Below are 72,089 nucleotides of genomic sequence, written 5' to 3' on the forward strand. Positions count from 1 at the left end.
ATCCAAACAAATTTGATTATTTTTAATTATTGCGCATTCGTTTATATGTAGAGGGGATAAGCGGGTCATTTATTTTGACAGCATCTTTCAAATCTGTTGCTCATGAGATTCAAAACTGTTGTTGTTATTCAGACCAAACTATAGCTGATATGATCGTCCATTCTCCGAAATATGTCAAAAATATCTTAAGCACTTGCAAACTTTCTATGCGAACAAATTTGAAAAATTAAAGTAATTGTAATTGGAAAAAGTGAATTGATTTCTTTTAATTTATTTAATTCGCTGCTGAGATATACTTAAAAAGAAGACACAAAAATACATAAACATACTAGCGTACAAAAATAAAGAAACATATCAGAAGAGAGAGCAAGCACATAAGTCGTTGGTGGAAATAAGCCATATAATGAGGCAATGAGTTTTTACGTGGCATGTGCGTTGGTTACAAGCAACTTCGGTTTTACGTTGCACACGCGCGGTTTCGAACAGCCACACATACAAAAGAGGTTCATATTCTTTTTGCCCATGCTGTATATGAGCTGGGAACAAATATATGTATATATAATCAACGCAAATTGTAGCTTAAAGCACAAGTTGTGCGTCTTCTGTACACGCTCCACTTTGCTCCTTTGCCTTGCTAACTTAAAATGGCTTCTTAAAATCTCATTTTATGAGCCAATGGCGTATTATTTTGCGATAATGTTATTAGGGAGTTTGATGCACTGATATTGCTTTAAAATACAATCTAAATCGAGACAAATATGAGCGCAAACATAGTATGGGATGGAGGACTGAACCCGGAACAGTCTAAAATGTTATGCCTTTTACTCAAAAGCTGTAACTGAACAGCTGTACTGTTTGCTGCTCTGTGGCCAAAGAGTGTCTGTTAATATTTTAGTAACAGAGCGACTTAGTTAGGTATCTAAGCGTGTATGTCTCTCTATATCTAAAGGCATAAGATACGATCTCTTTATATAAGGTAAAACCAGATAATAACACAACACAGTAAAAAATATATAAAATACTAGCAAACCCCGCCCGCTTCGCTGGGCACACTAAAATAGAATAGATATGGTTTAGAACAGAAAATATATGGTTTTCATATTATTTATTTCTTTATTCTTTATTCAAGCGCTTTGGCATAAACAATATTTTTTGTTTTTCTATTTGTTTTTGAGTAAATATATAATGCTGTTGGCTTCCCAACACGTGAACAGCCAACGTATAGTTGACCATGGGTGAATACTGGTTCTTCTAAATTCATCCCGCATATTTCTAAAGTTTGCCCTTGTGATTTATTGATAGTTATTGCAAATGCTAAACGAATGGGCAGTTGCAAACGCTTGAATTCAAATGGCAATTCAGGTGGAATCATTGAAATTCTCGGTATTAGAACGTCTTCATTCTTGAATTTGCCAATTAAAATAGTTGCTTCGATAACATTATTCATCAATCGTTTGACTACAAGTCTAGTTCCGTTACATAGCAGCTTTGTTCAAATTGATGTCTCTTGGTCGATTTGATCTGGACCGTGCCATTCGTTGCCGATTTGCTTCATTTTTTTCTTGACGTTCTTCTGATGTCGCGTTATTCCGAGCATTTCTCATGCGCCTATTATTATTTGTCGAGCGACTAATATGAATACGCGATTGTTTTGGCATTTGTACTGTAATTAACAATATTGTAATTATGGTATTCTAAAATTTTGTGGATTATATTTTTTGTTTTTTTATTTGATTCACTCATGGTGAAACGTAGTTTATCGCATATGAACCGAAAAAATAAATCCACTAAATTTGATGAAAACTTACATTAATTAATTCCAATTTACCACGTGAAAATTCCTAAATGTATAAGAAAAATATAAGCACGTGAGCGATTGTTAATTGAAAAAATAATAAATTTCATTTTTCTTTTTGACGATTGTTTCTTAGTTATTTATTTGCGTTGATTTGAAATTTAAAAAAAATCTTCTTTTTTCAACAAAGCCTCGGATGAGAACTTCCAACACTGATGACGACCCCTGCAAACGAAATAAGGAATACGATTTGAGGGCATGCACCTGGAATGTCCGGTCCCTTAATGGGGAAGGTGCCTCTGCCCGGCTGGTTGATGTCCTCGTGAGAGTAAAGGCTGACATCACTGCCATCCAAGAGATGCGATGGACGGGGCAAGGTAAGAAAAACCTAGGACCTTGCGACGTCTACTACAGCTGCCATGTAAAGGAGCGCAAATTCGGTGTCGGATTTGTTGTGGGAGAGAGACTTCGTCGCCAAGTACTGTCGTTCACTCCGGTGGACGAGCGTCTCGCAATAATCCGCATCAAAGCGCGATTTTTTAACATCTCGCTAATTTGCGCCCACGCCCCGACGGAAGAGAAGGACGATGCGACCAAGGATTCTTTCTATGAGCGCTTGGAACGTTCCTATGAGCGCTGCCCCCGCCACGACATAAAAATCGTGCTTGGCGACTTCAACGCCAGGGTGGGCAAGGAGGGAATTTTTGGTCCCACAGTCGGAAAATTCAGCCTGCACAACGAAACATCCGGCAACGGACAGAGGCTGATCGACTTCGCCGGGGCCCGAAACATGGTAGTCTGCAGCACCAGATTCCAGCATAAAAAGATACACCAAGCTACCTGGCTGTCCCCTGATCGAAAAACGCGAAACCAGATCGATCATGTTGTGATAGATGGAAGACACGCTTCTAGTGTATTAGATGTACGTACGATCCGAGGAGCCAACATCGACTCGGATCATTACCTTGTTGCAGCCAAATTGCGCACACGCCTCTGTGCAGCAAAAAACGTACATCTACCTACGCAAAGAATGTTCGACATCGAAAAGCTGCAATCACAACAGACAGCCAGAAGATTCGCCACTCGACTCTCACTCCTGCTCTCGGAGAGCACTGCCCAACACACCGGCATGCGCGAGCAATGGAGCAACATTTCTCGTTCCCTACGTACCGCCGCCGAAGAAGAAATCGGATTCCGGCGAGCCCGAAAAAACAATTGGTACGACGAGGAATGTCATGCTGCCGCAGAAAGAAAGGATGCCGCCTATAGAGCCACGCTGCGATCGGGCGCAACGCGAGCCATGTGGGATCGCTACAGAGAGCTGAAAAGGGAAGAGAGACGTATTATCCGACAGAAGAAACGTGAGGCCGAAATACGTGAGTGCGAGGAGCTTGAGATGCTGGCCAATAGGAACAACGCCCGAAAATTCTACCAGAAAGTTCGGCGGCTTACAGAAGGTTTTAAGACCGGGGCGTTTTCCGGTAAGAACAAAGACGGTGATCTGGTGACTGACGTACAGAGCAATCTTAAATTATGGAGGGAACACTTCTCGAACCTGTTAAACAGTGACAGCTGCGCATCTCATAGAGAAAGTGAAGATCCCGATACCCCAATCGTTGACGACGGAATTATAGTTCCGTTACCCGACCATGACGAGGTGAGAATAGCAATATCACGGCTAAAGAACAACAAAGCCGCGGGCGCCGACGGACTGCCGGCTGAGCTATTCAAACATGGCGGCGAGGAGCTGGTAAGGTGCATGCATCAGCTCCTATGCAAAATATGGTCGGATGAAAGCATGCCTGCCGATTGGAATTTAAGTGTGCTCTGCCCAATCCATAAGAAGGGCGATCCTGCAATTTGTGCCAATTATTTATTTATTTATTTATTTATTTATTTAACTAATTAATAGTCTAAAAATACAATATTTCTTACAGACTATGAAAACAGATTAATGCTGAATAAATTAATTAAAGTAAAATTAAACTTATAATTAACTAGTTTCAATTGTAATGAGTGAAAGAAAAAGAATACATTTTTTATAATTTACAGAAGAAGATTAGATTAATACTAAGAATTTAGTTCAACAATTCATTTAGAACCAATTTGAAGTGATTCTTTGTGGAACAGAAATCCAAGCCAGTAAGATTTGAAAGCGAATTAAAATCACCCAGAGTTCTAGAAATCGGAGCATTGGAAGCATAATTAGCTCGTGCCATCCCTAACCGGAAAAAATCATGATTCCGTAAACTTCGCTGAGGAATATTGAAATTGATTTTCTCGAGTAGCGATGGGGAGTCAATAACCCCATTTATCAAATCGAAGAGGAAAGTAATGGAGAGAATAGTCCTTCTAATATCTAGTGATTTTAGATTTATAAGCAAGCACCGACTTTTATAGGATGGAATTGGATCAGTGAAATTTAAAGAACGCAATGCATAACGCACAAAAGCTTTCTGGACACGTTCAAGCCTACTAATATGACAAGCATAATATGGTCTCCAAATAAAGACGGCATATTCTAACTTGGAACGCACCAGAGACGTATACAACAACTTTAGAGTATATGGATCAACAAAGTCTGAACTAAAACGTCGAATAAACGCAAGTACTGAATAAGACTTTGAAATAGTGTGATTTAAATGTTTTTGAAAAGAGAATTTAGAATCAAATACCACACCAAGATCAGTAATTTCACTTCGATGAGATAAGCTAGAACCACAAATGTGGTAGGAAGTGGGTATAAGAGAACAAGATTTAGAATAAGAAATATAAAAACACTTGCTTATATTTAAATCTAACTTATTTCTTTTACACCAAGAATCAACATTATCTAGATCAGATTGAAGGTTTAAAGAGTCCACTGTACTTGCAATCCTCGAGTATATCTTTAAATCATCGGCATACAAGAGAAAATTTGCGTTATTAAAACAACTGGAAATGTCATTAATAAAAAGTATAAAAAGTAAGGGGCCCAGTATACTTCCCTGAGGTACACCAGAGGACGCAATGAAAGAAATAGATGACACACCATCAACATTAACAACACATTTCCGAGAGGAGAGATAAGATTTAATCCATTTTAAAAGAGTGGAATGGAATCCTATAGCACTCAATTTGGAAATTAAAACCCTGTGATTAACCTTATCAAATGCTTTTGAAAAGTCTGTGTACACAGCATCAACTTGAGTTTTTTTTTTAAACGATGATATACAATATTCAGAGAACACAGCAAGATTTGAAACAGTAGATCTACCTTTCATGAAGCCATGTTGGTCTACTGAAATATAACGACTAACTACGAAATAGATTTTATCTTTCACTATTAATTCAAATAATTTTGATACCGTGGATAATTTGGCAATTGGTCTATAATTAGTAATATTGTTTTTATTTCCACTTTTGAATACTGGATTAATGGTTGTTACTTTCCAAGCATCTATGAATTCTCCTCGATCAAGGGATTTGTTAAACATTAACAAAAGTGGATAGGCAATTGCAGAGCAGTTTTTAAGAAGATACGAAGATAGCCCATCTACATCAGTTTTTGTTGATGTTTTGAGTTGCCGAATTCCATCTTCGATATCAGAAAGCGTAAAAGTTAACGAGCCAATATTGATTGAGGAATTCATGCTCGAATGACACTCATCAATTAAATCAGAGTCTACTTGAAAATTTGAACAAAAAAAATCTGCGAAAAGATTGGCTGCATCTGTAGAAGTATGTGCTTGAGTTTCGTTATAGAAGACAACCGAAGGAATACTTGAGCATGATTTCCTAGATCTAACATAACGCCAGAAGGAACTAGGATTTGATTTAATGTCCGATTCGAACTTGAGAATATAATTTCGCTTTAAGTCCATATCCAAAGATTTAAGTTCTCTAGAGAACTGTAGATATTTATCTTTATCTGTGAAGGAATGAGAAAACTTAAACTTTTTGAAATATTTATTTCTCAAATTTTTTAGTTTTCTCAGTTCCTTGGTATGCCACGGTACTCTATAACTAGTCCTTTTTATCACCGGTATATTATTTTTACAGATATCATTTATATTATTCTTGAAAATATCATAACAATTGGCAACTTCAACCCCAGTAAATAAAGAATCCCAGTCTATAATATCAACTGCTGAATTAATTATATTAAAATCAAAGTTTTTAAAACCAAAATTGGAAGTCACATTCTCAAAATAAAAATCATTAAACTCATAGAATTCTATATGAAGGACAAGTGGTACATGATGCAGACCAGGAGTAGACAGAGGGTCTACACATTCTAATAAAGAAAAATTTATATTGTCAGTAATGAAAATGAGATCGAGAATTCGAGAAAGACTATTTGAGAAATTATTTATCTGAACCAGTCCAAAACTTAAAAAATTATCAATCAAATAAATTTCAGATATACTACTAACATTATTAGGACATAATGCAGTACTATCATCTAAACTAGACCATTCAATATTACTCAAATTGAAGTCCCCAAGAACACAAAAGTTGCCATTATTTGAGGTTAGAGCTAAAACATTATCCACATGTGCTTTATACAGTGTATCAATACTTGACGGAGGAATATATGACGCACAAATCAATATATTTGAAGCACCATGCACAGAGACACACAGCTGATCCAGGAGTGTATCATTGTTTTTCAGAGATACTAGTGATGAGCTATACTTCCGTTGAACAGCTATTAAAACCCCTCCACCTCTGCAGAGACCAGTTTTCTCGACATCACGGTCTTTACGATAGACATGGTATAAATTTGGATCAAAAAACTCATTATCGAAAAAGTTCTCATTTAACCATGTCTCGATGAGAACAAAAATATCATAGTCCATGTGCGAACTAAACGCTAAAAGTTGATTAGATTTAGTTCTCAATCCAGAAACATTTTGAAAGTACATTTTTAAATTTTTTTGGCCATTATTGGGAGCACAATTTTTTATTGCTGATGCATTGGTGAATCGTTTTTTTGAAAAAAATGAAAAGGTCGGATTTTTACACTCTCTGGCCATATGTCCGCATTGAGCACCTTTTCAAAAGAGCATTCTGATACTCCCAATTTAAAATTAATTTTTCTAAGTGTATTTAATTCCGTATCTTTTTTAACAAGTTTGTAGCATACCAAAGACTTAGTTTCAATTTCAGCATGCTTCGACACATAAGTCAAAATATCAGTTTCATTGACATTGGGCGAGAATGACGACAAGTGTAGCCATTTAAATATTGGGACCACTTGTAGCTCATTATTGTTATTGGAACCAATCACAATAGGCTTATTAAATTTTCGTCTACTACTTTTTGTTACCATTTCCCACTGGGATGTCTGTCGTATTGCGGGCACAGATTCAGTAGCAGCATTTAAAACAGAAATCGCAGAGACCTGAGATGAAGCAGCAACAGAAGCAAAGGTAACTTTTGCAGGTGCAGTAATAGTAGCAGCAGCCGTCTTAGATGTAGTCTTAGCTTTCTTTTCCTTAGCGACGGCAGAACCATGCAAAGCAGATGTTTGCGACGCAGGCTTAGACGTAGCAGCAGAGTTCAGCGCATTGTTTTCATGGTCATTAGGCGGACAACGAACAGAAAGAGGAGAGAGCAAAGAGCTCGCATATTTTGAATTTGCACTACCGAGAACGCTAGCAGAGTTAGCAACAATGCTTTTGAGATTTTTTACCTCAGTTGTTAATGTAGCGAGAGCGACATCTTTTGCTTCAAGCTTAGAATGCAATGAGCGAATTTCTGCAAGAAGATCATCTGATTTTTGCATTGTTTGTTTTTTTTCTTCACGCAGAGCATTTACAGCAGATAGTATGCGACTGTTTTCCGTTCTAAGCGCAGCTAGTTCTTTAACAACAACAAGCAATGTAATTTGTTGCTTATTATTGTGCACATTCGTATCATCATGATTATTATTTTTTGTTTCAGCCGAAAGTACTGATAATGTTTGACACCTAATGGAAGAGCGTCTATCAGCAGAGCAGGTCTTGCAGAGATACGGTTTATCAGATGAGAGCAAGAAATCCACATCTGCCTGTAGTAAACCAACACAATCAAGGTGAAAGAACTCTTGACATTCAGCACACTGCACTTTCGGTTGAGGACGATCAACTTTTTGCCCACATACACACGGCATATTTGTCTTGTTTTTTATTTAGTTTTTTATTTACACTAATTTGAATTTAGTTCAGACTATAATAAATATATATAGCTTAAAGTCACTGTCTTTTAATTTTTGATATTAACACTAAATTGCCATTTTATATTATGTCGAAATAACTTTTGTATAGCAAAAAATACAGAGCGATTAGAAAAACACGTCCGACATATACCGCTGTTGTACACCATTTTACCGCGGGATTAGTCTTCTAAATAAGTCTTCAATTACCGCGGGATTAGTCTTCTAAATATCGCCTATAAGGTTCTCGCGAGCGTATTGTGTGAAAGGCTGAAGCCCACCGTCAACCAACTGATTGGACCTTATCAGTGTGGCTTCAGACCTGAAAAGTCTACCATCGACCAAATATTCACAATACGCCAAATCTTGGAAAAGACCCATGAAAGGAGAATCGACACCCACCATCTTTTCGTCGACTTCAAAGCTGCATTCGACAGTACGGAAAGGAGTTACCTGTATGCCGCTATGTCTGAATTTGGTATCCCCGCAAAACTAATACGGCTATGTAAGATGACGTTGCTCAACACCAGCAGCGCCGTCAGAATTGGGAAGGACCTCTCCGAGCCGTTTGATACCAAACGAGGTTTCAGACAGGGTGACTCGCTGTCGTGTGACTTCTTTAACCTGATGTTGGAGAGCATCGTACGAGCCGCAGAACTTAATCGCTCAGGCACAATATTTTATAAGAGCGTACAATTGTTGGCGTATGCCGATGATATTGATATCATCGGCCTTAACAACCGCGCTGTTAGTTCTGCCTTCTCCAAACTGGATAAAGAGGCAAAGCGAATGGGTTTGGTGGTGAACGAGGACAAAACGAAGTACCTCCTGTCTTCAAACAAACAGTCGGCGCACTCGCGTATCGGCACTCACGTCACTGTAGACAGTTATAATTTCGAGGTTGTAAAAGACTTCGTTTATTTAGGAACCAGCATTAACACCGATAACAATGTCAGCCTTGAAATCCAACGTAGAATCTCTCTTGCCAACAAGTGCTACTTTGGACTAAGTAGGCAACTGAGCAGTAAAGTCCTCTCTCGACGAACAAAACTAACACTCTACAAGACTCTCATCATGCCCGTCCTAACGTATGGCGCAGAAGCGTGGACGATGACAACATCCGATGAAGCGACGCTTGGAGTGTTCGAGAGAAAGATTCTGCGTAAGATTTTTGGACCTTTGCACGTTGGCAACGGTGAATATCGCAGGCGATGGAACGATGAGCTGTATGAGCTTTACGACGACACAGACATAGCGCAGCGAATAAAGATCCAGCGGCTTCGTTGGCTGGGTCATGTCGTCCGAATGGATACAAACGCTCCGGCTTTGAAAGTATTCGATGCGGTACCAGCTGGTGGTAGCAGAGGAAGAGGAAGGCCTCCTCTGCGTTGGAAAGATCAGGTGGAGAAGGACTTGGCTTCACTTGGTGTGTCCAACTGGCGCCGGTTAGCACGAGAAAGAAACGACTGGCGCGCTTTGTTAAGCTCGGCCAAAATCGCGTAAGCGGTTATCGCGCCAATTAAGAAGAAGAAGAAGTCATCAATAGGTATGAAAATTACTCCGTATTAAAGCACTTATCGACAGCTTTCATTTGATGCCCATATTGTACATACACATCCGAAGGTTACCCGGGTCCACGTTTTGACCTATATCTCGAGACTCCAGTCACGGAGCGGCATGAAAAATACTCTGTACTAAAGCATTCGCCAACAGCTTCAATTTGATATCCATATTGTACAAACACATTCTAGGTTCCACGTTTTGGTCACTATATCGAGACCCCAGTCACGGAGCGGCATGAAAAATACTCTGTACTAAAGCATTCGCCAACAGCTTCAATTTGATATCCATATTGTACAAACACATTCTAGGTTCCACGTTTTGGTCTCTATATCGAGACCCTAGTCACGGAGCGGCATGAAAAATACTCTGAACTAAAGCATTCACCAACAGCTTCCATCTGATACCCATATTGTACATACACATCCGAAGGTTACCCGGGTCCACGTTTTGACCTATATCTCGAGCCCTATCCACCAATAGGCATCCAAACTATACGTAAACCATCTTCAATACCTACTTAACAATGTGTGTAAGTTTGGTTTAATTCGGTGCAAAGACACGGCCGGTTAGCGAACACACACAAAAAGTTGACTTTATTTTATATATAAGACTAGCAACCCGCCCAGCTTCGCACGGGTATAAAATATATACCCTATGTCACTCACTGAAAAAATGATTAAAATCGATCCAGTAGTTTTGGCTTATTCATTATTGCCCGTGGCCCGCACGCGTTAAATTTGGAGTAAAACAATTCTCCTTTCTTTATAGCATGAAGATTTCCTGCTATCTTTGGGATATCTAAATTCATACCCTACATTTTTGCATATTAACTTTTTGCATTTTTACATATCGTCCCCTTAGTATTAAAATAGCCTATAAATTTTTTGATGTTTTGAGAAAATGAATTTCAAACTTTTTGTCGAAAGTAGCTCTCACTCAAATCTCGTTATGTCTGTAAATATTTTTTATTTTTTGACTGACGTTTTGACCCACTTTGTGGAACTAGAATTTGACAAAATTTTGACCACATATAAAATCGACGATGGAGAATCCAAAAATTCAATAAAAAAATAATAGCCTATGAGCACATAGGCTATTGTTATACTAAGGGGACGATATGTATTTATTTTATTTTTACAACAATTACTATATTACAGAATGTCTTTATATACAACGTTCATAGCCTTCTTGTCATTAGACAATACAAACATGTTTTCTCTAGAGGTTACTCTACATACGACATACAGTTGGCCATGTGAAAAACAGTCAACACTCAAATCTAAGCCTGCAACGTTGAAGGTTTGACCCTGAGATTTATTAATGGTCATTGCAAAGGATGTCTTTACCGGAAATTGTAAGCGTTTAAATTGGAATGGTAGATCCGATGGTATCAGAGGGATTCGGGGAATCAATACATCTTCTCCGGTACCACATCCTGTGAGTATTGTGCACTCTATTATGAAAGTTTTCAGTGATTTTACCAGCAAACGCGTGCCATTGCAAAGTTTAGGTGGACTTAGGTTTCTTAATAAAATAACAGGACAACCTATTTTCAGCTCCATTTTGTGAGGAGGGAGTCCAGACGGGTTCAAAGAATTTAGAAATTCTGTAGGAAATTGAACAGCTTCTTCCAAATCGAGAACAGTATCGACCGGGTAGTATATTTTCGTCGGCGCATCAATCTTTGAAATAATCAAGTTATTTACTTTATCTAATTGTTCGTTAGTTGGTGACAGAATAGCTCTTTCTTTAAACCAAGATATTGTCTTATAACTTATGTTATCAATGTCTGGATAGACATTGTTGACTAACTCTTGGATGTTGTCTATCAAAACACAAAGGTTTTCTAGGTTAATCCTTCCCTCACTTTGTGTTAATTCTCCATTGCCAACTTTTAGCAGCATCTCTGGAAATAGCCTGTTCTCACGTGAAGATGACGAAATCCTCATATTAGTTTTAAGCTCTAATTTATTGACATACGACTAAAGGTGAGATCTTTTCAGCGAAGCATTTATTTCGTCAGCACGTGTTCCTCGAGTCACAACTGGTAGGATTTGACGGAAATCTCCTGAGAACAGAATTGTACATCCACCCATAGGTGCATTTTTGTTGCGCAAATCGCGCATTGTCCTATCCAGTGCTTCCACAGACGTCTTGTTTGACATGGTAGCTTCGTCCCAGACTATTAATGAGCAGTCACACATCAATTTTCCTGTATTGCTCTGTCTAGAAACACTACAGACGCTGTTATCATCATCGGTGGAGATTTTCAGCGGGTGCTTGATTGTAGAGTGTGTGGTTCGGCCTCTTTCCAAAAGACTCTTTCCAAAAGAGTAGCGGCAATCCCGGATGACGCCACAGCTAACGCAATTTTTCCGGTAGATCTCAATTACTAATTACTGTTGTAATATCTTGAAAAATATTGTTTTTAATTATATGCTGTAAAGAGCCATATACATAGATCTATATGAAAACAACAATGTATTTAAGGTATTTAATTGGATAAGGATTAATATTGTACCCATTTGTTGAAATCGCTTCGAAAATAAGCTATTAGTTGTCGTAAAAAGTAAATGACAACAAATGTTATTGTCTGGAATTGATAGCAAACTAAACGCGCTCCGAATCAATAAAAACTATTCAAAAACTGTGTTTTAATTATGTGCGATTTACTAATATAGAACCTGAAAATAGCGTTTTATTTCGCTGTAAAATTGTATGTACATATAATTACATGGAATTCAGTACATACATAGATACATATGTACATACGTCCGAAATGAAATAATGCGAGCGATTCGTAAATACATACATACATACATCACCATACGATGTAATTCAACATTAATGAGGTGTGGTGAGATTATCGCTTAACGCCTGTTGCTTCATTTGGTTGACAGCGAACACACACACAAACAGCTTTTTTTGGAAAAAGAGCTGCTTTTGTTTAAACAATTTTGGTTAAATAACAAATAAATCAATTATTTTTTTTGATGCAGAACGAAAGTAAATATTTCAAAGTTAAACTTCAAGAAAGTTTCATTTTAATTGGTTGATTCGTTTATGATTTATGGCCGTGAAAACAAAAAAATTATGTTTTTTTACCACATTTTGACCGATTGTCACGCCCCCTTTATATATTTCTTCACATTATATAGATATAAACCTTCCTCTTCAATCAATCTCTCTTTAAAAAAAACCGCATCAAAATCCGTTGCGTAGTTTTAAAGATTTAAGCGTATTAGGGGACATAGGGACAGAAAAAGCGATTTTGTTTTATAATATGTAGTGATATGGAACTCCTATGCATTTTCTGGCTATGGCTACGTTGTGGCTGTATAAAAAATATTTAAGTCAATCAATTAGTTTTTTATCTTGAGTGAAAAGATGATCCCTTTAGTTCCCTTTAATTCGTAACCACATTCAATGTTTTCTCTAAATTTATAAAAATTTTCCAGTTCTTTGCATGTTACTCCAGTTTAATGGGCATATATGAGGGATTCCTGTCAGGTGGTCAAAGTAGAAAAGTTTTATTTGTAGGGTATAATGAGAAGTAAATGAAAAAATTAAAAAAAAATAAAATAATATAATAATTCCGTGATTTAAGCAATGTTGAAAATTTTAGTTGAGAGTTCTTCAACCATAGAAAGAGCATTTATTTTGTCCTAATATTACAGTAAGTATGTATATGCGAGGTGTGTTAAAAAAAGTAAGGCGAATTTTTAAATTGCGTGGGATACGTGCATTCGACTTCCGATTATTATTTTTTTTATGGTACTACACTCGTCTCCAAGATATGTTCACGGTTTTAACAAAATTTTTAGTTTGTTTGAGAGAGGCGTACATAAGGCAAGGGTTTTGCTTGTTCGGCGATTTTCTGCTATCGAAAAAAATGGATCAAGAAGCATCAAACTTTGTGTAAAAAATGGAATTAAGTGCTCAAACACACTTGAAATATTGACAATGGCATACAGTGAGAGGACTTTGAGTCAAACTTTTTTTACAAGTGGTACAAACTTTTCATGGTCGAGAAGATGTGAATGGCGACGCTAGCTCTGGACGCTCCAGTACAACATCAACCGATGCAAATGTTGAGAAAGCGAAGAAAATTGTTATGGACAATTATCGAATCACAATTAGAGAATTAGAGAAGTTGTAGAGAGAAGTTGCTGAAATTTTGGACATGAAGAGTGGGTCAAGGGTTTGCTCACTGTTTTCCTCGATTACCATGGCGTAGTGCATCAAGAGCTCTTACCACAAGAACGTTCGGTAAATAAGGAGTATTACCATGAAGTTATGCGGCGTTTGCGTGAAACAATAGGAAAAAAAACGCCGGGAGATGTGAAATAGATGCATGTCTTTTGCATTATGATAATGCACCTGCTCACTCATATTGGGTGTGAGAGATTATTTGGCCAAAAACAGTACCCTTTTGATGCCTCAGCCACCGTATTCACTAGAGTTGGCCCCCTGTGACCTTTCCCTGTTCCTAGAATTAAAAAGACTCATGAGTGGACGGCATTTTGCGACGATTGAGGAGATAAACAGCGAATCACTGAGAGAGCTCAAGGACATACCAAAAGGTGCATATCAGAACTTCTTCGAGGATTGGAAAAAACGCTGACAGAAGTGTATTAGGAGAGAGAGGAGACTACTTTGAAGGAGATAAAATGGAACTGACTGCTTCCAAACGGTAGATATTTTTATGAGGAGCTTTATCATGACAGAACATTCACTACGTAGGTGCGATCGGTATTGAAAAATGCTTTTTCTCTTTCATTTAGTATTCTATGGCCAGAGTGTCGAACTTGAGCGCTGCTGAAGGATTGGTACGCGTCAAGTTATGTAGCCGCCAATATTACCATAATAATTATGTAGCTAATTTATTAATTTGACAGTTTTGTAATAGTTTTAAAATAAAATGCAATCTGCGAATCACTAGAACCTTTAAAAAATGAGCCAATATGTTCGTCGAACGGTCGCCTCTGCGTAACGTAAATTATCTCTCTAAGGTTAAAGAGGTTCTTTTCCATTATTTTTAATATTTTTATATAAATATTTTATTTTGTGGGATAAAATATGGTTGAAAAAAAGAATAAAAAAAATATGTTTTCTTTATTAAAAGCATTTTTTTTCATGTAATATATATTATATCCTAAAAAATTATTTTGTTTTCCATAAACTTTTCATAAAAAAATAAATTTTATATATTGTATATTGTATATATAATAAAATAAAAAATATAAAATATTAATATCCATACATGTCTTTCTAAAGTTTTTTTAGTAAGTATATTTTAATATAAAAATTTAAAAAAATGTAAAAAGGAATAATAAGGAAAGGAAAATTAAAAAGGAATGAAAGAACTTTTATAAAAAAAATTTCCAAAAATTGAAAAAAAATATGTACATACATTTTTTTTAATAAGTACATTTTAGTCTAAAAAATTAAAGACAAATGTGTAAAAGTGCTAAACATTGTTGGAAAGTATTTTAGTTTCAAAACCTCTATGTCAACTTTTGTTTTGAACTTCCACAGCCTATGAAAAAGTATTAATTAATACCTTTATCATTTATTTAGAATTGTTATTTTTTTGTATTATTAGTTATCTCTATTTGTGTCGAACACAAATTTTCAAAAAAAAATCAATGTATTTTTTATAAGCACTTCTGAGCGCAATAGAACTGAAAGATGCAGTGTTTGAATAAGCAGTTATATATCAACCTGCATAAAAATTCTTAGTTTTTGTTTATCGTTTGTTGGCTTTCGTCGACATACTCCTAAATTTCTTAAATTTCTTTTTCTGCGCACTTTCTCAAAATAAATTCTCGCAAATCTGTACCCATTTTCACAAACATGATTTCAACAATAAAATACATATTTAATTAGGTATTTATTAAAGAATCTCATTAGCAGACGGTAAGTTTCAAATATTCACATGTTTTGTGAAAGAGAATAGTCAGAAAAATATGTCAGCATCAACGGTTGGAAAAAAAACATATTGATATATTTAGGGAGGATGGTTCCATGTGTAGAAGTCCACGCAAGTGGGGAAAGTTACTGATCGCCATTCACTTGGGAATGGCCAGGACGATTCTTCTGCATATGGTTCAAGCAGCTCACAACGGCCGGGATTAGCCCACGTATCCTCTGGGTAGCTTCCGAACACCCGTTCGGGAGTGAGCTAACGTGAGAAGGCGAAACATTCCAGGATAGCTGGTTGTGCGTTGGGTTTGGGACCCGCCACTTAAAAATCCCCCCCAATGAAAAGTTTGAAAAAGCCTCGGATGAGACCTCCCTATACTGATGACGACCCCTGCAAACGAAATAAGGAATATGATTTGAGGGCATGCACCTGGAATGTCCGGTCCCTTAATGGGGAAGGTGCCTCTGCCCGGCTGGTTGATGTCCTCGTGAGAGTAAAGGCTGACATCACTGCCATCCAAGAGATGCGATGGACGGGGCAAGGTAAGAAAACCATTGGACCTTGTGACGTCTACTACAGCTGCCAAGTAAAGGAGCGCAAATTCGGTGTCGGATTTGTTGTGGGAGAGAGACTTCGTCGCCAAGTACTGTCGTTCACTCCGGTGGACGAGCGTCTCGCAACAATCCGCATCAAAGCCCGTTTTTTTAACATATCGCTAATTTGCGCCCACGCCCCGACGGAAGAGAAGGACGATGGGACCAAAGATTCTTTCTATGAGCGCCTGGAACGCTCCTATGAGCGCTGCCCCCCCCCCACGACATAAAAATCGTGCTTGGCGACTTCAACGCCAGGGTGGGCAAGGAGGGAATTTTTGGTCCCACAGTCGGAAAATTCAGCCTGCACAACGAAACATCCGGCAACGGACAGAGGCTGATCGACTTCGCCGGGGCCCGAAACATGGTAGTCTGTAGCACCAGATTCCAGCATAAGAAGATTCACCAAGCCACCTGCCTGTCTCTTGATCGAGAAACACGAAACCAGATCGATCATGTTGTCATAGATGGAAGACACGCTTCTAGTGTATTAGATGTACGTACGATCCGAGGACCCAACATCGACTCGGATCACTACCTTGTTGCAGCCAAACTGCGCACACGCCTCTGTGCAGCAACAAACGTGCATCTACCTACGCAAAGAATGTTCGACATCGAAAAGCTGCAATCACAACAGACAGCCAGAAGATTCGCCACTCGACTCTCACTCCTGCTCTCAGAGAGTATTGCCCAACAAACCGGCATCCACGAACAATGGAGCAACATTTCTCGTTATCTACGTACCGCCGCCGAAGAAGAAATCGGATTCCGGCGAGCCCGAAAAAACAATTGGTACGACGAGGAATGTCACGCTGCCGCAGAAAGAAAGGATGCCGCCTATAGAGCCACGCTGCGATCGGGCGCAACGCGAGCCATGTGGCATCGCTACAGAGAGCTGAAAAAGGAAGAGAGACGTATTATCAGAAAGAAGAAACGAGAGGCCGAAATACGTGAGTGCGAAGAGCTTGAGATGCTGGCCAACAGGAACAACGCCCGAAAATTCTACCAGAAAGTTCGGCGACTTACAGAAGGTTTTAAGACCGGGGCGTTTTCCTGTAAGAACAAAGACGGTGAACTGGTGACTGACGTACAGAGCAATCTTAAATTATGGAGGGAACACTTCTCGAACCTATTAAACAGTGACAGCTGCGCATGTCACCGAGAAAGTGAAGATCCCGATACCCCAATCGTTGACGCCGGAATTGTCGTTCCGCTACCCGATCATGACGAGGTGAGAATAGCGATAACGCGGATAAAGAACAACAAAGCCGCGGGCGCCGACGGACTGCCGGGTGAGCTATTCAAACATGGCGGCGAGGAGCTGGTAAGGTGCATGCATCAGCTCCTGTGCAAAATATGGTCGGATGAAAGCATGCCTGCCGATTGGAATTTAAGTGTGCTCTGCCCAATCCATAAGAAGGGCGATCCTGCAATTTGTGCCAATTACCGCGGGATTAGTCTTCTAAATATCGCCTATAAGGTTCTCGCGAGCGTATTGTGTGAAAGGCTGAAGCCCACCGTCAACCAACTGATTGGACCTTATCAGTGTGGCTTCAGACCTGGAAAGTCTACCATCGGCCAAATATTCTCAATACGCCAAATCTTGGAAAAGACCCATGAAAGGAGAATCGACACCCACCATCTTTTCGTCGACTTCAAAGCTGCATTCGACAGTACGGAAAGGAGTTACTTGTATGCCGCGATGTCGGAATTTGGTATCCCCGCAAAACTAATACGGCTATGTAAGATGACGTTGCTCAACACCAGCAGCGCCGTCAGAATTGGGAAGGACTTCTCCGAGCCGTTTGATACCAAACGAGGTTTCAGACAGGGTGACTCGCTGTCGTGTGACTTCTTTAACCTGATGTTGGAGAGCATCGTACGAGCCGCAGAACTTAATCGCTCAGGCACAATATTTTATAAGAGCGTACAATTGTTGGCGTATGCCGATGATATTGATATCATCGGCCTTAACAACCGCGCTGTTAGTTCTGCCTTCTCCAAACTGGATAAAGAGGCAAAGCGAATGGGTTTGGTGGTGAACGAGGACAAAACGAAGTACCTCCTGTCTTCAAACAAACAGTCGGCGCACTCGCGTATCGGCACTCACGTCACTGTAGACAGTTATAATTTCGAGGTTGTAAAAGCCTTCGTTTATTTAGGAACCAGCATTAACACCGATAACAATGTCAGCCTTGAAATCCAATGTAGAATCTCTCTTGCCAACAAGTGCTACTTTGGACTAAGTAGGCAACTGAGCAGTAAAGTCCTCTCTCGACGAACAAAACTAACACTCTACAAGACTCTCATCATGCCCGTCCTAACGTATGGCGCAGAAGCTTGGACGACGACAACATCCGATGAAGCGACGCTTGGAGTGTTCGAGAGAAAGATTCTGCGTAAGATTTTTGGACCTTTGCACGTTGGCAACGGTGAATATCGCAGACGATGGAACGATGAGCTGTATGAGCTTTACGACGACATAGACATAGCGCAGCGAATAAAGATCCAGCGGCTACGTTGCCTGGGTCATGTCGTCCGAATGGATACAAACGCTCCGGCTTTGAAAGTATTCGATGCGGTACCAGCTGGAGGTAGCAGAGGAAGAGGGCGGCCTCCTCTGCGTTGGAAAGATCAGGTGAAGAAGGACTTGGCTTCACTTGGTGTGTCCAACTGGCGCCGGTTAGCACGAGAAAGAAACGACTGGCGCGCTTTGCTAAACTCGGCCAAAATCGCGTAAGCGGTTATAGCGCCAATTAAGAAGAAGAGAAGATATATTTAGTAGTCACATTGGAAAACCTGAGCGTAGAAGTAAATACTTCCTCTATAAAATAATCGTATCAGTTGCACAGCGCATCCTGTTTTTTTTGTATGTCGTTGCATTATTTTCAAATACTATTCTATGATTGAGCCGGTAGCCAACATAATGCAGTGGAAGGCCGATGACATTATTAACCACATATATGGAGAGCTTTAAAAATATTTCATATTTTTAGCTATATAACATTTTCGACACATACACGAGATGATAAAAAAAATTATTTATTCTTGTTTGTATCTTATGTAAAAGTATCTTATTAGGTTACCTTTACAGCAAGGTTTTTTAACCTCAGAGTACTAATGTTATCTGATTCGACTAACATACTTTGTATATCCTGACACAGATTTTCTCTGACTTTGCCGATCGCTTTCATGTATCGTATAATCTCATTTGTGCTATGCAGCCACGATAGAGAGAATAATAAGCTGGCACAAATGGTGAGATAGTGGTACCGCTACATTTATCTCGCGCGACTATACCAGTATGACATCTCGCCTCTCTGATGGGCGTAATCTTGTACTCTATAATTCTGGGTATGCAGCAATATCATTACGGAAAGTGTTGTTGTTTTGTGGTTATGAAGCTCATGTTAGTCGATTCGACTAATATTTAACATTTACGTAACGTTCAGCTTTTCTTTTGGCCACATTTTGTTCTCCAGTTAGAGGGAAAGGGCTTGTGTTTTTGTGCTTCTGCTATTTTAGAATGGAAAATTGACTTTCAAGAAAACTTAACTCATGTCTTTATGAAAACAAAGCGCTGTATGACCAGGTCTATATGAGCGAAGTACAATAAAAGCATAAGTGAAGCGCCCAAAGTTGAGGTCTGCAGTAATTGATCCTAAAACGAAAAACGCATTATAGTTTAAGCGCTACATGTCTTTAAATGTATGGTAATGGTAGTGGTAAATCACGGTCTTCGCACTTTTCCAAATTTACCTATTTTCCCTACTTTCAACCCCAAGAAAACTTAACCTTTCCATCCTTACTCCCGCGCAATATTTAGTGCATTATTTGCATTGTAGCTGCAAAAACAAGGAAAAACACACAGTTACACATTTCATCAGTGGCGCCAGCAAGAGGAAGCGGGCAACCGCGGCAATAGCGCATACACACGAAATTTAGCGAAGCCCTCAACTATCTGTGGGATCCTACTGCTTGAAAAGTGTAAAACACAGACGGAGCATTAAGGGGGTAGCCTGCTTTAGAGGCTTCAAAAAATCGATTTTTTTGTGGATTTTTTTTGGGAAGGAAAGAAATACTCGATTGAAACGAAACTTTCTGGTTTTATTGTTATATATTTCGAAAGTCTTCTCCAATTTTTTCATTAAAATATATGTCATATTATGCCTGGTACAAGCATTTTGCCGAGGCGCCTCAAGTGTGCATGTGTCGTGCGGCGGGAAAGATGCAGGTCGCAATTTTCATTTGAAACCAAAAACCCAAAGTGTTTTTATTTTGGTATAATTAGTATAGCTTCTAGTTAAACCAAGAAAATTAAACAAAAACTGACAAATTAAACAGTTTTTCGCTAAATAAAAAAAAAAAAATTAATTTTTTTGGAAAATCAAATTCACTATAGATTGTTTAAAAAGTGGGTTAATCATAACTTTCTTAAGGTATTTTAGGTTCAACTAGAAGAGAATTTAATTCCGAATACAATCAATATTATCTCGTTTCGACCGGACGTTTAAGTTCTTCCCTATCTTTCCCGCCAATTAGGAAAAATCGCAAAAATAAAAACCGAGAAATCACAATTCGAGCGATCCGGCCGCTCGTATACCTGCTCGACGCTTGCTCACAATTTCTTCGTAACTCCGAAAATATTTTGAATTTGCTTCTGAAATTTTGAGGACACATTCTTGGATAGTTTGGGAAGGAAAAAATCGATTTTTTTAAGCCTCTAAAGCAGGCTCCTCCCTTAAGCAGTAAGAAGGCGTTGTCCCTAAGCAAGGACAGGTGGGCATTCCCACTACTTAGGACTGCTTGCGGCAGGCAAATCACCTACCCTGTCAGAAATCAAAAACAGATTAACGAAACCAACGCAAGACTGAGTCTTGTCGAGGCCCTATGTTCCCGAGAGAAGTGAATAAGGAACATAATCTATTGTGCGCCGCTAAGTGCTTAATTTTTAATTATTTAGTAGTGTAAGGAATCTACCCAGCTTCTTAGGGGAGAGCCCTTGCAAGTCTTCATCCTCTAGTAAGTACTAGCCCAGAATTCCGTGCCTCTTGTGACTTAATGTTTCACAGTTGGTGATTAAGTTTTCCATGGACTCCTCTTCATCACAGCAGAACCTGCATAAACTAGTGCCAGATATAATTAGACCTATGGGACGTATTGAAATGTTTATTGCAGGCAAAGTGGCCTGTCTGGAGTAATTGAAGCCCTTTTTCTCTAGGCTGGTATTAAGTTCAGGAACTCTTTTTTTGGTTTCCTGTTTTTGGCTGTTTTTGTTAAAGCCGAAAAATGGGGTTGGTCCAATAAATGGCTCACCCGCCCCTTTTGCCCCTTTTTGGCATAAAACTCTGCCTTCTCGTTTCCTTCAAGTCCCTCTTGTCCTGGTACCCAAATCAGGAAAAGCTGATTCAAGGTCACCAGTTTGTTGAGTGCATTGCTTCACTCTATAAGGACTTTTGAATCGAACGTAAAGCTATTTAAGGCTTTGCGGACTGATTGACCGTCCGAAAGTATTTTCCCCTCTTTTCAATACGATTTCCACTGTTCTCATTATGGTGAAAAGCTCCGCATGGAAAATTGTAGTATCTGTGCTCTCTGCTAAAGATTTGTGTGCATGTATGTGTGGGCCCCACTATTCCTGCTTTTATCTCCTGGTTCAAGTTACTTAGTTTTGTTTTTAGTGAATTGCAAATTTCTTTACTGATGCGTTGATTTATTTCCCAATATTTTTTGGGAAATTATTATTTTATTTATTTTATTATTTTACAAAAATAATTTTTAAAAAGAAATTTGTAATATTTAAGTAATAAAACTAAAAAAGAAATATGAAAAAAAAAATAATAATAAAATAAATAAAAATAAAAATATTTATACCAAACTTTTGTTTGCACATAAAAAATATTATTATTTTCTAGGGTTAAACCAAGACGGGCATGTTTTTGTAAATTGTAAAAGTTTTTAAAAATCATCTCAATATCTATCCACATTTTTGATGCGGTTTTATTCTGTTCTTCTTTATTGGGACGATAACCCCTAAGGGATTTTGGCAGAGTTCAACATCCAGTTGTTGTTGTCGCAGCATATACATTCTCCATATATACTCATACAATACAGGGAATGCTGCTAAAGTGACAGCCTTCGGCCGAACATAACTTCGGGTCGTTGCGGTTACGTAGAACCGACTGCCGTGGGAAGGTTTAACAACCAGTTGTTTCTTTATCTTGCTAACCGGCACCAATTGGACACAACAAGTGAAGCCAAGTCCTTCTCCACCTGATCTTCTCAATGCAAAGAAAGCCTTCCTCTGCTACAACCAAATGGAGCGTTTGTATTCGTGGTAAAAATATGACCTACCCAACGGAGCTGCTGCTATTTTATGCTGCATTGCGTCTATGTTGCCGTAAAGCTCATACGGCTCATTGTTGCTTCGCTTGCGATAGTCGCCGTCGTTAACGTACAAAGGTCGAAAAATCTTCCGCAGCATCTTCCTCTCAAACCTTTCAATGGGCGTCTCATTGAATGCTGTCGTCGGTTTTATTATGATATACGAGTTTTACGTTATTACTTGTGCAATCATTTCAATTGGCCTTCCTTGCGCAATACCTGGAATGTGAAAGAAAGTGTTGATGCAATTCTATTGTGTTTATAACTAAACAGCAATGAAAGTTCTTTTTACAACTGCATATAGGTTTGATTTTTACATATATATTTTTATTTTTTGCTCTCTTTATTTTCAGTAGCGCACGACAGTTAAGCGCCAACCTCCGCTGGTCGCACATTGGAAATTCAGTTGCCTTGATCAGTTCTTCGTTCGTGTTACTTATTTAGCTAAAATATGACAGCAGCAAACTCAGCTTTCATTATTATTAATTAAATAAAATTAAAAAAAAAATTTATTTCGTTTAAATGTAAAAATTTCTTCGAAAACATATAATTTCTTCGCCATATTCTCAGTGATTTTGTTACTGAATATTTTTGCGTGCCTTAGTTATTGTCTTAGCAAATATGATACCTTTAGTTGGTTTTGTGGACAAACTACGTTGGCGTTTGAAGTAAGTTAAAACCATAAAAAAAAAAAAAACAAAGGAAACAAACAACAACCCTAAATTGAAACCAAGAAAGTGTGTGCTAAATTTACACTTAATAATTCGTTTACTAAATTGGTTGGGCGAGTTTGATTGGACCTTTATCGAGGTACACTCTTTTACCGACGTTTTTAAGATTTTTCTTCCATCGTATTTTTTGGGTTTTTTTTTGGGTTCGTCATTTGTACAAAATTTAATAAATTTTTCTTTATTTATAACAGAGGTATCGCGTTTTTGTTGTTTTTTTTTGGGAAATTTCCGTTATATGGTACTGCTCACTACTATTGTATATTCAAGCAAGCAATTTTGAGTTGTACTCGTAAAGGCAATAGAAACATTAAAAATAAAACTGATTTACTAAAATTTAATGTATAATTTTTTGTAATATTTTTTAAATTTTGTTTTTCATTTAATTTTTCAAATATTTTTTTAACTTGTCATTAGTTATTTTTTCAGTTAATTTTTTTTAATTTTGAAAAATAATGACATTTTTTATTTCTCATTTGTTTTTTGAACTTGTGTTTTTCAATTTGACTTGTCATGAAATTTTTGTTTTTGCAGCAGTTTTGAGTTGTACTCGTAAAGGCAAAAAGAAAACATTAAAAATAATAGTAATTATCTAAAATTTAATGAATAATTTTTTGTAATATTAAAAAATTTTTTTTTTGTTACTGTTTTTTTTAATTTTTGTTTTTTAATATTTTTTAACTTTCTTTTAATTATTTGTTAAGTTTTATTTTTTGAATTTTGAAAAATCATGAAAATTTCTTTTAATTATTTTTATTTCACATTGGTTTTTTCAATTTGATTTTTAACGAAAAATTTATTTTTAATTTTGTTTTTCATGAAATCTTGAAATTTGAAATTTGCCAGATTGTTGAAATTTAAAATAGCAAATTTTCATATTGAAATGTACAATAGCGTATTAGTCAGTTTTTGGGCGATTTTCAAAAGTGAACTTTCGCTTTACTCCCATTGTGCGTAATTTTTTGAATAATTCAAGACTAATATAGTTTCTTATAAAATAGTGCGTAGAAACATTCTCAAATTTGAAAAAAAGAGCAAAATAAAAAAACAAACTGTTTGCAGGGCAAATATCTACAGATGTCTAAAATTTTCTTAATTAAAAAATATGCCATTGGAGAGGCTCAGGTTTCTTCTTTTTAAAACTGGTAAAAACTGAAAATCGAAATTGGAGAAATTAATCGGTAATCATTTAAGTTAAAGTCTTGTAAACATGCGAGGGTGCGAAAAACCTTATGGCCAAGATTTTGGAGTGTTTACAAATTTCTTATTTCGTGTTTTCGGCAAAACGTGCAAAGAAAATCGAATCACTTCCCAAGTATTTTTGAGTGTTGCACCATTTTTCGGACCTGTTTGTTGGTATCAGTGGCGGTCACGTTCTTTTATCTCATAACTGCTGCTGTGAAAGGCAGCCAATTGGTCGAGCTAAGCACAAAGATTAAAGCTAAACACATACATGTTTTCGCTCCAGTCTTTAGATATCAGCAACATTTAAGAACATTTCAAAAATATTAAAAATATTAATAGAGGAGAAATTCACTCTTCAACATTTACATTCAAGTCTGTGCTTCATTATTAGTATATCTTTTTTTTATTTTATTATTATTTACATTGTAACTAGTTAATAAATTATAAACTAACGAACAATTTTTAATTTTCTGCAATACAACTAAATTTAATAATGCTCTGCTCAAGGCTTGCAGAGAAGTGGGCTACTGCGTGAGTTGGTGCGATTTTTTTCGTTTCAGCCCTTCTTTCCATTTACCGGGATCAATTTGGGCTGAGGCTTCGCTATTTACATGGTGGCGTAGTCTTTTCATATGAGATTTAGCGTTTATGTTTATCGAAGTGGCAACTGATTCGATGCCAAGGTCGTGTTCGATATCGGTGTTGCGGACGTACCAAGGTGCATTAACAGCGCATCTTAGTACCTTATTTTGGAATCTTTATATATATTTTATATTGGTTGAGCTTGAGCAGCCCCATAGCTGGGGCTTTCGCTTTCTGGACGGATATTAGACTGATATTTTCTCATTAATATAATTTACATTTGACTAAAGAGATTAAATACATGCACTTTTGTATGTACATATTTCCTTTTTGATTGATTTATATAAAATCAGTATCAAGTATGAATTATTTTATACAGAAAAGAAATTTTCTAAATACCAAATATACAAAATCTAAGCAGACTATTGTAAAAAAAAATCGTGCAAGCAAAAAAATAAATCTTTTCAAGATTTGAACCTGATTCCGCCGATGTTAGCTTCTGCGCCACAAATAAACTGCCTATGCGATTTTCTCAATCGCAAATTCATTCGCTTCACTGTGGGCATGAAATAAGTCGAATCCCTTACTAGAATGTTGAGTCCCCTACTACTGTGGTGAGAAATTATATGAAATCCTCTACTAGTATGGTAATTTGAATTTGAAAATCCCTTACTATGAATCTACAAATTAGTACTCGAAAAAAGTTCATTTAACATTTGCGCCTTCTCATTCCATTAATATTCTCTGGTAAAACAGAGGAGAGGCAAACAGGTATATGCATGAGCGTAACGTGGGTAGGCCCGCTGATAGTGGGAGTGTTGATATGCAACTCTATTCTTCCTGATCACGACGTAGAGAATACAGAAATTTGCGCATTCTGAGCACCGCCACTTTGTTTTTGGAGAATTTGGCAATTGAGTGTCGTCGGTACGTGCACCACTTGCTCTACATCCTTGACTTTATACTACCTTTGGATTATTCTTCCTCTTCTTCTTGCTTGTTCACAAAGGGAATCTTGTATCTATTATTCTTACTTCTTGATAGTAAGCATTTTTTTTAAATTGCACTGAAAATATGTGAGTTTTGCCGTTTTCGTGTTGCACGTATTTTTATTTTTATTCTCCTCGCTTTTCACTTTTCAGGTGTGTGGATTTTATTATCAAAATATTTTTTTCTTTCAATAAATACATTTTAATAATTTTTTTATGTTTATAAGTATTTTACCGATTTACCTCCTAAAAATAAGTCAAAGGTCTTAAAAGGGAGAATGAAGAACGGGATGAAAGTTAATTCGGAAAATGTTTTGAATAAGATTTTAAAAACTTTCTTAATTCTTTTTATATTCCATACATAAGCTGAGACAATTCTTTCAAATAGTAACTAAAAAGCAAGAAAAATTGTTTTAATTCACAGCCTTCTTCAAAATAAGTACACGCAATACCGTCTTTCCACCAACGAAATGGCTGTTGCCGACACTGAATATGGCCAAGTGAAGGGCTTAAAGCGAAGAACTCACACCGATGCATCCTACTACAGTTTTGAGGGAATACCCTATGCCAAACCACCAGTAGGTGAACTACGCTTCAGGGCGCCACAACGTCCAGAACCATGGACAGGTGTACTTAATTGTCTGGGCCCCAGAGACAAGTCCATACAAGTTCATTTGATAACAAAAAACATAGAAGGCTCAGAAGATTGTCTCTACTTGAATGTTTATACGAAGGATGTGAGTGATAACAAAACTAGAATTACATACATAGATATTTAATTTTTTGATTTGCTCTGCTATAGCTGAAGCGTACTAAACCACGCCCAGTTATGGTTTGGATACACGGAGGCGGTTTTATTTCTGGCGAAGCCAGTCGTGACTGGTTTGGACCCGATTATCTTATGGAGAAAGATGTCATATTGGTTACGGTGCAATACCGACTTGGTGTTTTTGGTTTGTAAACTTTAATCTAAGAAGTGGCTCTCAATAACTGAGCGGAAATTAAATTTTTTGTTTATAGGTTTTCTCTTTATGGATTCACCGGAGCTAAATGTGCCCGGTAATGCTGCTTTGAAAGATCAAATATTAGCCCTGAGATGGGTCAAAAGTAATATAGCGAATTTCGGTGGTGATCCCAATTGCATAACGCTGTTTGGCCAAAGTGCAGGTAGCGCGGCGGCGCATTATCTTTGCATCACGGAGCAAACGAGAGGACTCTTTCATCGTGCCATTTTGATGTCAGGCGTGGCTCTTTGGCCATGGGCAGTTCAGGGACCAAGGAAGATTGGGTATCCGCTAGCTTTATTGGCAGGATACAAGGGCGAAGACGATGAGCAACAAGTGCTGGAATATTTAATGAAATGCAAAGCCATTGAACTGACTAACAAGGAATCAATGCTTTGGACCGTTGAGGAGTTAAAAGATAATATCAGGTTTCCCTTTGTTCCGTGCATAGAGCCGTATGAAACAGCCGAAAGTGTAATATTAAAAAGTCCGCGTGAACTTATGAAGACAGCTTGGACTAACACAATACCGCTAATGGTGGGTGGTGTTTCAGAAGAGGGCGTAGTAATGCTGCCATGTAAGTAAAATAAGGACAATGACAAGCGGCCTAGAGTATATTTTGTATAAATGCCTGTATGTGTGTTTATATATTTTTAGTTGTAAAACAAATGCCCACTTTAATTTTGAAATTGGAAACTTGTCGCAACTTTGTGCCTGCTGCAGTTGTGGATGACGAAGAAATTATGAAACACGGACAGAAGCTGAAAAGCATACATGTTGATGGCGATGCCATAACTTCTGAGCACTATATAGATGTAAGGAGCAAATAGTACACTTTTGTGTGCACTGACTAAGTTTACACAGGTCTGATCATAATCCCCATTATTCTAAAATTAGTTCTTTTTTAATTTACTTTAGAGTAATGAGTGCCACTGATAATCAGGCAGCGATGTTTTAGTAACATTTGCTTGTTTCAAGTAGTATAATAGTGTATTGTCACCGAGCCGTGAATACGTGCAGAAAGACTCCAATCTACGTTTAACAACAGTAAAATCCCTCAAAACAGAATCTTACAAGCTGGACACCGAAATAGGCATCAATACAAGGCATTCAAATCAAATCCAGGTGCAGATAGGTCAGACATATGAACCATTTTACATTTTGCAGCCCACATTGAAAGCACAGTCAAATTATAATGAAAATGACTTTATTGCCTTTGAAAATAGTTTCAATTAATTATGAAAAAAAATCGGAATTTTAAAAAAAAAAGTCCTTCGAACAGGCACGAGTTTTTTATGTTTTTAAATGCAGTCCACATTTTATTGAAATCTATCAAACGCTCCAGAGCGCCCGAGCATCGTATGTTAATTGTTGAATAACTCGAAAAGTATCTGTTAAAATTTTCACACAATATTTCTAAGATATTATATTTTAGGAAAATGCAAAAAACATCCAATTCTTTGAAAATTCTGTCTACCCCTAACCCGTTAAAGGCTGCAACAGCTCCTCCAGCTGTTGAAAACCGTTGAGCTCGCTTTTTATTTTTGATATTCCGAAGCAAAAAAAAAAAATTCTGACCCAAATCAGTGATGTAAGGCCATTAGTTCGATTTTTTGAGTGCTCAGAAACTTTCTTGTGTGAACCAATACGTGAGAGCGCGCATTGCCTTGGTGAAGAATGATTCGACGTCGGCGGTTGGGTTTTCTTAATTCTCCGAAAACTTTAGGTAAAATAAGTTTGTGTACGACTCGGAGTTTATTCTTTAGTGGTACAGTTGCAACATAACTATATTTTCGATATTTGCCGAAAAACTAGGCGATTTGATTTGATTTTAGATTTTCCCTCTGCGAAAAACTTTTGCTGGATTAGGCTCGTCTTGAAACTGCCCATGGCTGTTTTGTTTTAGCTGAGATGTGTAGATTCGCCTTCTGAGACCTTTCAGCTGAGATGTGTAGATTCCCCACTCGTTGCGATGCACTTGACGTGCTTTGAATTGTGTTATTTTGTACGATTATAATTTGTATTATTTAGTTAGCTAGTTAGTCAAAAAAAAAATTTAATTGTATCGGGAAAATTTTCATGCGATAATTCATCATTATAAATTATATTTTTAAAGATAAAAGTACACCATCGAAGAGGTTACACTCACTTTTAGCAATTAAGTCTCATCCCTCGCCAAAGTAATACGTTGTCGAACGAGTCTCGTTAAATCTGCCTAAATCAATTTTTTTTACCAGAAAGTATGGAGTATTGAAAAAAATGTGTAGTAAAAAAATGTCTTCTTATTCTACCCCAAAGACTTTTACGAGAGTCCAGGATGGTTTCGCTAGTTTCTTCGATTGGTACAAATGATTTTCAAAAAATTTTAGTCGCCTGTAATTTATATTGTGGCAAATGATTGATCATCGATCCATGCATTAAACAAATTGGGGTTTTTATGCATTAAACTCGATTGATACATTTTGAGCCTTACTGATCTTAGTAATTGTTGTTTCGTACTTCTTAAAAATAGCCGCATGGCTTCCAGTGACAGTAAAAACGTTATAAACTCACTGCTTTATTGCAAGTACAAGGCGCCACGAAATTAATCACCCTGATTAATTTTGCGCCACTAGTACCTTCATTCCCATTATATTTCATTTAGTTAGTGATATTCCACATTCCTGCTGGTATCCTTTTCCATATTTAATGTAAAAAAAATTTTTTTTTAATTTTTTTTTCTAATTTAACAAAATAAAGATTTCCTTCACTCAAAATAATTTTTTTTCTATATATTAAAAGAGTTTATTAAAAAAAATGGATGATTAATTTTGCTCCACCTATTACTTCATTCCCATTATACGAGGCGTGCTTTTAAATTGAGTACCGTTTTGACATAAAAAAGCAGCAAGGAAATTTTTTCCAAAAATAATTTATTCACTTGAAAGGCCATACTTTAATCTACTTTTCTACATAATTTCCATTACTATTGAGGCATTTATCATACCTTGGGACCAGCTTTTGTATGCCATCGTCAAAGAAGATTGCCGACTGCTTCACAGTCGTTTTCACTTTGTCATCGGCGCTGCCCTGCCTTCACTGATTTGGTGATGAATGTCCACTGATTAGAAGCCTTGAGCACAGAGAAACCGTATTATAGCATGCACTTCACAGTCGCAAACAGATTTAGCTTCGATCGAATGGTTCCGTAATGGCAGGTGCGGCTTCCCATCAGATGTAGCTACACGACGCGCATGCGCTAAACGGCGACCGCAGCGCTACAGCGGCGTAATTTAAAAACGGTACTTATTTAAAAAAAACGCTTCATATTTCATTTAATTCGTTATTTTTCGAAGCCACTTGGAGGAACTCACATTTCATATTCCCGCAGGTATCCCATGATAATAATCCTATTCCATCTTAAATTTTTTTTTATATATTACTTTTTTTTTTTTTTATTATTTTTTATTTATAAACTATATTATATATATATATATTATATAATATTTATAAACTATTCACTTATACCATCCGGGTTCCATTTTCTTTCTCAGCTCAAAAGTTATTGGTTATTTTACTTCCCCATCCATCGCACTCTGCTTTCCCGTTTAAATTATGCTCCAAAAGCGCCTACTTATCTGTATCGTTTCGCTTGTTATTCTGAAGTGATGCCGTATCCATATCGCTCTTGGTGTCTGGGAGGACGTGCCTTCAAGGGTGTTTGCCATGGCGATGAGTTACCTTATCTTTTTTGGAATGCAATGTCACACCGTTTGCCAGAAGGTAGTCCTGAACATCGCACAATGCAACGGATGATTGGTATGTGGACTCACTTTGCCGCAACCGGTAATCCAAATAATAAAGAATTACCTGAAATGGAGTCAATTAATTGGGAAGCAATTAAAGAGCCTGTGCCGGCATACAAGTGTATGAATATTGGTGAGGAGTTGGAAATCATAGATTGGCCAGAGATGCGCAAGATTAAAGTGTGGGAGAGCACCTACGATGGAAATAAGGAGTTGTTATATTGAGTACAAGTAATACATTTTTTAATTAAATTAAAATTAGGGTATTTCACAATGAAGTGCCAACAGCAGTCTGGTATCAAGGCAGCAGTACAACAACAATGATGCCATTTTATTTGCACTTATTTCTAAACCTCCCTCTTACGTTATTTCATATTCTTCTTTTTTGCTTTTAGTAAAGCTAACCTATGAAGTTACTGTAAAATAATATCTTTGCACGTTTGTATATTTTTTAATAGTTCTAAGTTAGTGTGTGATCGTGTTTCGATGTAGTATTTCATTGTTGATTAAATATAAAAATATAATTCATGAAAATGTCTACCGGGTGGTCTTTATAGTGTTTTTTTTCTATTTGACCAAATGTTATTTTGGCAGTGTTAGATCTTTGCAGCCAGGGGTATCCGGCTGTATTTAACGACGCCCTTCTGAAACTGGATCACCTCAGGAGGTAGAATGACCTTGCCATGGTAGAGGGGACTGCCATGGACGACGTTTCCCCTTTCCCCCCTAAAAAATCCTAATCCGCCACGCTCGCCACGTGGAGCAGTGCGGGCGATTAGGAAATGAAATATGAATAAAAAAACCTAGCCTCGGACAACCAGGGCAACCCAAAATCAAGACCAAATCCCTCAGTAAGGTCAGGTCTTTCAATAAAAAAGACCACTAACGTAAGCGGAGTAAAGCCTGTTGCCAAGCCTGGGCCTAACTCCCGCTCCGTCCCTTCAGAGACTGCCTCTACGGCAGCGAGACCTCTTACTGGCAACAATCCCAACCCTGTCATAAGATAAGTTAAGGATGACATACCATCTACGTCTGGTGCCAGCAGTAGACCCCCTCTCGCAACAAATCCTTGGGAATCAAGAGCTGCCCTGTTAGAAGACAAGCAGACCTTGATCTTAAGCCAATGAGCCAGGCGATCGGCCTTCAGAATCCTGGAGAGACTGAAGGACATTAGAGAATAGGATCTGACGGAGGAACAGTCGAACTCAAGGGCGTGGGCTGAAGCCTTCATTACCGAACACCGGGATAAGGCCAAAATAGACGCCGCACAAGGCAAGCGCAAGCGATCGAGTGAAGGGACATCGGCTGAAGCCAACCGAACTTAGGTGTCCGCCACTCAAATGACTAATGTCACGACGAAGAGGGCTTTCACGAAAGTAGCGAAAGGAAGCCATATACGGGCGGTGATTGATCGCAGTTTCCATAATGGTGCGATCTCTCAAGCAAACTGGGACTTAATAAGTAGGAGTCTTTGGGAAGTGTACAGGGACATCCTGAAAGGAAATCCAGGAACTCCACCCATTTGCTCGGACTCGCGTCAAAGTAATATAATAAGGTGGGCTGATCAACGTTCCGTGGACCTATACACCCTAGCGATTAATCGCATAGGGGAACCTTGGCCGGGGGCCCTCCTTGATGTGGTTCCCCGAGAAGACATCCCCAACCGGCCAGGATCTAGAGTCTGGATACCAGACTTCCATTCTGATCCAGAGGAAGTCCTGGACCTGATAAAGCTTCGGGCGTTTTTCTCATATTGCTTCACCACTCTTGTGGTATTCGCTCCTGATGCACTACACCATGGTAATTGAAGAAAACAGTGAGTAAAACTTTGACATTTGATCGAATTTGACGTACTTTTTTTGGTCTTAGCTCTTCTGGACCCCTCCATTGGGAGAATTGGGCTTTGGTTTCGATGTGATAACCATATACTTATGATTCGTCATGAGTTATGACCTTTGTAAGCAAATCTGGATCATTGTTGACGTCATTCAACAATTCCTGAGCGACGCTCACCAACGTTGTTTTTGGTCAAAATTCAGCATGAATTTCCGAGAAGAATGCATGGCACAAACGAACCGATATCCCGACATCCTCAACAACGGCAAGAAAAAAATGTTCTCTAAACCAAACCAGTTTATGCTGAATTGCTAAGAGAAATGATTTCAGGCGCACCCGAAATTTTTTTTTGAAGTGCTCAAAAACTCAACAAAGTCCTAATAATCTAAGCATCAAAAACGTTGAAATTTATTTGAAAGAATTTTTCGATCAGCACTTTGTGAAGCCAGTGAGCATATTTGCTTAAGTACTTACTTACATACTCGTACATTCACAGGCAAGTTTGCACATCCATAAGCACCTTTCTCTGTTATCTCAAGCTAGTCTGCCATTTGCCAGCATTCACAACACAAAGTTCTCCTTGAGGGCTGAATGCATGCAAAATAATGTACGGATGTGTAACTGTACGTGAATGTATGTGTGCGCATATAGGTATGTGTGAATATGGATTATCTTTTCTGCGTGTCCTCTGCATGCCAGCAATCATCATATATGTATAAGTAGTTTGCTTTCATTTCTGCACTCTTCTCGCACAACTCGGTAAGTGTGCCCGGTCAATATTAATTCACAATTCTTCCACGTGCCTTCAGTAATAACAGAAAAATCATACCATTGGGAAATTATAAGAAAAGGATTCATTCTCATCATATTTAAGAGAACAGTTCCTGCAGGTTTTTTGATTTTAAGATTTATTTTTTTTATATGAAATTTCAGTATTCATTTTGGAATTCGAGTTTGAAGAGTGTGCCAAAATGTTTTATTAATTTTTCGGTAACTTAATACACAATTTTATGTTCCGACGCTCCAGTCGGAGATAAAGGAAATAATATACAAATAAATAATTAATTTTCTTCAGCATTAATAGTAAAGTAAGCATTTCAACACATTGACTATGGAGCGATTCCATTTCAAGCAATTCAAATATTTCTTACATTCACGTAAATTTCTTTGAAAATTGGTACTTTGGTTGGTTTGAGTATAATAAGAATTATATAGATGAGAGAAAATTAAAAACATAGAGATTAGTTTAATGTTGAATATTTTGGTAAAAGGTTTTTTAAGTTGAATATGTTTGCTTCTTTTTAACATATTTATAAATATTTCTTTTATTTTTTAGACCATTTTTTTTAGTAAATGAAAGTTGCTTATTGATATCCTTTTATATACAAAGTTAAGTCCAAAATAAAGAAGACTGAGCTAAAATATGTGGAAACGACAGGAGCTTTGTTCTGATAACTTCGTGTTTATTTATTCAAAATAGTCCCCTCTGATAAACGCTTTTCGAAAGAGTGTTTCAGATCATTGACCGGAATATCCTTCCGGATGTCGGTACAAGCCTTTCGGGTGGCCACAACGGACGCAAAACGTTTTTGTTTTTCATAGCGATGTTGCAATTTTCCGAAAAGGAGAAGTCGCAGGGAGCCATATCAGGCGAATGCGGACAGTAATTGATGGTTAAAATGCGATTTCTAGTCAAAAAATCAGTCACGATAGGGTATTTTCAGGAATTTATTTTTCACAATAAAAAAAAATGAAAAACGTTATTTCAAATTTTTAGGGTTTTTAGTTAACTTCTTTTACATAGAAAAATAAAAAAAAATTTTATTTGGCGCTCAAGTTCACCCTCCCGAAAAATTGGACCTGGATGGTGCTGTTCGCTTTGGCTCTTCTATTTATGTGAAAGGCAAAAACCAAAAAAAATTATTAATTAATATGTATCACTGTAGCTATGTTCCGTAAAATAAAAAATAAAATTGACAAACATCGATTTTTTGAAATGTTTAGACCACCGGGTCCCCTTAAGAGCTGAGACTATGTTTACTAATCTCTGAAAGTTTCATAGTGCAATTCCAATAACTTTTCGGGTTGTATCCAATCACGTACAGTGAAAAAAATATTTTTACAACCGTGGACAAATTCATAGTTCTCAAATAGATACCCAACATCATTCTGCAACTCATCTCGTACCTTGAACTGCAAGTTTGGATGAACTTGAGATAAATTATTTTCAAAACGAGACATCACTGCTTTAGTAAACAAAAAAATGCAAGTGAAAGAGTGCAATTAACGCGAAGATAACTGGAGTTATGACAATGGTTTGATTACGACAGAAGTCGGCAAAAACAGAAATTCTTCTACGAGTGCCGTTCCCCTTTGACATGGCCGCCGAAGTCTGTTTCATAATTCTGCTTCGGATGGACAAACGTTGGAATCTTTAATCCTTGAAGTTAACCTCAAGTTGAGTACAAACGTAAATGTTTGTTGGGACTATTTGAAATGGTAGAGAGGCTGTTGTAGTGCTTGAAATTCCGCATTTGGTGTTATTTCTCTAACAGATAGCGGCTACTTCGTACCATAGAGTCACGTACCAAACTTTAGTAAAATAACTTTAAAACTGTGGAAGTTATTCCCAATAAAGTTACCATTATCTCTTGAACTGTAACCAAGGGCAAACGCCATTGAATTTGGAAGACCCCAATTAAGTAGGCTCAACTAACTAATCTACCAGTCAAGGCTCTTTGAGTTTGCGTGGGATCCGCTTTAAGGCCCTCGCCTCATTTGATATCGGGCTTTTAGGTGTTTCTTTAAAAGCGCGTAAAAGGGAAACGAAAACCGATTTTTTAATTTTTTTTTGAGTGTTTAATTTCCTGATTTCCTCCTTCAAAATATGGTCTTCACGTGGGCAATGGACACGGATATAGCCCGTTCCACTGAACCGATTTCAATGAAATAACATTTAACCCATTACAGCATAACGTTCGATATATCGGACATGAGTTAAATTTAATTTGTATGAAGCAAGTGTGATGTGGAGGTGACTTAGAGGTTGTAATCGAAAGAGAACTATTTCTTCAACAATGGCAACCCTTCATTTGTCGACCCCTCGCAAAGAGTTCCCGTTATTTTAAATTTTTCAGTATGGCGGATTGCAAGCAGACTTTTTCGCGTAAAGGATAAACTATTTTTGTATATTTTTTTGGTATATTTTTAGCAAACAATTTTAGTGACAAGTGTTTATTAGTGCTTAAGTGTGTTAGTAAGCAAAACATAAACAATTGTGAAGTTTGCTTCATCATCAAACATTTACTGTAGTATTTAGTTGTGGCATCCGATATATCGAACCTTATGCATAGCAGGCTCTAAGTGGTTAGGTTTTTTGCGTTTTCCAGATTGACTGTAGATGAAATTTTGAGCCTTTTGGAGAGCGATGATGGAAATATTAACAATGAGAATTTTATTTACGTAGAGCTACTAATCGAACTTGAAGACCAAGCCACAGATGAGGACAGTGATAAATCGGATGAGGAGCACGATGCTAATTTGAACCAAATAGGATGTAAGTTATTGCGAACTAAAAGCGAACTCCGTCGTTTTCACACAAATAGGGGATCTAATCAAGATCAGATAACAATGTACGGTCGCAACCAATTTCGAAAACATGACAATGACAATTGCCACGCGGTCATCACACGTGAATAAAGCAAAAATTGCACTCCCCCAACCGTCTTTAGTTTCTAAATATTATATAATAAGTATATGGGTGGAGTGGATAAATGCGATCAGGCGATTGCAAATTTGCGTACAAGGATGCGGATAAGGAAATGGTGGTGGCCAAGTTTTGCCTATTTCGTTGATGTTTCAATTGTACATGAATGGTTACTTGCGAAAAAACTTGGTTGTAATAAGGACACTAGGTCTTTGTTTGCATTTAGGAGGTATGTTGCTCGAACTCTGCTTGTGATACACGGAACACCCCCATCAAGGACGAAAACCAGCTACACCATTGTCCACTACACGATTTGATTGCCTCAACCATTGGATTGTTTCAATAAATTCCGAACGCCGTTGTGCAAATAAGTGTGGTGGGAAATCAAAATACAAATGCCAAAAATGTGAAGTAGGCCTCCATCCTAAGTGTTTCATGGAGTATCATGTAGAGCCCAATACCTAAATATATTTTATATATAATTAATTTACTTGTATTTCTTCATTTTCAGTAAATTTTAAATAAATTTTGCTAGAAGCTTTCGGTTTTTTTTATTTCTCATGAGATAGCTTGAGGTGCCGGTATGCATAACGTTCGATAAATCGGACGGCTTGTTTACAACAAACTACAGACAAATGTGTAACTTTTCTTTCACCACTCGATTTATGTGATCTCCATAACTCGAAATTTTCACAGAAATTCATTATAAGTATAACGACAAACTTTATGCAGTAATGGGTTAAATCACGTAAAATTGATGTCGTTATTGTGTGAACTAGGACCGTTTGAAAAACAAAAAATTTAAAGTTTTTTTTGCGGACCTTTAATGTTTTTAATTTTGACTGAGGGTATCTAAAACAGTTTTCATCTTTGAACGCTCGCCATTTCGGAATTTTTTTTAAGATCGTAATTCATACAACAACGACATTCACACTGAGTAACAACCTTTTTGTTTCTTTGATTTCAGACAGTTGTCAGTACCGGAACTCGTTGTCGCCAGAGACATACCTTTGGTTGGAAGAACATGCTTGAAGGCTGACAACTTTTTGATCGAACCTTGTATGACCTGAAAAAACCTTTTGTTTTTTAATAATAAATCACCAGAGTAAAAACCAAAACCAAAAATGTTTTTTCGTTTCCGCTTTACATGCTTCTAAAGAAACACCCAAAAACCACCATTTCAAATGAGGCGAGGACCTTAAATGACTTCACCGCTCAGTTGTTGTAGCTAACAGTTATTCAAGTAAATATCTGAGAATGCAATGAGTCATAAATGTTTGTAACGTAAGAAGTTTTTTGTTACTATGGTTTTTCTGAACTTTTTTTTTTTTCAAATAATTCGAAAGCGATATTTTGGTTAATTTTACCTACCTTTCATTTGCATTTTTAACTTGGATTAATTTTTCCTTAGAAATCCAGCTCATTGAACAACGAATGCCATATAAACTTTGCACGAATTTATAAAAATTTCAAATTTTTTAATAAAAATTAAAAAAAATTTGTAGTACGTAGGCTTATAGCTCATTCAATTTTATTATAATAAAAAGAGAGTTTTAAATGGATTTGATTCGTTGATTGTTGGACATTTTCTTCTCTATAACGAATGTATATAATGTTTATTTAATCTTATTGTTCATAAAAAATTTATGAAAATTAAAAAAAAATTAAAAGTCGAAAAATTGCGAATCCTTTACTTTGTCCTCTTTACTAAATTATTTTGGAAACCTTAAAATCTAAAAATCTTAAAATTTCAAATACCGCACACAAGCTCACTCAAACGTACTTATACATATTCGCATAGTCAGTAAAGCGTTAATTTTATCATTTTGCAAATCCATTTAATTTTCCATTTTTTTTTACAACGGTTAACTTTAATGTCGCGCTGTTCTTCAAGTAATCGCTCATTACTGTGTGTTTATTATTTTTATTATTATGTCGATTGTTGAACACAAAAGTTAATATGAATTTAATGCATCCCTAGTGGCAGAGAATGTTAATGCAATGAGAAGGAGCAAATGTTAAACGAGCTTTTTTCGAGTTCTAATTTGTAGATTCATAATAAGGTCATTTCAAATTCAACTTTGCTCACGAGTGGCGAATTGCAGATATTTACCACGCGAGTGACGCGAGTGGAGGGTTTCTATATTTACTTACCACGCTAGGACAGAAATTCAGATTTTTTCTGCGTTTACCATACTACTGAGGAAGTTCATAAGATTTTTCGGCACACTACTAAGGAAATCGAAGCGAATAAATTAGCGATTAAGAAGACCGCGCGGCAGTTAGTTTGTGGTGCAGAAGCTAAAGTCGGCGGAATTATTCGTTTTGTTTTTTGGCACGTATATAATTCAGGTTCAAGTCCTGAAGTCATATTTTTTTTCTTGCACATTTTTTTTTTTACAATTCAAACCAGGAAAGTTTGGTAAAATTTTTGAGTTTATTTTAATTAAAATTTCTTTAAAATACTGTTTTTTTTTGTATTTTATAAATGGAAATTTCTTTTCGGTATAAAATAGTTCATACTGGATATGACCTGACTTTTATATAAATCAATCAAAACAGAAAATATGTACATATATCTATAATCTATTTCATCAAATCCAAATTATATTGATGAGAAAATATCATTCTAATATCCGTCCAGAAAGCCAAACGCGCATACACACATGCATATTCATATAATTACGCATACAAACTTTCAACTAACGCAGAATATGTGCATATAAAACTGCGAATCGAATAAATGAGTGATTTAGAAAAGATCATTAATAATTGTAGATTAGCGCAATCGTGAAAGACGTGTGTGTATGCAGTACATAGTCTCATATTTGACTCAGGTTCAAATCCTGTGCACAGTTTTTTGTTCGATATTTTTATTTCATTTTTTATATTTGGTTTAATTAGAATTGATTTAAAATAGTGTATTCAGGTTTTTCTAATACCTGTTATTTAGAAATTTATTTTCTATATAACATTATTCATACTTCATTTGAATTAATTTATATGTAAAACAGCCATAAAGCCAATCATATGAATATGCATTCCTATATTTAATCTCTTCAGTCAAATCTGAACTACTTACATACACATATTGATGAGAAAATATTCTAATATCCATCCAGGAAGCCTAACGCGCATATTCTCATATGTGTATAAATATATGTACAAACTACCACCATTCTAACAAACCCAGAACACAAGCTTCTGCGCACACTTGACACATGTGATATGTATACCCTATGAGCAAAAAGAACCGGGAAGGTGATGTTGACTGCTTCCTTCGATTGCCAAGGCATAGTCCACCATGAGTACCTTCCATCGGGCCAGACAGTCAATAGAGAATATTATTTATCCGTTTTGAAACCTTAGAGAGATGCTGTGTGTTGCAAACCGCCGGAAATGTGAGCAACCAATCCTCAGATTTTGCATGATGATAACGCGCCATCGCACTGATCAAAGAGAATACAAATCGGCCTGCCGGGGGTGTTTGGAGGACTGGGTTAAACGTTGGCACATGTGTGTTGCTTCAGACGGGTCAAATTTTGAAGGAGATAATATAAATTTGCCTTAAATTTAACTCTGTTTTGTTTAATTTAAACATTCCCGGTACTTTCTGATCATAAGGTACATATATGCGGCTTTGCGGACAGCAATGTGTGATTCGCTGGAAGTCGCATTAACTCGCGACTGTCGCACAGTTAGAAGACATATTTACATACATATAAGGGTGCATACATACATACGGAGGAGCGGCCACTCGACATGACAAAAATTTAAGATTTACCAAATATTGGCAAATAATTCCACGCGAAATATTCCAATATTGACTATTTTCGAATGGTCGCGAAAATTGGCATATGGGCGGCTCGATTTATGAATGAAATTGAAATATGAGCTCTAACTTATGAATGAACTTTTTGTTTTTCTTCTAAATTGTTCAGCGCCGTCGCTGATAGAATCATGGCCGCTGCGACTGCGTCTACGAATGTATTTTGTTTTTGTAGTCGCTAGGCTTAGATTTTAGCTTTGGGCGACATGCGCATGTGAGGTATGTGTTTTTGTTGTGTTCTAGAACATTTTAGAATGTGTGGTGGCAAAGCGGCCATCGCGTTGCGCTTGCTGTTGCTTTTGCGTCTATCAAAGTATTGTGTTTTTGTAAGTACAATATTAGGAATATCGACTGGTGAAAGACAAAAGTACACGGAAGCAAGAAGGGAGCGCTGTACTCGCGCATATGTATATGTATGCTTGAATGAATATATGAATACAATTATTTTGTAGGAAGTTTAGAAGGCAAGTAGGTATATATGTATGTATGTATATATGCTAGGACATAAAGTCGGTATATATGCATACATAGAGCAGAATTGTTTTTGCACTTGTTAGGAAGAAACTCGTTCACTAGTGCGCATGTGTATTTGATTTCTTGTAAGAATGTGATGTTGTATGACATGTGTACATACATAAGTCAAGGTTATTTGGGCATACTTGCATATGTGATATGATGTTCTTGCGCTTGTGCATTATTGTTTTTCATATACAAATGTACATACATACATATGTATGTAAATGCTGTCGAATACATAAACTATAAATTGACATACAATATAAAATAAGTGTTGATTTATCTTAAACCGTTCTTTTTTTCTGAAGGCAAATACCTCCTATTGACATGTACATACATATTATGTACTTATGTATATTTCATATACCATCATTTATTTACATATAAAGTATACGTTCATTTATGTACATATGTGTGTAATGAAAAACTTCATGAATTACTTTCAGAACTTTATTAAAATTTATTCGCGTCCCGCGCATGCACAAAACCTTTTGTTCACAGGCGCAGAAATAAACGCTCTGCGTATTTATCCTCCCCACGTGACTCGCCATCAATTCTCGGCACAAATTTTTTTTTTCGTTTTTAAATTTTTTTTTTTTTAATGTAATCGTAAAAAAATTTGTAATACATTTTATGAATCCGCTTAACATTTCAAAAGTAACAAAATGGTCAAAAAATAAGCAGTCGAAGAAATAAACGCACCGCCTATTTTTCCTCGCCACATGTTAGACTCGAGTTCAATTCCCGGCGCAAACCTTTTTTTATAAATTTTTATTTTTAAATCGTTTTTTTTTAATGTAATTGAAAAAAAAAATATGTAATAAATTTTACGTATTCGCTTATTATTTCAAAAATACGAAAATAGTAAAAATTTAATTGGTTTAATGTCGAGGTGAGAAATGTGTTGTGTGTTGAGGTGAAAAATGTGTGGTGTTTCTAATTTTTGTGTGGGCAAAAGTCAGTGAGGTGTCTATAAACTCGGTGTGCTAAATGACCTTACTACAAATCTTTCAAATCTCAATTGTACTAAAAAAAGCTCACAGTAACATTTGCACCTTCTCATTGCATTAACATTCTCTGCTAGTGGTGTCGAAAGTAGATACGTATGTACAACACGCACACAAGCTCACATCCATGAATGTCACATTAGTCGTAACGCTCGTGAATATTTTGGAAGCTTTCATTATTTTAATATGTGAAACAAGGGTGAAAGGACGTCCATATTCTTTTATTGTGTTACAGTATTAACTTTTTTTAAATTAAAAAATACAGCAGATTTCTTTCTCAGTATAATAGAAAAATTTTGAAATCAATTTAAAAGATTGATTCTGTGATGTGAAGCTGTTGAAACAGAAATAAATATTTAAAAACTTACTTTACCCAAGCTCTGTTTTTTTAATTAAAATAGAAGGAGGGAAAAAGGTCACCTACTTTGAGAGATGTTGCAACCTTCCAACCAAATAAACGTATTTCAATAAAATATGTCATTGCATTTTTTTATTGAAGCTATAGTTTGGGCTTACATTCCTGGGAGGTGATTGGGTGAGGGATAATCATTTCAGGGCAAGAACAAATTTTTAAAGCCGTGAAGTAGCTACTGTTCCACACTATGTGTGTATTTGAGAAGATATCGCTCATTTGCGGGTTCGAAGCATCCTGCGAATCCGCGAGTACAATTCGGCCAAGAATTATTGTGCTTAGTCCTGCCATTAGTTCTGTTACAAGTTAAGTCCGTTATAGATATGAAACTATAATACTTTTTTAATGAAAAATGGAAATAAAATGAAATTTTCGTTCGAAATTGTCACCATTTGCTGATACACAAGCCTTGAAACGATTGGGTCATTCAGCTTTTGCGGCACGCACGGTTTCAATGGAGGTTAACGTCGCTGCTCGAATCAAGAATTGTTTGAGACACTTCAAATTTTTCTGAGGCCTTCGAGAGGCCCTGTTCTTTAATTCTGACCAGAAACTTTAGCCAAATGGATTGAAATTTACACTTCCCGACGGCCAAACTTCTGCGGCTATGAGCCCAGGAATTTTGTTTTTTAGCCACTGCTGGATTGTTTTTGTCTGGAGCGGAATCTTGCTAGGAGATACAACGCTCTTCATTGAAGATAGTACGATTCACCTCGACTTCTAACACATCCTCTTGTTACACTTTTGCCTCGGTCTTAACCTCTTTTTCGCAGAAATGAAGATATGTAACGAATTTACAAGACACTCCCCACCAAACCATTACCGGGGCTGGTTGGTGGTCACGCTGAACACTTGGAATAACATTTTTTGCGTCTATAGAAGTTTTAGCAAAGATTTTGTCGTTTTGCTTAATGAAAACTTTTTCAAGAACGAACGACTTTTATAGCTACACTGATTCGTACCACGCGAGGACGACCACTTCGTCTGTCACTTCAGACGTATGGGAAAACGGTTGATGGTTCGGTAGGCAAATATTCTCGAAATATTAAATTTTTTCAGCAATTCGTAAATTTCAATTTCAGTTTTACCATAAGTGAGGTAATGCAATCACTGCTGTTCGAGAGAGAGAAGAATCAGTAGGGACTGAAGAGGGGAAGGAGACGGTTACGCATTGAGGAAAATAGGATTATAAGTAATGAAAAAATTTAATTGAATATGTACAAGCTGTTCTTTATTTTTCAGGGGAGGAAAACAACTACAATGCTTCCCACCCCATTGTTAACGAACGAAATATACCATAAAACTGAGAATAATTTATAACAGAACTGTTTTTTGCAAATTTGTTCTCGCTGTATGTATTTGTCACAAAATGTATGGCAAGACTTAGTATATATGTACTTATATAGCTTTACCTAATCTCTTTGTTCCCTTAGAGGAAATGCCATAGTAAGCTAATTTCCATTTGTTTTCTACAATATGACATTTTTTTTCTGAAAACGCGCTATTTTCGAGTTAAGGAATTAAATCGATTGGGTCATGAATGTCTATGCCTCGAGCGCGAACTGAACACAACTCTACAATTCAACAGTGCACGTGGTATGTTCCGGGAAGTTCCGGGAATATATTCAGAAAATTCAAAATTCAAGTTTATTCCTCATAAGTGCTATTATCGCCTTTAAAGTTCTCCCATCAACGGCAATGCACTTTTACCAGCGATTGGGCTCTCGAAACGTTTCTGAAACTTTATTTTAAGTATAGCCATCAGAGCCGTTTGCGATTTTTCCATTACGATTTCAAAAATGCGTAGTAGTTTTTTGACTCAAGCGAACAGAAAAAGAACTTCTTCAGAGCCAAGGTAGGTTGATATTGAAAATGTATGAAATCTATGAATGAATACTCGTCCACTTTTCTTATGTCCCCAAAAAATTAAGAAGAGAATCGATAGTTCAATAACTGATAAAGAAAAGTCAAAGAAACATTGTGGAAAATCGTCAGCACCCGCCTACTTTTTTGACCACTAGGAATGCCACATTGATGGTAATTGCATTGGCCAACAATGGTTAACCATTACGAACAAATCAGAGTATTATATGATTTTTTTGGAATATTTGGCCATTTTTATGCAGTTTTTTATTTGCACTTTCAAGTGCCATAGAAAATCTGCAATACAATTTTCATAATTTTTTTTATATATTAACTTTTACTGATAAAAACTAAACTTTTTTATGCATAGTTGCAGTCTACCTAACACCCTCCGGCCGACTGCAACCGCATACATGAATGTCTCTCATGCATATAATTATAAATATAAATGTACGTATACGAGTCAAAAGCAAGTGCACGCATAGTTATGGAATAGCTTCGCATTAAAAAAAATTGCCTTGCTGTTGTCATCTAATTGCTTGCCGATATGCCAAATAGACGAGACCGAACTGTGAACCGCAAAATACATACACGCGAAAGCAGCGCTGTGATGCTACAGCATTGTCAAGCTAGCGACTGGTAACGGTTGCTGTGTTTGTCTATTCGTTTTCTTTTTGTTAGTGTCATTATCGTTTGCCTTGAATAGCTGATGATGATTGCAGTTAGTGATCAGCAAGCAGCTGATAGGTACCATGCAGGGAAAACCAGAACTTATGTATGAAATGTCAAATACAAAACTACAACTAATTGAGAGAATCATGCCAAGTGGCGCAATTACTTGTGTGTCTGCTAACTGATGCACTTAATAATGCCTCAAATTGACTTGGAGGCAGGCGTAATTTACAAGTACCTACACCGCAAAAAAAAAATAAAAGACCAAATAAATTTCCTATACTGATATTCATAATTTAGGGCGAAACATTTTTGATTTTATTATTTAAATTTTTAAGGCCGGCGGGCCAATTAGATGTCCTAAATTCAGTAGTTTTCGCGAAGCGTTGTAGGATGAGAAAAAAAACAATTAGCCAAATGAAGTTTTGGGGATAGTTTAATATATATTTGAACTAAAAAAAAAATGTGTACAATCTCCAACAATATATTGTAAGCCGAGTTATCAATAGATTCCCAGAGCGCCTTGCCACTGAAGTATCCAACTTCTGTAAAAGATACAACTTGCCATTTTCATCTGAAAACAAAAAAAAAAAGATTATTAATTTTGATGTAATTATCTTCGATGTGAACTAAGAAAATTGGGAGAAACACGTAAAATTCGAATTTTTGGGGAAGGTATATTAGAAAAAAAAAGTGGTTTTTCAAGGAAAAAAAAACTCTTCAACTGGGTAAAAAAGTCGCTTAAAAAAAGTTTTTGGATGTGTTTTTTAGTTCACATAGAAGAGAAAACAATACTGAAGATAACGCATTTTGAATGAAATGGATAGCTCGTTTAGTTTTTTTGCAATCGTGTACATAAATTAGGTAAAATCGTGAAAATTAAAAGCCGAGAAAACGCGCTTCAAAGTTCAACAATAAGCGCACGGTTGCTCGACGCCGCACTACGCTCGGCTCTGTAGCTCTGCAAATACTTGGAATTTAACTCTGAAAATTTGTGTCTCATGTTCTTGAATATCTAAGCTATTGATTTCAGGAAAAAAAAATAGATTTTTTTGACCTTTTAATTGGCCCGCCGGCCTTAATGATAAATGCTTTACAATTATCCTGAAATAAGCGCACATTTCGCGAAATTTAAATTAATTATTGTATTATGAGAATAAGTTTCCGTCTTTTCTTAGCCAAATTTACGAATTATTTAAAAAATTAAATCATACATAACATTATGCGAGGGTTGTGCCATTGGAAGCTACAACTTTACTCCATCTTTCAGGCAGCATACGGAGATGCGAGTTCTTTTGCCTTGATCTATTCATTGAGCCAGTTCGCGGTGCTCCGCTCTCCATTAAGGACTGACTGCATTGATCGGAATAGCAAAATCAGTTTGTCATGTCTACCGTCCCATTCCGGCCGCTTTTCTTTCAGAAATCAGAGCTCGAAACAAACGCATTAGCATCGCCAGTGATGGTTTCAGGTGGTTTAAGGAGTTCATAGTAGAGAACACCTATCTGATACCACCAGATTTTTTTTAATACAAATATACATAGATACAATATAAAATACATAACACTGTTTGTTGACACTGCAACTAGTTACATATAAACTAACGAGCAGTACAATTTTAGCAACATGAAGAGAATATTGTGAAGAGATTTTCATAGTGCCTTCCTTACGTTAACAGCCATCATGCCAACTCATGTGGTTTATTCGATGGAGTCGTCGGGTTAAGTCTCCGGTGTTGAGGAGTTTGTTAGCTTCCTCACTGCCTCACATGCCTTTGCAGCCTGAGGGGGTGAGCTTCTACTTGTTTTTTAATTTCTTCAGCGACTGAAGGAAACTTAAATTCACGATGAATATCTTTATTGCGAACGAACCAAGGTGAGTTTAGAATATCTCGAAGATTTTATTCTGGAGTCGTTGAAGTATATTTATATTACTTTGACTGGCGCAACCCCATAGTTGCGTGCCGTAGGACCACAAAGGCTTTAAAATTTGTTCAAATATAGATATTTTGTTATATATGGATAACTTTGATCTTCGTCCAATTAGCCATTTCGTTTTTATTATCAGATGGATTTCATCCCGGTTAAGTTTTATATGCTCCTTCCATCGAAGCTTATGTCAAGGTAGTGTTTGCAAGTGGTATTGCGGCACCTAGCAGTATTAGTGGATACTGATTCACTTTTTTGTTTGTGGCATTGTTCAATTTCATGTGCCAAGTCTTCGTCCATTCTTCAATAGCGTTTGTTGCAATTTAAAGTTTGGTTGCAGCTTCTTCAGCACTTTTTCCAATTTATCGAATGGCAGTGTCATCGGCGAAAGTGGCGATTAAGCTATTCGAGGGTATTGGCAAGTTTCTGGTATATTATATAAAAGGTATAGGAGCGGACCAAGAATGCCGAGAATCCCACCAGATGCACAACATAACCTTTGAAGTATGAATATTTTTTTTCGCTGTCGATGGACCTGGTTCTCCCGGCAGGCTCCAACATTTTCAACACTTCGGGACACAACATCATAGATCAATTTTTCATCACCAGTGACCATGCGATGCAGAAAGTCTTTTCTCACAAGTCACCAAACGCCTCTCGATATCCCTCTCCTTCAATCGATAATGCGCGTTTTACTTAAAACTGCATATTGAAGTGGTTGACTGTCACCACTTCTTTGTTTCCTTCATTTCAGCTGTTAATTCTAATCGAATATGTTGCTATTTGCATGTCTGACTTTTCCTATATTTACCTTAAAGTTTATATTAATTACAATTATGCAGTTATTATTTTCTAAATTTTCAGTTTGAGCTTGCTTTACATAAACAAATATTTAATTTGAATTTTTTTAACTTTTAATCTGTTCATTAAACATCAGGTCAGTCCATAAGTTCGTGCGTTTTTTAAATGTAGTTTTAAAATTAATAAATAAGATGTTTAAAGTATTTGTTAATCAATAATATATCTGCCTTCATTATTTACAATGTATTTCCAACGTTTAGGCAAATTTTTACAATAATTCCCTGCTCAAAAAATTGTTTGTCCTTGGAGCCAAAATACGCATCGATTTCCCTTTTTATAGCTTCTGTTGAGGAGTAGTTATTGTTACTCATATGGGATTGAAGTCCACGGAAAAGGTGATAATCACAAAGTGCAATATCCGAAGAGCTCGTTCAGCTTGCCTAATGTTTGCCTTGCGGTATGAGGTCTTGGTTGTCGTGGTGAAACAAAACTTTGCGCCTATTCACTAAAGACGGTCGATTTTTTTTTAAGTGCCTCATTCAGGTTTGAAAGCTGATGAGAATAGTAATCAGCAGTTATCGTCTGGTTTGGTTACAGAAGTTTATAATAAACAATACCGGTCATATCCCACCAAATAGACAGAAGAATCTTCTTGGGGTGAAGGCCGTCTCTAGGGGTCGGTTCTGGTGTTTCATCTTTATCTAACCATTGGCGTTTGCGAACAGAATTATTATAAAGGACCCATTTTCATCACCAGTAACGATGCGGTTAAAAAAAACTTTCATTTTCAAGCCGTTGCAGTAGCTGAGATCACACATTCACTTTCTGCTGAAGGTTGGCGGCGGAAAGTCTATGCGGAACCCATTTTCCCCGCCTTGAAACCTTTCCCAACTGAACTAGGTACCTGTGAACTGTTCCATGCGATGAATTTAACCTCTGAGCTATCATATCGACTGTCAAATAGAAATCCGCAATTAAAATCACTTGTTGAATGCACAATATATAATATCAAAGAAAATATAAATAGCTCCGTTATATTCCGCGAATAATTTTTTGTATGCCAAAATCGTACAAAAGTGAAATTAAGGGTAAAATACGCACGCACTTATGGACTGACCTGATATTATCAGTGACTAAAAAGTCTTACGATACAGCCTCATTTCTTAAAGAAAAAAAATATAAATTTTAACTCAAAATCATTGAACACATCAAAAAAGTCATTATGCATTCAGTTATACTCGCCACTGTAGCTACACAAAATTGAACAGAGATATGTCAGGCCCTTTAAAATATTAGCTTTCATGTGAATGTTGAATTAGCTGGTATATTTCCTGAAATTGTGTAGCCCCTTATGGAAGAACCAAACAGATAATTTTGCAACGATAGAAATGCTGTATTATTTTGAGCAGTGCTGTTGGACGCATTCTCAATCAACGCTGGATTTAGGCAAGTCCGTCCCCTCTCACCACTCCTTTTCACCATTGTCCTGGATGAGGTCAAGAGCCAACTCAACCGGAGGATTTGGACTTTCCTCACGATATTTGTCTGCTATCGCACAAATTGCCAGATATGCAAGCGAAGGCGGTTGAACTGGTAAAACTGACACGCAAAGTCGTGCTGGAAGTAAACATCATAAAAACCAAGACATTGCGTGTCAATCATACCAGCAATGGCCACGTAATGTTAGATGGAGGAGAAGTGAAGTTCTTTTATAGCCTCTGCTACCTGCGCTGCACTATAGCAGTGGACAGCGTACCAGAAGAAGACGTTCATAATAGATTGAGCAAAGCAAGAACTTATGGGAGATTTTGGGCATGCTCGCAAATTTCCAGAAACACCAAGCTCAGGATATTCTGCGCATGGGTCAAGTCCCCGCTGATGTAAAGAAGTGAAGCGTGGCTTTTTTCGAAAATGATCACGCAGAAATTTTAATGCTTCACCGACAAATGCATGAGAATAATATGCAGAACAGGTAAGTATTTTAGAACCTCTGTTAGTTGTTTTATTTACTAATGATATTTCTTCGTCTTTTTACTTTGCTAATTTTCTTCTCTATGCTGATCTGATCTAAAAGTGTATGCTGAAATGAGAAGTTCTTGTGATTCAGCCTTGAATAATTTATTTTCCCGGTGCCTTATGAATCGTCTATTTCTTAATATTGAAAAATGTCATAAAATCACTTTTTCTATGCTTCAAAACCCCCTTTATACCTCTTATCATATCAATTATACATATCGTACTTCGTCTGATGTGATAAAAGATTTAGGGGTTTTCTTTGATTCTAAGCTTACTTTCATCGCGCTCCTAAATTATGCCGTTTCCAGTTCTCTTGATATGCTCGCTTTTGTTAGACGTCACTCATCGCACTTCACGAACTCTTACGATGTAGTACTCTACGTTTGGCTGGTTATGATTAGATTATGCTGATCTTATTTGGAGACCTTTTCATGAAGTCCATATTCATTAGGTAGAGAGGATTCAAAAAATAATTGTGCCTTTCGCACTACATTCAGTCAATTTCTCAGACCTGAAACCATCATACGAATCCCGCTGTCGTTTGATTAGTCTCTTTCCATTAAGTGACAGAGCTACTTTTCAGGCAGTATCATTTATTTTTGACCTCATTAATGGCAAACTGAATTCCTTGGTCCTTCTAGAAAGAATACAGCTTAATGTTCCTTGCAGACATTTTCGCCGTTGCAAAGTTTTTCGGGTTGGCTTTAGTAGGGCATTATATAGTGCCAATGCGCCACTCGTTAGAACTTTGTCTAACCTAAATTAGCTGTCAACCTTCTTGGATTTGGACCTTTCTGGGGCCAAACAAGTATTTCAAATACAAATAAAAAATTACTTTCTGTGTAAAAAATCAAAGCAATATGATACTTTGTAAATATTTCTTGCTTTAGTTTCACAATTATTAATTTCAATAAAATACAGTTGTGGCTTGTGTGTTTCAGGCCTGGTGATATATGAAGTTGTGTTCAAAAAGTATCGCGAAATTTGTGTTTTTCAAAAATTATTTATTTTTTCATTAATATCTATTTTATCCCCTTTAAAGTAATCCTCATGAGACATTATGCACTTGTGCTAGCGTTTCTTCCAATCTTCGAAGCACTTCAAAAAATCATTTCCTTTCATGAGCCGTTTCAGCTCCGGGAACAAGAAAAAGTCACATGGGGCTAGATCTGGGGAATGCCGTGGCTGACGGATTGCTTTGCGCAAATTTCGTATAACTTGCAGGCTTAATCCTTATTGACCGTTCTACCCTGTGGCAAGAACTCATGATGCACAACATCCCTGCAGTCGAAGAAAACGGTAAGCAAAACTTTTACACTCGACCGAACTGGGCGCGCTTTTTTCGGTCTTGGTTCGTGCGGCAGCTTCCATTGAGATGATTGAACTTTGGTTTCCACGTCATAACCATAAACCCACGATTCGTCACCAGTTATAACTCTCTGGAGCAAATTTTGTTCGTCGCGGACAGAGTCCAACATCTCATTAGCAATGTTCATGCGATGCTGCTTTTAGTCGAAATTGAGCAGTTTTGGTACGAATTTTGCGGCGAAGCGTCTCATGCCCAAATTATTGAAAAAAATCGAATGGCAGGAGCCAGTCGATATGTCTATTTGGTACAGGTACAGGTGAAAATCGATGAACATTCAAAATGGCCGAACTCGTCGACATGAGTGAGAGACATGAGTACCAACATATCGCCACAAAAAAATCGAAATTCGTATATAGGTAACCGCGAAAATTCAAAATTCGCGATACTTTTTAACAATTTAATGGTTTCTTATGTTGATAATCTAATTTTACTACACTTTTGAAGTGAAAACTTCTTTAGAATCGTTGGGAGTGATTTGAGAAAAAGTGAAACGAAAAAAGCGACACTCTTGGCTACGAATATTACATATACACGTAGCGACGAACTAAATAACTTTTAGGCCAGCGCCGACAGCATGGCGCGATAGCCGAGCGGCTAGCAATGTGAGCTTCCGATCCAAAATCCTTGGTTCGAATCACAAGAAAAAAATTTTTTTTATACAGTTATTTTATTTTATTTTATGATATGTTTATGAGGAGCTTTTTTTCATGGCAGAAATACACTCGGTGTTTTTCCATTGCCTGCTGAGGGGTGAGCGCTATTAGAAAAATAGTTTTCCTTAATTTTGGTGTTTTCACCGAGATTCGAACTGACGTTCTCTCTGTGAATTCTGAATAGTAGTCACGCACCAACCCATTCGGCTACGGCGTTTGTTTAATTTTACTGATGCAAAAATGAAGAAAAATATATGAATAAAGTTTGCTTACTGTTTACACATTTTCCAAAGGTGATGGAGAACCAAAAAAAAAGTCGATTTTCAAACAAATACGAGTGCATAGTGTAATTGTGTTAGAGTTTCGGTCACGCCCCAGCAAAACCTGCGTGCATATGTGTTTGTAACATTCAAAAAAATGTAATTGTGTTAGAGTTTCGGTCACGCAGGTTTTGCTGGGGACGCTCATAATAGCAACCGCGTGTGTATTTTTATATTCGTAAATATTTTCATTTTTAAATATTTACCGCAATTATGCCGAAAAATAATGCAGAAAAGTGTCGTGAATATCGACAGAAAAAAAATCAATAAATAGCATCACGGAATTCATTCACGAAAATTTAATAAAGTATACACCAGAAGTATCGCGGATACTTAGAAAAGATTACAATAAAGTTCCAATGATTTTAAGTGGCGATTTTAACGTAAATTTTGCATTGGACACAGCGGTTCCTTTAATTGAATTTCTCAATACAACATTCAATTTAAAAATGTGTAAGAATCGCACTGAATCGACAACACGATCAAAAACAACCATTGACGCGGTATTTCAAAGACATGTTGTCAACATCGAAACCAAAGCATTTGTATCATATTTTAGCTATCATAAGCCACTCGTGTCATTTGTTGAAATTGAAAACATTGAGGATGAATAATAATAAAATGAAGAAAATAAAATATGAACTTTATAGCAATATTATAATGAACCTATAATTATCTTGCTCCTAATGCTGCTTTCGTCTTATTCTCTCTCAGTTTGTTTTACGGAAGGTTTCACTTCTATCGCGTCTAACCGTTAGACTGGTGTTTTTTTAATATTAAATATTGTAAATTTGTATTTTGGTGCTGAATTTATATCTTATACATATGTCGGTTCTGAATTTTGTGAGACATTAATGAATTAATATATGTATAAAGAATAGGTAAAGAAGAAAAGGAGAAAAACGAACGAGGAGCCCAGCTTACGCCAGCTAACACGCATGCAATGGAGTTGGACAGGACACCGCCCCACAGCATTACAAGAATGGGCCTTGATTGGAGTCCTCAGGGAATCAGAACCCACGGCCGACCAATGAACACCTGGAAAATATCCATCTTGCGTGACTTATGCTCCTTTAATACAAGCTGGGGCAATGCTAAGGCGATACCGTCTAACCGCGTACGTTGGCGGAGGAAAAAAATCTGAAGAAAAAGAACTGTTGGTTTCTCGAATAAGTTTTCGAATCAGAGTGCTGGAAAACAGTTTAAAATACTTCTTTTTTTCTCTTTTGCGTGCGACTATCGTTTAATGTTTCGCCTTCGATTTGCTATGTCGATGTGACATTAAAAATAAGTGATCAAAATAAATTTTGTGCGCGCCACATCCTCTTACGCATAAAAAAATGGCTGACCTAGCGTGCGCTCACGCGGCAACTTACCGTACAACATCTACATGTTTCGCTGCTGCATACTTTCACCTATGACTGCTTCGCCTTAGTTTGCGTTAGTGTGTGCAGCAAAGAGCAATGGCAGAACAACTTCTTTTCCCATATGGCAAGCGGGATATATGTACGTATGTATGAGTGCGATGTATGTAAGTGTGAGTAAAAGCGCGGCATTTGGCTTGGCGGTTTCTGCATTGGTTGTGAACGTGCAAGCGGAAGTACTTAAGCATGGCGTACAAACGGAAGTTAACGAAATGAAACTAAAGTTGAGTACTTCTTGTTTTACTACTTCCAGTTGGGGTATGAGTGGATTGGTTGCCTTATGGCATGGGCAAAGACGCGGCTCGTTCAAGTGCAATGCGTTATTGTTGTTGTTGTTATCGTTGCAGTAGCTTTTAGTGTTATTATTGTTTTAGTTGTTGTTGATATCAATGATTTTATTGCTGTTGTTGAGTTTTTTTTTTTTTTTGTAATTGTTATTGTTGTTACTGATTTTTTTTATTTTGTTTTTGGTGTCCTGTTTGTTTTTAGTCAATTTCTTTTCGCCTCCCAAACGCCTACTCAACACTTTCGTGCCACTTCTTGCGCAACGGCCTTTCCTTGCTTTGACATGCAAAACGAGCAGCACCAACAACATCGTTTGCCTTTGCTGTTATTGTTCAACTTTATTTTCCTTTTTGTTGTACTCATTTGCTTTGCAATTTCTACTTCTGCCTTGTTTCTCTTACTCTCTTGAAATTCAAGTTTCCCTCTTGTTTACTGGATAAACGTAAACAAGCCGCGCGCACAACGGAAGTGAGGGCGAGTTTCGGCAGGAAGTAGTACTTGTAGTTGTATGCAGTTTTATTACTGCAGTGTAGTCGTCGTCGTTTTTGTTGTTGCTGTTGTTGTTGTGGATGTTATAGTTGTTGCGCACTTTTGTTTTTGTACCATTGTGCAATCATAAGCGCTAAGTAGTAGCCAAGTGGCCAAGACGGCTATGACCGTGGACGCGTCTACATCCATTTTGCCCGGATCCATCCAGCGCTGGAACAAAGGCGGCTCCGTGTAAATATGGAAAAAAAAACAAATTATTTTCTGGCTTAGAGTGTTGGCAGCGCTTCTAAAATATACACAACAGCAACAAGAAGTGCTGCTCGACTCTGGTGTGAGGTTCTACGAGTGCCTTGCGGTTTTACTCTTTATATGATTTTTTTGTTTCTGTTTTTTTTTTTTGTATTTCCTTGAAAAACATGTTCTTTGTAATACAGTTTTTTTTCTTTTAGCAAAGGCTGCAAGCACTTGAATTGCATTTAAATTTGGCAGCTTTGCAAAACGAATCGCATGGCAACAGAGACTCGACATTTCTAAAAAAATGTGCAAAATAATTACAAAAAGAGAAAGCAGAAAGTTGGAAAAGCCGTTTGTAAAGGCGTTCCTTTTAAATTGAAGTGCAAAGCACTTCTTGTAAATTACGAATTTAGTTGTATTAGTGAATACGTATTTGTAGTGGTGTATGTAACTGTAAAGAATTAAACGCTTACGGCAGAAACTTGTACAGGATTTATGTTGTTAATGAAAGCTTTGTTTGGTTGGATTAGAGACTACGCTTCTGTTTGTTCCTGAATTCTAATTTAACAAATGTTTGCTCAAAATATATATTTCTGTAAGGCTCAAAGACACAAAGCAAATTGGGAATACACCATTTTAAATAATCCCGTTAGGATAACATTTGATGAACTTTAAAAAGAATTTTTAGTGAGGTATCATAAACATTTTCTAAATATTATGAACATAATTTAAATATTTAATTAAAATATTAAGTTTCTGAGTCACAAAACTCGGCAAAGTTATTTTTTGGTTCGAAAAATAAAAATTCTTAAATAATAGCATGGGGCGTTCTTTTAGCTGCATGAGAACCATCAATATTGATAACTTCCTGATTTGACTGAGAATGGCAAACTGTGTTGATATTTCTCTTCAATAAGATTTGGTACGATTTTCTGCTCAATAAGTCATTATGAAAATTTAATTTTCAGGAAAGCTCCATTTTTTCATGTGCTATTTCGAAAATCCTTGGTCCCACTACGATATACGAAGAACTCAGAAAGTCCTTTGGACTCGTCACCATTCAATTTCCAAACTCGTAACTGTATTTACCGGTTACTGGTCGATCGGCACACATGCGGAAAAGTTAGGGTTACCATTTCTAACCCCCGTTGCAGAAGCTGTGGGGACCTTTCAGGGGAGGAGACTGTTGAGCACTTTCTCTGTAAATGTCCGGGTTTGGCAGCTAGACGATTAAGGTCACTGGGCGCTGCTTTCAGCCTGGGACAGTGCGCAGACCTAAGTTCCATCAATCTTCTCCATTATATCAACAGCTCTGGCTGGTTGTAGATATCTGCCTGTTGGCGGTCTCATAATGGTATCAAAACGGCGCTTCGGTGCTACTTGAGGAGTGCCAAATTGGCACTTCAACCATTTCACCTACTTATCTAAGCAGTTATGAATCGGTTAACGTCAGAACTACGCTTCCAAATGGTATAAATTTACTTTGAAAACAAAAAAACATTTTTTCGCGAAGTTTATAAAACACTGGCGGCATCATCGGCCCTTATTTATTGCTAAATGAGGAAGGAGCTGTCGTTACGGCGAATGGCGCACACTATCGAGCCATGCTGACTTGAATTGAGTTTATTGCAAAAAGTAGTCAAAAATTGGACTGACTGAATTGATCATGTAACTCGTAGCCGTGATGAACATATGCCGGACATCATTCAAAAAAAAAAAAAAAAAATACCATGAAATTATCTACCAGACTATAAAACAAAAAATATATCCCATCATTTTAGGTAATATTATGCAAGAGGCCAAGAGGGCGTTGAGTGATGAAGGCACATGCGTGACAAGAAAAATACAAAGGAAGAAAGGATACCTCGAATGTTGTGGCTTATATAACCGGTCATTGCATATTTTGCAAGAATTCCTTCAGATTAGAAGTTTTTTCCCATGAATATTGTAGAAGTTGCATAGATGAGGAAGAAACAGTTGAGCATTTCCTTTGCCATTGTTCGGCCTAAGCTAAAATCAGAGCAGGTTTTCTAGGCAATTCTCTTACAGAACAGTCTGGCGTGGGGACGGGATGAATCATGCGCATCATAAGAGCAAAAAAAAATGGTTCTAGGAAGAAAAATAAATCAGGTCGTCTCACACAGTGGTATCACAACGGACCTGTAATGTCTAAGTGAGTTGATCGTACAGACGAGTGCCACCATAACCTAATCTAAGGTAAGGTAAGTGACCGAAGGTTTTTATTGTGTTTATAGTAGACGAATATTTAAATAGAAAGATTCAAAGTGTACAACAAATTCTATAAAGGAGGTACCGGTAATTGGTAATTTAAGAATACCGCCTTGACATTTCTTCAAAATTAAAAAACGCCCCGTGATAAATAAAAAATTTTAGTTGGATGTAAAGCGGCATTTATGAAACGAAATTTCTCGAAAAAATCAAATCTGTAGAAGAAACTCCATGAATCGCTACAACACTTATACAGGGTTTGATTGAAAAGTAATGAGCCTTCCCGCGCGGACCATCTGCCAAGCGATCAACCGAATCGGCTGGTGGCGGAAAATGATCGTTGGACCTTCCCCTTCCACTAGAAACCGGTCCCAGTTCGCTGGCAACAGCGGTGCAGTCAACATCGCTCCGCGCGTGAAAGCTGTTTTAAAAGTGTGTTAGGATTTTGTAGTGGCCAAAATGCAGCGAACGTTGGAGCAACGTTACTCGATCAAACTTTGCGTAAAGCTAAACAAAACGAATACCGAAACCATTGGGCTACTCAAGGAGGCTTACGGGGACCAATCTCTGTCCAGTGCCCACGTAAAACGGTGGCACAAGTTGTTCAAGGAAGACCGGGAGGCGCATGTGGAAATCCAAGGTCAAAACCATGCTGATCATCGTTTTCGACTCTCGAGGCATCGTCCACAAGGAGTTTGTACCTCCAGGAAGCACTGTAAATGCGGCATTTTACAAAGAAGTGCTCCTTCGGCTGAAAAACCACGTCGCCCGGACTCGGCCCGACCTCGTCAACAATTGGACCCTTCATCACGGCAATGCATCGGCGCACACCGCCTTTCGCTGCACCTCTGCATTGGCCAAGATGGGGGTTCCGGTGCTTCCCCACCCTCCCTGCAGCTCAGACCTGTCCCCTCCGGACTTTTTCTTGTTCCCGCGCCTAAAAAGAAAGCTGAAGGGGAGGCGTTTCGACTCCATCGAGGCGATCCAAAAAACTGTGACAGCCGAATTGAACGGCAGATATTTTTATGAGGAGCTTTTTCATGGCAGAAATACACTCGGAGGATTGTCATTGCCTGTCGAGGGGCGGCCGCCATTAGAAAAAAATGTTTGTTCATTTTGGTGTTTCGCCGAATGGTAGTCACGCACCAACCTATTCGACTACGGCGGCTGCCCATAATGTTATAATTTCAAATAAAATTTTGGCGAAGAACTCAATAAATGTCACCGAACAACCGTCTCATTCACCTGATATCGCTTGGGTTTTTTATATAAAATTAAAATTAGCACTTCGAGTACAGTTCCAGATATCCCCGGATATCGGGCAGTGCGATTAGCTCAAACTAAATCAGGGCTCAATTGCTCAAATATTTTTCGAAATTTTCGGGCTTTTGAACAAAAATTGTCAATTTAAGTGCCAACATTTCTCTAGCTCGTGAACGATGTTAGCATATATCTCTTCATTTTAGGTTTAGGTGTTTGCATAATTTGTAAAATTTAAAAAAAGATCCTGACAAAAAATGTCAAAAATAATCAAAACAAACATCGCTCAATTTACTTGAAAAAGCTCCACATGTTCGAACACACTCTCGAAAACTTTCGAGCAAAGAGCACTGAAGTGAACACAGAAGTGAGCGGGTATTCGTTACTCATACGCCCGGGCTGGCAGAAAGTGTGCGAGCAAAATAGAGAGCTCATATTTCAAGGCAAGCATTTGCGGAAGGCAAAAAATTTTATGTAGAAATTATATAGAAGGCCGAGGCTGAGTCCAAGTTCTTCCGAAAGCTGTTTTGATAATTAAATTGGATTATTATGCTATGCGATGCAATAAATGTATGTAGATAATAAATATTTTGAATTTTATTATCGAATTGATGGTACTTTTTTGACAGAACTTATGCTGAATGGAAAAATAGATGTGAAGCGAAATGGTGAAAAAAACCGATATATTTTCTATTATATTTTTTCCAATGTGGGTTTCATCTATATAAAACTTACGTACATACCTGCATCGGATACCGATATTCTACTTCCATATTGAACTCATTAATTTTTATGAAGTACTTTTTATTTTTAATTCAATGTATTTACTAAACTGCCAACTCACCGATCATAACATTGTTTAGTTATATAATTGCTCAAATCTTTATCTTTTTATGGTCATAAAAGCACTAACTAATTCGATTATCACTTTTGGGAAAAAACTTGCCAGCAATTAAAAAAGTTCAGGAGTAGACTATTCAATATTTATGAAGCTGCCTAAAATGCCGAACTTTTTAATCGATTTACCAATGGTTTTGTACCAAATTGCAATGTTTTAATTTTAATGCCCCATACCAAAGTTGTATAACTGTATTTACTAAAATTTCTGCTTTTCTTTGGCAGTAAAACAAATCGGAGGAATGGAAATGAGCAGTAAAATAACACTAACTGATAATAAAGAAATTTGAGCGTATCCACACACACACTTCTAGCTACATATTACTTTATATATACTGGTGTTCACACAATTAAATTATCTTATCCTTTTTACAGTATTCGAAATAAGTTTCATGCGAATTTTTTTTATTTAATTTTTTATAAAAATATGGTTCTTCGTATAACAAAAACCCTTTAAGTCAATGGAGCGTGTAAAGGTCAAAATAAATGACATCACCTAAAATCATTTTTTTATGTGGTAACAAAGTTATTCAAAAACAAAATTCGATGATTCATTTTGAGCCACCTTGTGAATAATAAAAAACCCCATAAATTTAACAAATTTAAATAAATTGTCTCAATGATTTTTTCCAAAATTTTAACCAGAATACTTAGTTTTTATTTTTTTTTCAGGGTACAAAAAAATTCCCATAAAAATTTTCAATCAATTTAAAATTTTTGATCAAAATATTTATTTTTCATATTTTTCTGGGTGCAAAGTTTTATAGCCTATTAAATTTTAATGTAATAAAGTGTAAGTTTCAAGTCTCTCGAGCATCGCCTTGGTTTTTGACAATTATTTTTGCGCACTATTTTGAGGATTTCTTTCACATAAAAAATGTGATTTATTTTCTTTTAATGATGAGGAAATTAGTAAATTTCGTCAAATTTTTTTCAACTTTGAATTATATGTTATGGTTTTTGTTATTCACTATGTGGCGCAAAATTAATCATCTATTTTTTTTAATAACTTTTTTTACTAATTAAAATATGACTTTGATTGCTGTAAATCCTTACTTTAACCTTTACGCGCTCCACTGCTTTTTTGCTTGTGCACTGCAACTTTTTAAATCACATGTACCAAATTTGATTGACATACGAGGCCATTTGCAGAAATTATAAATTTTCCGATAGGGTGATTAATTTTGCGCCACTTTTTATAAAATGCGATAATTATAAAAAAATTACGAAAAAAGAGTACCATGATAAATATTGCCTACATTGCAGCATAATAAAGTGACTTAATTATATGAGCACATATATCTTCAGTAAAAATTCTGGCTTTCTTAAACAAAGCGTGCTACATAGTAACCGCTTGCGATCTAACGGCAAAGAATTCCAGTTAGAACCTTCTAGTGGCGAGGATTGTGATCGGCTAAAACAGCTTCGCAAAGTTCCAATTTTCCAAAGTGGGTCTGCCTTTCAACGCATGCAAACATCCATACACAAACACACCGAAGTAGTCAACTTTTTAAGGCAATTAAAATTCGGGTAGTAAGAAAAAGCGCCAGTAGCAAAATTAATACTTCTTCCACAACAACTACAAATAACAACACAAATTTACAGCATTTTCTCCTCATTCAATTTAGTTTACAGATTTTTCAAATCTTCTACGAACCTACCTATGAAACTATGTATTTTTATGTACTCACGCAAACCTTTCTGTGCTCACACTTTTGGCAATAAAACGTTCAATGTACTTAGTTTTTTTTTTTTTTCTCTTAGATTAACCATTTACTGCTCGCCTGCCGTTGAAGTGGTTACATCGCTAGCCATTTAGGCAGTCAGCTTCCTTGGGGGCGGTCAAGCATGTGGCTGCATAATAAAATTACATTTATGCATGAAAAATGGTGAAAGTTTTCCTCGCACTTAAGTTTTAATGGTGCAACGTGTACCCGGACAGACGTTCAGGACAGATGCGTGCCAGCAGTTGCATTAACATATCTACACAAATATCCACACAAACATACATATTTATGCATCAACAGTGCTTGCAAGGAGGGAAATCCAACAAATTTTGAGGCGATACTCAAAATTAAAATATTAAAATAGACCTGCCACGCCCCACGAATTCGTGGAGAATCATAAATTCTGCGATGATTAATGGCATTCCATAGCGTAAAGTGCTGGAAAAAATATAATTTAGAACTGAATGGTTGCCAGTGGTACTAAAGGGATATTCATGGGCACGAAATTGTTTCGAATATTCCATGCTGCCTCTTTTATCACTTGAGCTGCTTTTAATTGCCGTAAAAAGTTTATAATTTTTTCTTTTTCATATAACGTGAACGCTGAAAGTTATTTAAATGTATTGAATGAAGCTTTATTGATTTTGGAAGAAGAATTTCACGAAGAGCCTTGGATATTTCAACTGGATAATATTCCAAACCGTGTAAAGAAGTTTTTCGCGTCGAAATATATTCCTGTGTTTAGGTGGCCTGCCATTATTGCTGACTTAAATCAAAAGGAGAATCTTCTGAGCATTCTTTCCAAGTAAATTTACGAAAGTGAATGCCAATTTGACACCATATTGTGGCTGAACAAAACTATGGGCAAAAACCAAACAAAGCTTTCTTGAATAAATCCAATGCCACGACGAGGTCAAATATTCAACAGAGAACATGCAATGCGTTAAATATTATTTTATATTGATTATGAATTGGTTGTTAGTTTTATCCCATCTAGACATTCCCTTTGAGGTTGTTGGAAAAATTAAGTTTCGAATAATAAAAGGAGAGAATAAAAATTTGAACAAGTTTTATTTCCACAAGGTGACTCAAAAATAAACACCCTAACGGATAACGTTATAATTTTTGCAAGTAGCGTCGTAGGTCAATCCTATTTGACACTTTCGCATAAAGCATAAACATAAACAGGCAAGCAACGGAACGCTGGAGGCTCAAATAAAGATTTCCACCATTCCAAATTGCTTTTTTCTAATGAAAACGTTATTCAAAAACAATAAGATGATTAATTTTGTGCCATATTATACCCTATGATCAAAAGTACCGGAAATGTGTAATTTAAACGAACCGCGTACGTGGGAACCGGCACATCTCTTTTCTTATGTTGATAGGATTGTAAGACACACATCTGCTATTTTTTAGCGCGATCGGATCGTTTGAGGGATGCTGTACGTCGCAAACGGCCGTAAATATGGGCAAACCATTCTTTGATTTGGCATGCTGAGAACGCACCGAGCCCAAATTGTGTTGGATTATTTGACTAAACACCAAGTAAATATCATCGTGCAAGTACCGTATTCACCTGAAATGGCCCCGTGCGACTTTTTTTGTTTCCCAAGTTGAAGTTATCACTTCGTGGAAGTCGATAGAGGAGATCAAAGTCGATAGAGGCGACGAAGAAGCTGAAGGCCATTCCTTTGCCAGCTTACCAGGGGTGCATGGAGGGCTGGGCTAAACGTTGGCACATGTGTGTTGCTTCATACGCGTCGTATTTCGAAGGACATAAAATAAATTTGCATGTAATTGAACTCTGTTTTGCTCTATTAAAACATTCCCGGTACTTTCTGATCATAGCGTACGTTACATTTGCTTACTTCCATAATTTAGAAGATCAAATAAGCTAACCTCTGGTGCGTTTTTGATAAAGAAGAAATGGTTTTTCCAGCTACGAGAGTATAAGAATAGAACGAGTCATCTAAGTATTTTGTGCTTTGTGGTAAATTTTTATGAAAATTGTCTGCTCGTACAGGGTGAATGATATGAAGTGTTACTAACTTCACACTGCTTGTATCTGTAAAACAGCTTATGAAATCAACGTCAAAATTGTTCTAATGACCCTTCAATATATTGTTTATAAACCATCAAAAGCATTTGCGTCTCAGTTTTGTTGAACTTTTTTTCTGTGATGGAATTCAAACGTGATAGTGTGATTGCGTTATATTTGGCAGGAAAATCACAACCAGCCATTGTGCGTGAGCTCAGTCACCTCAAAGTGAATAAAATGTTTGTGTATCGCACTATAAAACGTTACAATGAGACTGGTAGAATTCCAAAACGCTATGGAGGTGGACCAAAAAAATACCGCAACAACGCCAGAAATGGTTCGGAAAGTGAAGGCTCGGCTTGAACGAAATCCACGTCGATGTGGAAGAAAAATGGCCAAAGAACTGAAAATATCGCAAGACAGCATTCGACGCATATTCAAAAATGAGCTCAAAATGAAGGCTTACAGGTCCAAAAAGAACACGATCTTTCACCCCCTTTTGTAATGAAAACAATTTCGCAATTAAGCAGTTCATAAACACTCAAAACGATCGTGTTTACTTGACCGAACGCTCCAACGAGAATTTGAGTCTACGTATGGCCACTCGAAGCAATTTCCCATCGCAAGTAATGGTTTGGGCCGCAGTGACCGCTGATGGACCCTCTCCAATCGGTTTTATCGAGCCTGGTGTTAAAGTGAATGCAACTTATTATCGGGAAAATATTTTAGGAGCTGCTTTGGAGTCGTGGACAGGCAAACATTTCGGTCGTAGACCATGGCCGTTCCAACAGGACACAAAAAAGTTGTGGTGCTTAAATAGGCAACACTTTATATCGTCACCCTGTATAATAAAATTTTGAAAAACAAAATGTTGAAAATTTTGATAGAGGATTTTCTAAAGTTGAAATAATAGATTATGTTTAGCCTTTTTATAATTTATTTTTTTTTAAGAAAATATATATTACTTATTAAAAAAAGTTTATTTGAAAAAATTAAAAGTTGAAAAAGTTGGTTACATGTAGCATTTCTATAGTTTGTGTTAATTGTTTTGAACAAAATATACTTAAAAAAAATTTTTTTTTTTGGAAAAATTTGCTGTTGAAATTGGGAGTTATATTTGGTATTTCTACAATTTTTTTCGTTGTTTTGAAAAAATATACTTTTTTAAAAAAAGTCTGTTCGCAAAAATCTTGAGTTGAAATAGTTGGTTATTTTTAGCTTTTTTATAATGTTTTTAATTTTTATAAAAAATGCTTTACTTTTAAATTAATAAAATTTAGTTTTAATTTAATAAAATAAACTTTTTGAGGAATATTTGGTTTAGCTCTAAATTTTTGGGAAATGTTTCATTTTTTGGACTTTTGAAAATTTGTTTTAACTGCTGATCCTATGCTTAGTAACTCCTCAAGGTTTCATTGCGGGAGTCCGACAACATTGAAATACGTGGCGCGAATGTTGAAAAATAAATAAAACTTTTTCCAAAAAAAAAAAAAAAATATTTTCAAAAGTATATCTTAACCAAAAATAGGGGAGGCAATTAAAAATATCGAAGATATTTCACGGCAGAAAACTCAATACCAAAATTTTCATCATTGAATAAATTTCAAAATAATATATTTTTTTTAATAATTTCCTCAATTTACTTCCCGTTACATTCAAATAAATCAATTTTTCGAAAAATTTACGAAAATGTGCAAAATACTCGGATCACTTGACCTGTAATCGCTCAATACCAAAACTAATGGTGCTCTAATTTTATTTTTATTTTTTTTTTTTGGCGGTGAGGTTGGCTTAACAATGCCTTCACACCATGTAGTAACCGTAATGTAAGAAGGACACTCTTCAGCATAAGTTTCCATAACGCGCTTCGTTTTTTTTTGGATAATATCCTCCACAAAATATGCAACGGCATTCCATTTTTCTTCGTCTATCATCATTTTCTCGATAATTTCTTCAGGTGTAAAGCCACCAATGCTCGTTGCAGAGCTGTTATCTCTATGTTTCACCTCTCGCATTTAAAGAAGGTGTGCTCCGCATCATCATACTCAGTATCTTCATATGTGCAGTTTGGTTGGCTCACTTTTCCCATTCGCCACATATACTAGCGAAAGGACCCATGTCCGGACAAAGACTGTGTGAGGTAATAGTTAATCTTACCGTGCTTTCTTTCTACCCAGTTTTTTAGATCGGGTATTAGTCTCGCTGTCCATCTATCATACCGTTCAGAGTTCCATCTTGTCTGCCAAAGTGTGAGCGTTTGAACTCTAATATGGGAGAAGCGTGGTACTGGGATTCCTGTGATTTTTGCCTCCCAACTCCGTTTGCGCTCTTGTGCTGGAATATCTATAGTAATGGTTCCGCTGATAACTGAAACCTCTGCTTCATATATTGATCTGTATGAAGAAACCACTCTGAGAGCGAAGGTGCGTTGTACAGATTGCAGAGTTTTTCGCCGCTATTGCACCCTTAGTGAATCTGCCATATATTGCGCATCCGTATAAGAGAATCGAGTTCGTCGTGTCCATTAAAAGTTTTCGCTTGTTTTACGTTGCACCTCCAAGGTTTGCGATGAGCTTACTTAACATGCCACTTACTTTGGACTCCTAGGTATTTGACCACTCTTGTTGTCGATAAAGTGGCATCGAGTACTTGTATATCTACTTATAATGGGATGCGTCTGGTGGTTAGAAGGATTAGCTCTGTTTTCCTGTGGCCAGCTTAAAACCAAGAAGGATTAGCTCTGTTTTCTCTGTGGCCAGCTTTAATCCATGCTTTCCAGCCATGTCTGAACTCGGATCATCACATGATTGAACTTCCTTTTGGCTTCGTCAGTGTTTCGGGCGATTATTACAGCTGCAATGTCATATGCGTATCGCACTAAATGCACATCCTCAGACACCTCTATTCGAAGGATTTCATCGTAGCTGATATTCCAAAGTTCAGGTCCGAGTATTGATCCTTGGGCCGCACCTGCTGTTATTTGTTTAGTCGTACACCCTTCTCGCGTTTCGTATAAGGGCACGCGATTGCTTAGATAGCTACGAATAATCTTCAATAGATTATTCGGGATCTGCAATTTTACCTTTAAGGCTTGAATTAAGTCGTCTCAACTTAAACTGTTGAAAGCATTTCTAATATCCAGTGTGGCTAGTAATACTAAGCGTTTGAAATATCGATTACCTGTCTGGGCATGTTCTATGCTAGCTATTACATCTCGGATGGCTCCTAAGGTAGACCTGCCACTTCTAAAACCATGCTGCCTGTCAGAGAGGCCACCACTGTTCTCTACGGCTTCGCTAAGCCTATACATTATCAGTTTCTCAAAGAGTTTTCCTGCGCAATCCAGCATACATAACGATGCTCTAATTCTCACTAAGATGTGCCTTTAATTTCGTCACATACTGTATGCATTCATCTAGGAGCCACGTTTCACTCTTATATGTATTTAAGTGGGTGCTGAGGTCAACTGAATATTAGTCTGCGTAAATAACTTAAGTGCAAGTTTAAGTCCACTCGGATGAGTGTTGCGTGTGCAGATTAAGAGTATGCCCATACTTTAATGTCTTGCAACTATATAAAAGTGAGTAAATCTTAGTGTTGCAACTTTGTATGAACAATATAAACAAAGTTTTACATATGAATTCACCTACATACATTTATTTATGTGCGCATTTATTGCTACGGCATGGTACGGCACGTGGAGCGAGATGCATTTATTTTGCTGAAAATGTAAACTCGAGGAGTTGTGCTGCCAGGAGTTGAAATGTGAATGTAATTTGAGTAAATACACTCACTTACACATATGCGTAAAAGTCTTTCTCCACATGACCACAGTGCTTTTAATTTGTGTCCAGAAAATAATTAAAGTAAATAAGGCTGTCAACATTTGTCACACACACATTTAAATATTTGAGTTGCATGTCGTCCATGCCCATGGAAAGAAAGTTTGTATGTTTAAAAATTTATTGCCTTTATGTCGTATTTTTTGGAATATTCACACGCGTTTCGACTCATGAGACTTTCTCTATAAAATTTGGATGGACAAAAATCTACTTAGTTCTCAGCAAGTTGTTACTTTCAAGTGTTCATTAAATGAAATTAAAATGAAATTCTTTAGCTCCTGAGCAATGCTTCGACTACTAACATGCCGGCGAGCTTCGATTATTTCGGCCTATTTCAGAAATGTCTGAACGGAATGGACAAAACCAAAATTGCACGTAATTGGCTGTTACATTTTCAGCGCCACAAACCTCATTCACAATTTTAGCGGCCTAGCCTGCCCTGCCCTACCCTTCGCCTTTATCAAAGAGAAACTGTAAAATATACCGATTTTCCTTTTTCTTGACTTCCAGACTTTTCTGGTCAGACTTTTTTGAATTTGGGCGTGAATTTAACATATTTATATTATAGCTAACGTACTGAGCTTCTAGGAAGTCTCCTAAAATCTAATTTATTATGGATTTATGGATATACTTAACCTTCTAAAAGGGTTAGGACGAAAAAATACCAGACCCGGGTGTCCAACCGAATTGCAAAAAAGGTTTCGAATAGGGGGTTAAGGAGGTGACGGTATCGACCAAACGCTACAAAACAGGATTACTAAAGCTGACAGTATTTTATGCTTCCATATGTAGAAGTCCCCGCAAGTGGGGAGAGTTACTGATCGCCATTCACTTCGGAGTGGCCAGGACGATTCTTCTGCATATGGTTCAAGCAGCTCACAACGTCCGGGACTAGTCCACGTATCCTCTTGGTAGCTTCCGAACACCCGTTCGGGAGGGAGCTAACGTGAGAAGGCGAAGCATTCTAGGATAGCTGGTTGTGCGCTGGGTTTGGGATCCGCCACTTATAAACGCAAACAAAGCCTTGGATGAGACCTCCCTATACTGATGACGACCCCTGCAAACGAAATAAGGAATACGATTTGAGGGCATGCACCTGGCCCTTAAAGGGGAAGGTGTCTCTGCCCGGCTGATTGATGTCCTCGTAAAAGTAAAGGCTAACATCACTGATATTCAAGAGATGCGATGGACGGGACAAGGCAAGAAAAGCGTAGGACCTTGTGACGTCACTACAGCTGCCATGTAAGGGAGCGCAAATTCGGTGTCTCGCAACAATCCGCATCAAAGCACGGTTTTTTAACATCTCGCTAATTTGCGCCCACGCCCCGACGGAAGAGAAGGGCGATGGGACCAAAGATTCCTTATATGGGCGCTTGGAACGTTCCTATGAGCGCTGCCCATGCCACGACATACAAATCGTGCTTGGCGACTTCAACGCCAAAGTGGGCAAGGAGAGAATTTTTTGTCCCACAGTAGGAAAATTCAGCCTGCCTAACGAAACATCCTGTAACAGACAGCGGCTGATCGACTTCGCCGGGGCCCGAAACATAGTGGTCTGCAGCACCAGATTCCAGCATAAGAAGACTCACCACGCCACCTGGCTGTCTCCTGACCGAAAAACTCGAAACCAAATCGATCATGTTGTGATAGATGGAACACACGCGTCTTCTGGTGTAATAGATGTACGTATGATCCGAGGACCCAACATCGACTCGGATCATTACCTTGTTGCAGCCAAACTGCGTACACGCCTCTGTGCAGCAACAAAACGTACATCTACCTACGCAAAGAATGTTCAACATCGCAAAGCTGCAATCACAAAAGACAGCCAGAAGATTCGCCGCTAGACTCTCACTCCTGCTCTCAGAGAATACTGCCCAACAAACCGGAATGCTCGAATAAGGGAGCAAAATTTCTCGTTCTCTACGTACCGCCGCCGAAGAAAAAATCGGATTCCGGCGAGCTCCAAAAAACAGTTGGTACGACGAGGAATGCCATGTTGCCGCAGAAAGAAAGGATTCCGCCTATAGAGCCACGCTACGATCGGGCGCAACGCGAGCCATGTGGAATCGGGGGCGTTTTCCTGTAAGAACAAAATCGCCGGACTGGTGACGGACAATCTTATATTAGGGAGGGAACACTTCTCGAACCTGTTAAACAGTGACAGCTGCGCATGTCACAGAGAATGTTAAGATCCCCATACCCCAATCGTTGACGACGGAATTGTCGTTCCGCTACCTGATCATGACGAGGTGAGAATAGCGATAACGCGGCTAAAAAACAACAAAGCCGCGGGCGCCGACGGACTGCCGGCTGAGCTATTCAAACATGGCAGCGAGGAGCTGGTAAGATGCATGCATCAGCTCCTATGCAAAATATGGTCGGATTAGTTACCATCGACCAAATATTCACAATACGCCAAATCTTGGAAAAGACCCATGAAAGGAGAATCGACACACACCATCTTTTCGTCGACTTCAAAGCTGCATTCGACAGTACGGAAAGGAGTTACTTGTATGCCGCGATGTCTGAATTTGGTATCCCCGCAAAACTAATACGGCTATGTAAGATGACGTTGCTCAACACCAGCAGCGCCGTCAGAATTGGGAAGGGCCTCTCCGAGCCGTTTGATACCAAACGAGGTTTCAGAGAGGCTGACTCGCTGTCGTGTGCCTTCTTTAACCTGCTGTTGGAGAGGATCGTACGAGCCGCAGAACTTAATCGCTCAGGCACAATATTTTATAAGAGCGTATAATTTTTGGCGTATGCCAATGATATTGATATCGTCGGCCTTAACAACCGCGCTGTTAGTTCTGCCTTCTCCAAACTGGATAAAGAGGCAAAGCGAATGGGTCTGGCGGTGAACGAGGACAAAACGAAGTACATCCTGTCTTCAAACAAACAGTCGGCGCACTCGTGTATCGGCACCCACGTCACTGTTGACAGTTATAATTTTGAGGTTGTAAAAGACTTCGTTTATTTAGGAACCAGCGTTAACACCGATAACAATGTCAGCCTTGAAATCCAACGTAGAGTTGCTCTTGCCAACAAGTGCTATTGTGGACTAAGTAGGCAACTGAGCAGTAAAGTCCTCTCTCGACGAACAAAACTAACACTCTACAAGACTCTCATCATGCCCGTCCTAACGTATGGCACAGAAGCTTGGACGATGACAACATCCGATGAAGCGACGCTTGGAGTGCTCGAGAGAAAGATTCTGCCTAAGATTTTTGGACCTTTGCACGTTGGCAATGGCGAATATCGCAGACGATGGAACGATGAGCTGTATGAGCTTTACGACGACATAGACATAGCGCAGCGAATAAAGATCCAGCGGCTACGTTGTCTGGGTCATGTCGTCCGAATAGATACAAACGCTCCGGCTCTGAAAGTATTCGATGCGGTACCAGCTGGTGGTAGCAGAGGAAGAGGAAGACCTCCTCTGCGTTGGAAAGATCAGGTGGAGAAGGACTTGGCTTCACTTGGTGTGTCCAATTGGTGCCAGTTAGGACGAGAAATAAACGCCTGGCGCGCTTTGTTAAACTTCGCCAAAATCGCTTAAGCGGTTATAGTGCCAACTAAGAAGAAGAAGTATTTTATTTTTCGTGTTTCGATAAGTATCAGTTTTTTTTTGGTTTTTCCTTATTTAAAGTCCTAAAATATTTTACTCTATTTTAGGCAAACCTTCAAGTGTATTTCTGCCATGAAAATGCTTCTCATAAAAAACTATTTTACGTTCGAAGGCATAAAGAGGCGCACCACAAATAGGTGCGCCAAAAAATACCTAACAAATTGTCTAAGTGCCAATTATGTGTATATATGTAAGCTTTCTGATCTGGAACATATTTCCTACTCATTTTCTAGATTTCTCCTCTTCATGTTGGAACTTTCTCCTACTCATACTTATGACTCTCTGCTCAGCACTTTGTAATTCATCTTCTCCTTTACTTGAAACCTTTGATAATGAATTTCAAATTTTTGGTTATCCCTTTTAACCTATTGTTATTATATATATGTTATTAAGATATTCTACTTCACTATTGCCCCCATGCAATTTAAAATGTAACCAAATTTTGATAAGAACACTTAGCCGTATTAGATAGAGTTAAAAGTTATTGCGAAAATACCCAAAATTCACGTAGGCTGACACATGGCTGCAAATTTTTCAAGTAGATACAAATTCTTTACCATTTGCTGTTAAAAGTTTCCAAGTAACGAAATTAAGCTAATGAGTTACGTAACTTACTACTGAATTTTATTTCCCATTTAACCCTTATTTCCGCATTAATATTTTAGCATAGCTAATATGACTCTGCTATATTTCATACATTTGCATAAATTTCAAGTAGTCATGGTAAGGCCTTTGAAATGCTTAATTCGCTAAGTTTCTTAGGAAGAGGAAAAACTCGTTAAGTAAACAGTTTTGTATTATTGCTTTAATTAAAATAATTAAAATATTATAAAATTATATTCAAATGCAAGAAGCCTTCAAAAATGAAGGAGCCTAAAAATTTTTCACAAAAATATTTTCACAAATGCAAACGCACCGACCAAACTTCAAACAATCAACGACACTTGACCTCAACCCACACAAATTCACAGAAGGCCCACAAATTAACGCCCATTAACCTCTTTAAACGCGGGTAAACGAAGCGCGAAATGGAAATCCAAATAAAAAGCGTTTGTAGGCAAAGAAACAAAAAAAAAAAACGGATGAAAAATATACAAAAAGAAAAATGCAAAGAAAATGTCCTGCGACATGACACGAAATCATGTCATGTAAATATGTAAGAATATTATAGCACAACAATGGCAAGCAAAAAAAAAACAGCATCCGAACATGTGAGGCTGCGGCAGAGGCGAAGAAAAAAATGTAATTAAATTTTAAAATTTGTTGACCGCAACGTGCTGAGCATGCAAATGAAATTGTAAATTGGACAACGAATACTCGTAGCAGAGCAGAACAAGCGTAGCTGCAAAAATATCATAGCAACACAGAAATGGTAGCGTAGAACTTCTGTCACAAGCAGCTTAACGCGACTGAGCCGATGCGCGCAAAATAGCAAAGAGAGCGTCAGCTAAATATAATGGGAAGAAAATACTTGGATATACAAAATAAAATATGTAGGAGGAGTAGAGTAAAAAAAAAATTAAAAATTAAATTTGTCGCTAAATGGAAACCCACATACGCACACATAAACACTTTCCGTCAGCATTTACACAAATGGTCACTTTTTTCCATAATATTGAAAAAGCGCTGATTTATGCAGAAATTTCAGAGCGACATACCCAAAAGCGCATGATGTATGCACCTACTACGTGTGTGTGTGTGTATGCGTGCACATTTTTTAAAGAAAAAGCACCAAAAAGAATGCATTCATTGCCGCCATATTATACGCCATACATACATACGAACATTTGTAGGTGGCTGTGTAATTTATCAAGTAAACGTATAGGTTTTTCCGCGTCGTGAGACACGTGTGGCTGATTGCTGTAGCAACAACCGCTGTAGAAAAAATATATAGAATATATTCAGCAAGTGTGTGAGTAAGTGTGTGTGTGTGACTACATAGTACCTACACACATACATTGCGCATCGATTGCACTATTAAAAACATCCGCGTTGATACCAATGGCCATTGGCAGTTGCCGACGGCCAGTTGCAGCGCCAATACCTTTGTCAGTGTCAGCAGGCGATTTGCATATTCGATTGTTACTTGAAACTATGGCATTGTTACCGCGTTTTATTGTAAATTGCAAATGGCGATTGTTCTCTCACAACTCTGCCTGTCCTGCCGATCTGTTACTCAGCATTGGCCATCAATGGACACCAGTCACTAAAAGGCTCATGGGTAGCAATTTAGCAGCCACAAACCTTTGTGAAAAGCTATTGAATGCACTATGAAAGCTATGGCTGATCAAGTGGCAACAGTGAACAGTGGGCATTGAAATGGAACATTTGTATTTGATAAAAATTAAATGAGTAGATTTGTGTAAATTTGTGAAATCGAGTTAAAATCT

At 37.4% G+C, this 72,089-nt stretch overlaps 1 protein-coding gene across 2 annotated transcripts; it reads left to right on the forward strand.

Moving 5' to 3' along the window:
• Positions 1-22,805: 22,805 nt before the first annotated feature.
• LOC128871424 (esterase B1-like) lies at positions 22,806-31,231 on the forward strand. Of its 2 annotated transcripts, none has more exons than XM_054113338.1 (6): positions 22,806-23,107; positions 26,348-26,660; positions 26,726-26,876; positions 26,944-27,504; positions 27,585-27,742; positions 30,461-31,231. In XM_054113338.1, the coding sequence occupies exons 1-6, from the start codon at positions 23,061-23,063 to the stop codon at positions 30,935-30,937; spliced, it is 1,707 nt and encodes a 568-aa protein (XP_053969313.1). In that variant the 5' UTR covers positions 22,806-23,060; the 3' UTR covers positions 30,938-31,231. The 2 variants fall into 2 exon arrangements, with proteins under 2 accessions (XP_053969313.1, XP_053969314.1); XM_054113339.1 differs by lacking the exon at positions 30,461-31,231 and adding an exon at positions 27,846-28,036.
• Positions 31,232-72,089: the final 40,858 nt, after the last annotated feature.

The sequence above is a fragment of the Anastrepha ludens genome, chromosome 2, assembly GCF_028408465.1.
Source record: "Anastrepha ludens isolate Willacy chromosome 2, idAnaLude1.1, whole genome shotgun sequence".
Lineage (NCBI taxonomy): Eukaryota > Metazoa > Arthropoda > Insecta > Diptera > Tephritidae > Anastrepha > Anastrepha ludens.

What these genes read in the sequence shown, in the direction of transcription:
- LOC128871424 (XM_054113338.1), top strand. Translation starts at nt 23,061, where the DNA reads ATGATACCTTTAGTTGGTTTTGTGGACAAACTACGTTGGCGTTTGAA. An exon ending in AAACTACGTTGGCGTTTGAA is followed by an intron (nt 23,108 to 26,347) that starts GTAAGTTAAAAC and finishes TTTAATTCACAG; the next exon opens with CCTTCTTCAAAATAAGTACA. An exon ending in TGAATGTTTATACGAAGGAT is followed by an intron (nt 26,661 to 26,725) that starts GTGAGTGATAAC and finishes GCTCTGCTATAG; the next exon opens with CTGAAGCGTACTAAACCACG.